The sequence below is a fragment of the Talpa europaea genome, assembly GCF_964194135.1.
Source record: "Talpa europaea genome assembly, chromosome: 7".
Taxonomy (NCBI): domain Eukaryota; kingdom Metazoa; phylum Chordata; class Mammalia; order Eulipotyphla; family Talpidae; genus Talpa; species Talpa europaea.
Window position 1 is genome coordinate 122,180,365 of NC_140074.1, and position 58,752 is coordinate 122,239,116.

Here is a 58,752-nt window from a genome sequence, read left to right on the forward strand (position 1 = left end):
GCAAAGTGACCAGCCCAGGGTCAAACATGCAGCAGGTATACGACGGCTGGCTGTTAATGTTATAAAGTGCGCTACTTCCCAACTGGTCTGCATCTCATTGATAGCAAACAGAACCTACATCTGTGAATGTGCACAGAGGGGCTTAGAAAAAAGGGGCTTGGCTCTCCGTCCAGGAAGGTGATTCAAGCAGGAAGGCAATAGTTGCTCCCTCCACTGCCCAACCCTGGAAATGTGGAGAAAGCTGAAGGACTTTGGAAGTGTGTGGTGCCTTCTCTATTAGAAAAGTGGGTTTTGGGAGTAGACTGGGACTTTAACCTCCCTAAAACAGACCCTCTGTCCTGTAAGAACACTTCCCCTTACTGCCCCTCCCCCTCCCTTCCCCCTCCCCTAGCTGTTTCTATCATTCATATCCTCCCCCTGAAAGCCATCTGCCTTCCAGCCTTTTTTAAATCTTAATTATTGTTTTACATTTAATTAGCAGTCTTGAGTAATAAGGTCCTAAAAGAGTTAGTGAGGTCTCCCCAGGCTGGACTAACCCTCACAAAGGAAAGCAAAACAAGGGACACAGCCAGACACACGCTTACACACTTTCTTTCACATACACACAGAGTCCTACACCCTAAGTACAGGGACACAGGTATGCCATAAAAGTGGACATGCACATAGATATGCACAATACTGTCTCAAACACAAGTGTTTACACTGACACACACACAAACTCAGTGCTAACAAAGAAACCCCAACAAAGCAGTGTGTGCGCATGTGCACACACATGGACTCACAGGAGGCTCGATGACTGTACTTCAAGCTTCACCTCCCAACCCAAGCCCAAAAATCTGTCTCCAATTATCTGGCCCGTGTTGGGAGCAACAGGAAATCCAGAGCTGCCTCTGTCTTCTGGGGGAGATGCCGGGATTTCAGCCATTTCTCCATCCTTAGAAAACAAAAGCCTTTTGGCCTTGCCACCTCCCTGCTTCCAAGTCAGCTGGGGCTAGGAGGGTAGAGGCGGGGGTGAGTGGGTGAAAAAGCGAGCCTAAGAATAGTTTGATGAGCCTGCAAAAGGGACAAGGGTATTCTTGTCTGGAGCATGAGATTTCTAACCTGCCCCAGAACACCGAACAGTTGCTTGGGTCAAGAATAGGGCCCTATAGTGGAGACCTGGGAATCAATGAAGACCTTGGACACCAGCCTCATGGGGTGACTATACTACAGAGAGAAGCAGCCACCAGACTTACAATCAGAAGACCTGGGCTCTGGTCCCAAATCTGCAGTGAGCCAGCTGCCAGTGATTTCACTAAGGGTACCTCACTAAGAGAACGGGGGTAATAACAGCGACAGCCTCACCAGTGATTTTGACAAGTGAGGGAGTTGGTATGGGGGGGGGGGAATGTCCACCAGACATCTCATCGATTACAGAATGGTGTCCAACCTGTGTAAGTGGCCAATCTCCCCCCAAAATAAGAAGCTGTCCTTGTCTTTTCCAGATGCATTTAGCTATTCCCACAGGAGAAAAAATATTGTTTCAAGAATCCCGAGTCCACGCCTTCATCTCTCTGCCCTTATGAGAGGCAGCAGGTCTCACCATCCCGCTAATTCATCACTGACTACAGAGCCTGCTCACCACCCTGCCCACTCCCGGTGTTCCTCATGTAATCTGACACAGTGCAAGGGGCTTGCGGTAATGACAAGACCACTGGTTTAGGGGGTGCTATTTCTAAAGTCACCCCTAATCCAGGAGGAGTTTCCCCTAATTCAGGCCAGCATTAACTTCCCCAGACAGTAGATACACTCTTCATTTGGCTTTGGGGGAGTGTTAGAAATTGTGACTACGTATATGCGATGGTTCCCGTAAGAGCCTTCAGGAGCTTTCGAAGGACTCTGGACATAATCCCAGCCACTCTCTGTATCATCACACTCTGTAGGATTTGCAGTTTTATACACATTGTTCTGTAAAATAGTCTTTCATTGCTCCAGTCTAAATTTCTCCACCACACTGGGGGCTCCCAGAGACCCAACTGTCTCCCCCATCAAATAGGAAGTTCTGGGTCACCCTCTCAACATTCCAGGCAGGTCCTGTTCTAAGCATGCAAGGACAGCAGGACTGCGTGATACACACGAATTGGAGAGGGTAATTGTTTAGCCCTCCCAGGGCTTTGGAGTGTGACCATTTTGCTTGAGATCTGAACTTCAATGGATACTCAAAATAGAGGGAATCCCAAAATGACTATGAGTAAGAGAGAAAAGGAAGATTTCCCTCTCTTTTTTCCTCACATTGTGAAAGATCTGTTGGACTGATGTGGTGGACAGGACTTGATGGAATGATGGGGAGAAACCTGAGGGGCAGGAGGTGAGGGGAATGAGAAGAAAGAGGTGTGTGAGTGCCACAAGATCAAGGAACAGGGGAAGAAAATAGAGGGCCCCTTAAGGAAGCCTGCTTTATCCTATCTCCAGAGCTGGGACTCGGGTCCCCACAGCTAGTCAGCAGAGCCCAGATCTCTGGGCAGGCCAGGAGCTCAGATAACTCCCTCTACTCTCTGGAAAGCATGAAGAAGATAACTTTTCTTCCTCCCTTCAGGCTCCTAACACATAACCTTTTAAGCTGTGGAATTCTCAGCATAAGGTCAAGGGGCCTGAACTGTCCAGCTCAGGAATTAAGGGGTCCTGGCTCTGCTTGCCCAATCTGGCCCTCAGAGGATTGCTCAGAGGGTCCACCCACAGTCCAAGCGGCCCTCCTTTGAAGGCCAGGCTGAGAGGTTAGGCTTTCCAGACTGCAGCGCAGTGAGTCACGGTCTGACAATGTGATCTGTCAAGTGCTGCAGCTCCCTGGGCTGGTCATGCCCACAGCCTCTTGCTGTCGGGATCTCACTAGGCGTTCCTCAGTCTTACAAAATGTGCAGATCACACTGGTGGCTTTTTTGTGCACTCCTCACCATCCCAGCTGCAGTTACTACTTTCAGTATCTTCCATCTAACAGGGAAACCCAGCCAAAGAGATGGGTCAGAGGTAGAAAATGACAAAAATATAGGGCAACTTTTCCAGAATTTTAACTCTTAGTGAGATAACTATTAGGGCAGGGAGAGAGCAAAGGAAAAGGAACTGAGAAGGACTGTGGGGAAAAGAAGGCCAGACTGGTATGGTTCAAAATAAGAGGTTAAAGGGTCTCTCTCTATATATGTGCGTGTGTGTGTGTGTGTGTGTGTGTACATATATGGGACACTTTAAAAAGATGAACTTTATGGAATGTAGAATTTATATCTTTTTATCTATATATATATTGGGTTTTTTTGTTTTGTTTTGTTTTGTTTTTTATGAATGCCTGATACCTGGGAGCCAGGTGAGTCTGTCCTCAGAGGGAGGTAATGCTGGCTGTACAGGTGGGCGGGGGATAGATAAGATGGTTAGAGGACCTGGCTGTCTTCAGGTTCAAGTAGGTCTGGGTTGGAGTAAAACAGTGCCATCTATGCAGAGTGAGGCTGGGACTAGTCCCTACCCTGGAGATCTATCCAGAATTTGTCAGCCCTGCTGTGAGTTGCTAATCTCCATGCTGGACACCCTGAAATACCACCACCCAAGTGACCCTTCTACTGACTCAGATAACACTCTGTTATCTGAGAGGTAAGTTTACCAACAAACTTAAGATCCGCCCACAGCAAAGGAGGTTTGCATTTGACCTCATTTCAGGCTCATTATGTCCTCATTCTTTTTTCTTCTTCTACTCTCACTTTTAATTGATGATATCTTACTATCTTTTAAGCCTCTTGCAACTCCATTGCACAATAAGGCAGTATATAAACAACATCTTTAAAATACAGTTTTAAAACATGCTCATATATATTTTCTCTTTTGGTGCTCAGAACAGCCCATGTGGAAGGTAAAGAAGGTGCTGCTATTTCTATTTTTAGACTGAGAAAGATTAAGGAACTTGGTCAAGGTCATCTGGCTATTGAATGGTGGAGTGAAAAATAAAACTCTGGTACCATTCTTTCCCTTCCAGAAAGCACCAGAAGCAAGCCCGAGGGAAGGACCAGGCTGCCTTCCTCCAGCTTGCCAGTATACACAGCACCTCCCAATAGTGCAAACAGGCATTTTAACAGAGAGGTGTCTATGCCATCTGCTCAAGTCAAAGAGATGAGGACTGCAGAGCAAGGAGAGGGATGACTTACCATTTCTCCTTTCCTTGGCTGCATCCCTTCCAAGAACTCAAAGAAAACAAATACTCTAGTTAGAAACATAATCCTGGAGTCTTCCCTCAGAGAAAGGGCAAATAGGACAGTTTTCTCTGGAGCCTCAGACACAGATTCCCACTGTTCTCTGTAGGCTTTGTGTAGGGAGATGTAAGGTGGGGTTCAGGGCTAACATTATCTCCTGACTTTAGTGGGGTGGCTCTGAGTTGAGAGAAGATCTCTCTTAGAAAAGCATCTGAGGGATGGCTATAGGGTTGGGGTGTCTGGTCTCAAACTTTCCCCACTTCTTAAACTCAAAGTGGGAAAGAAAGTAAGGGACCTCAAAGAGCTACTCCTTTGACTTTAGAGCATCTCATTAACTAACACTGATGTGTAGGCAACACAGATAGCATCACACCCATCTCTGCTCGTGGGCACCCTGAGGTGGCGTAGGAATGAGGATGCAAGGGAAGTATAAACAAAATCTGACTAGGGAGCTAAGGTGGGGGAATATTCCCTGTCAGAGGGTCAGAACAGGAATCTTGGGGGAGGTGGCAATTGCACCGGAAGAACAGTTAAAATTTATTTCCTTTCTGGGCCTCCCCGGTGGCGCAGCGGTTGAGCGCTGGGTTGCGAAGCTGCCCGCAGCCTCTGCAGCGCTGGTTCGATCCCCGGCTGCTCCCCGGCCACCAGAGGAGGGTCCCACATGGCGCGCAGACCTCTCCTGCCGCCCGCTGCTCCCCTCAGCAGTGTACTTCGGTCCTTCTGCCTGCTCTGCTCCCCACTCTGGCTCTGGTGAATTCTCTCACCCTCCCACGCTTCTGACTGTACCCAGTGCATGTATAAACGAAACAAACGAACAAACAAATAAATAAATAAAACATGCCTCTATAAAAGAAAAAAAATTAATAAAAAAATTTATTTCCTTTCTGAAAAATTGTTACCTTTATTTTTTAAACAAAAGGTGGCATAGAAAGACACATACACACACCCCTCTGTGATGGAAATGGAGCAAAGAGGAAGGTATTCTAGCCAGAAGAGGCGCGGCATGGGCAAAGGCACAGGGGTGGAATGTGGGCACACTAGAGAAGCATTGAGTAATTCCATTTGATTAAAGCATGAGGTAGTGGAAAAAAGGACTAGAAAGGTAGACAGAGCCATATCACCATGGAGGCTCTTAAATTCCAAGCTAAGGAATTTGCACTTCATTTAGTAGGCCACAGGGAACCTTCCCAAGTGACTGCATTAAAAGTGTATTTTAGGAGGGAAAGTCAGCAACTGCATAGGATGAACCAGAGGGCCCATGAACAGAGAATGATGCCGGCCTCTCCCGGGAGTTATTCTTGAAGTTAGGAAAAGACTCATTCAAAATTCTCACAGGTTGATGGTGCACGGGTACACTGGTGAAGGGAACTCTATGGGGACTACACCTGAGGGGGTGGGGGGAAGCAAATTTGTTTAAAAATGAACAGTGATGTAAAAATAAAAAAAATAATAAAAATAATTAAAAATAAAATTAAAAAAACCCCACAAAATCCTCACATGTTGATTCATTACTTGGTTTAAATAGAGACACAAAGACAAACAAAGCCATGGGCTGTTAGTTGAGTCATGGTCTTGTGGAGAAGGCGGGTTAGTGAGCAGTTTACCTTGCAATGGAGTCAAGTGCCTGGGCCTCAAAGAAAGAGGGATTTGAGAAAAGGTTCAGAGGTTCCCCACAAAGAAGGGAACCTTGATTCTAAATGTCTTAGAGTCCCTGCTTTAATCTAAGTGGTACTGCTGGTAAGCACATTTCAGGCTATGATGACATTGAATGTGAAGACAGTTCTACCAGCCAGTCATGCTACGAAGAATGTCTGCTGAACACTGGTAAGTGTCCAGGGACCTGCTCTCTGCCCACCTGCCTACCGCCATAGAGGGGTTAGGATGAGAAAACTGAAGCACTGACTCACTGGACTGGGTGGGTCTGAGAAGTCTGAGGACCCAGGGCTAATCTGACCTCACAACACTTGTCTCAGCTTTGCTTAATTGGGTTACAGGACTTAGTCTTAAGAAATAGAGAAAAGGCAAGAAACCACGTTCTCCTCACTTGTAAGCCTCTAAAGAAGAGGTCAATGAAGGTTGCCCCTGCGTGACCTGGTGAGAATGACCAAGCAAGAAAATGGATTCTTAGGGGATATGGCAAGGATTCTTAGGGCACAAGGTCGGTACAGGGCAAGCAGGAAAGGACAGTGAAAGACAGACCAGGGATAGCTGGAGGAGGATGCCCCAACACAGCGCATGGTACACTAGAAGAACCTACATTTTAAGAGAAATACAATTAAAATTGCAGTGGGAAACCATCTTTCACCCATGGGGTAGACAGAGATCAGCAAGTTTGACAAGACTTTGTGTTGGTGAGGGTGTAGGAACTAGATTATTGCATGCCCTGCAGAAGCAGCAATAAATGGTAGCTTTTGTGCAATTGATATTTAACAACAGCAATCAACATTACAAAGGTGTGAAATTTGCAGGGAAGCAAATTTCACTTCCTGGAATTTATCTTGCAGATAAGCACATGTACAAAGTAGTCTATGTACAAGTGTAGGTATTTGCAGTTTTGCCTGTAATTGTACAAAAAAGAAAACAAAAGGGAGCTGGTAAAATTGATTGTGACTTATTCACTCAATTAAATATTATGCATAATGATGTGAACTGATTTGTAAGATAAATTACCTTGGGGAAAAAAAAGAGGAAGAATAGCATGTGTAGTACGGTTCCATTTGTGTGAACAAGAAAACACACGTGCATGTTGGTATGTTATCACTTCTGTGTGGGGTGGGGGGCGGAAATACTTGTTTATATAAGGATAAAACATCTCTAGAATGAAACACTGGGAAACTGCCTGGGTTTGCCCTCAGAATGGAGAACTGGAGAGCCGGGGGGCAGGCACACTGTCTATTCATTTGTACCTTTAAACTTGTGTACTATGTACAAGTAGTACTTACAAAAACTTTTTTTTAATATAACCAAATTAAAAAGAAGAGCATGACCACAAAGGTCTATGGTTGTTTCCTTTAACAGAGGTTCCCAAGGCAGCGGCAGCCTGGCCTGTTGGTCTACAGCACCCCCTGCTGCTGTTTGTGAGCAAAGTGGGTGGTGGGGAGGGGGACATGGAAGGGATTCTTTGAGAGCACACTGGAGTCTCTTTAATGAAAGACAGAAAGGAAAGCGTGTTCAGTGTTGGAGCTGGAGGAGACTTAGAAAGTACAGGATGTGTACTTCGGCATCTGAGGTGCACCAGGAACGGGCAGTCCTGGGCTTAAGTCCTGATTCTGCCCTTGAACACATGACCCTCTTAGTAAGTCTCAGTTCTTGCCCCATAAATTGGGCTAATAATGTCCACCCCCAGGGTTGTTGTGAAGATCAAAAAGGGCACAGAATGTGAACACTGCTTTAAATTGGAATAGTGCTATAAAAATGCGAGGGGATTATTTTTAACTAGCCCCCTGCTTTTATGAGGTTGTAGGAGGCAGTATGGGGCAGTAGTTAAGACCAAGACTCTGGAGCCAGAACTGCTAAAGTTTGAAGTCCAGCTCTACCACCTGCTGGCAGGGGCCATCTAGGGTAAATTACTTAATTTTGAAATGTCTTTTTAAAAAATCTATGAAATAGTTTTAATGATAACATTTTCATAGGGTGGTTGTGAGAACTAAGTGAAAAATTGTATGTAAAGCATTTGACATAATGTCTGGCGCACATTAAGTGCTATGTAAGCATCTGCTATTACTCATTTCTTTTTTTTTCTTTTTTTAAAAAAGATTTATTTATTTATGCATACAAAGCTGGGGTACAGGCCAGAGTTGTGGGGGGTGAGAGGATTCACCAGAGACAGAGTGGGGAACAGAACGGGCAGATTGACCGAAGTACATTGCTGAGGGGAGCAGTGGGCGAGGCAGGAGAGGTCTGCTGTGCCATGTGGGTTGCTCCCTGGCCAGCGGGGTATCGAACTCATGCTGCAGAGGCTGCGAACTGCTTCACAGTGTGGTGTTTAACCCCTTGCACCACCAGGAGGCCCTATTAATGATTTCTTATGCAATGCTTATATAGCTTACATAGATGCTTGGCAAATATGAGCAAGTCTTACCATTTTGTATGTGAAAAAACTGAGACTTGGTAAAAGGGGATGTCACCTGTCCAGTCACCCAAGTAATGGGTAATAATAATTTTCCTGGCCTTTCCTGGACATAAGCATTCTAGTTTAGAGGTAATGCCCAGTGGGAGTGTATTTCTTAATCTCTGCAGTATGAATTAAAGCCTCATCAACTGGGGGACAGAGAAAGGGAGGAGCATGAGGAAGAGAACATTTGTGGGAGGAAGAGCTGAAGAAAAATAGGATTGCGGGGAGACCCAGGGTATGCTATGTCAAGGTCTATGAAATTTATTAAAAAGACGTGGCACTAATAGAAAACTGAGTGGATTAGGGATACAGGACATTGGAGGAACTTCAAGGGAGAGGGTCAAGGACAGGGGATCTTTTTTTTTTTTTGTGGGACCCTCGCAGGTGGCCGTGATTGAACTGGGGATCCAACTGGCACTGCAGAGGCTGCTGGCGCTGCAGAGGCTGTGGGCAGCCTAGCAACCCAGCGCTCAACCACTGCACCACCAGGGGAGGCCCAAGGACAGGGGATTTTTAGCCAAGTTCTTAGGGGTAGAAACTGAGAACATGATGATAATTATCATCCACTGCACAGAGGGTCTAGGGTTTCCTCTTAGGGTGATAAAGATGTTTTGGAAATACACAGTGGTGGTGGTGGTACAACATTGTGATGAAGATGTTTTGGAACTAGACATGTAGTACATTGTGAATATACTAAATGCCACTGAATTAGTCCCTTTAAAATGGTTATTTTTCTGTTACATGAATTTCACCTCAATTACAAAATTTGTAGGAATAAAAATTAATATTTTAATTCAATTTTTAAGTAATCTTAGATTATCAGATATTAGAAAATATTTTTAAGTTACAGAAATTAAAACAGTGTGTTATCTCACACAGGAATAAATGATAGATCAAGGGAACAGAATAGAATCTAGGAGTAGACTCACACATATTTGGGAAATTAGTATACACTCAATAAGACAGTTATAACCAGTGGGGGAAAGATGGATTGTTATATAAATGTTGTTGAACAACTGGTTAACTGTTTGGGTTTTTTTTTTTAAGATTTATTTATGCACACAAGAGCTGAGTGTAGGCCAGAGGTGCAGGGGGTGAGAGGATTCACCAGAGACAGAGTGGGGAGCAGAACAGACAGACTGACTGAAATACACAGCTGAGGGAACCAGTGGGTGAGTCAGGAGAGGTCTGCTGCACCATAGTGCTGAGACCTAACCCCTGTGCCACAGGGAGGCCCCAAGATTGTATTTATTGCTTTACAAATAGATTAAAAACAATGATACCCAGACAATGGATCCTTTTGGCACTCTGGTAAAGTTATGAAATAATACAATTTTCCTTGAGAGCATTTTGTGTCATGTACTGACATATTCAATAAGCTTAGCCTATAACTTAGAAATACCACTATCATGAATGCTACTATTTCACTAAGAGTTAATAAACAAGGGGGCCTCCTTAGTGGCACAGGGGTTAAAGTCTCAGCACTATCAAGCTATCACCAGCCTGAGTTTGATCCCAATCCCAGCGGGGAGCTGGCCCCCCACCCCATGGTGCAGCAGACCTCTCCTGTCTCCCCTGCTGCTCCCCTTAGCAGTGTATTTCAGTGGATCCACCTGTTCTGCTCCCCACTCTGTCTCTGATGAATCCTCTCACCCCCGTCACCTCTGGCCTATTCCCCAGTTCTTCTATGCATAAATAAACTAAAAAATCTTAAAAAAAAAAAAAAAAGAGTGAGCCTCCCGGGTGGCACAGTGGTTGAGCGCTGGGTTGCGAAGCTGCCCATCAGCCTCTGCAGCGCCAGTTCGATCCCCAGCTGCCGGGTAAGGGTCCCACATGGCACGCAGACCTCTCCTGCTGCCTGCTGCTCCCCTCAGCGGTGTACTGTGTCAGTCTGCCTGCTCTGCTCTCTGCTCTGACTCTGGTGAATTCTCTCACCCTCCTGTGCTTCTGACTGTACCCAGTGTTTGTATAAAATAAATAAATCTTAAAAATAAATAAATAAAGTTACTAGACAAATAAACAAAAATAAAGGTGTACATGAATGTAATAGCGCACAAACTCACCTACTTAAATTGTCAACTACGATTTCACAATTGTCAGGCTACAAACTAAAAATAAAAATAATCTTTGGGCACCATCTCATGGAGATATTTACCGCTACCATGTTAAATTATGCCCCAGTGTTTCTATTTATGATGTGGGAAGGAAAATTAGCATGACATGTGCTTTCCATTATGCTCAAGTATGAATGAGTGAGAGTGTGTGTGTGTGTGTGTGTACATATACATGGAAGAGAGAAACTGAAGGCTATTTTTTAATAGTATGGTGAAATATCTAGGAATCTTTTTCTTCTCCAACAAACAATGTTATCTTTGTAAACTGAAAAAAAATTCAATAAATAAGTGAAAATTAAGGTAAAATGTACATATATTCTAACTTTTTTAAGTAACTGCTCCTAGCATAGGAAATACCTGAAAATGTTTTCTGGTAGTGCACCAGTCAAAAAATATGTCAAAATCATGCCCACCCATACAACCCTCCCACCCAACATTTGACATCTAACTAAAGCCAAAAAGAAAGCTCAAACAACAAAAATAAATAATCAAGATGAAAACTGGGTAAACAGAGGAGTTGAACTCTCCAGGCAAGATCTGATTTGTAAGTCCAGCAAGGTGCCCTGCAAACTACATATTAGGATCTCCTTAACTCCCTTTGAAGGTCATTTGGCAGCTCTAACACAGACTGCAGCTTCCTATCAGGGCTAATCACATGGAGCCCTCCTTTCTTCTACACAAGAACAGAGTAATAAGCACATGGATGACCAGACAAAACCACATCGCACATGGGCAACTTCCATACGACTACTGTTTCTCTGGGGATTTTATCTGTCCAACATCAAAGCACCTTAAGAGGGGCCTCCCCTGTGGCTCAGAGGTTGAGTGCTGGGTTGAGCACTGGGCTGGGAAGCTGCCCGCAGCCTCTGCAGCGCTGGTTCAATCCCCGGCTGCCCTCAGCAGTGTACTTCGGTCCTTCTGCCTGCTCTGCTCCCCGCTCTGGTCTGGTGAATTCTCTCACCTCCCGTGCTTCTGACTGTACCCAGTGCTTGTATAAGTAAATAAATAAATCTTAAAAAAAAAAAAGCACCTTAAGAGACTATTACTTTTCACTTTTTATAGCAAATCTCACTAGTTTTTCTAAGTTGAACAGTTTTTTTTTTTAAATATATTGTATGCACATAAATTGAGTGGGGGGAAAACCTGGAAGAATAGTTTGTGGGAAAAACTTGTTTCAGAGCAGACTCGCAGATTAACATTGACTCTCTGGAGCATCAGTCTAAGGTATTCACCACTGGTTCACAGAGCATTAAAATATGTGATCTCAGCAGTTCTTGTCCTTTAAAACTGACTGCCTGGCTGTGTCTGTGCAGGTGCCTCTCTTTCCTTTTTTACCTTTCCTCAATAAACTTGCCATATGCTGATGATTGGGAACATCTGCTGAATTCTTTCTCAGAGGGACCCAAAAACCTCCTTACTGCCACCACCACGCTGCCCCCCCGACCCCCCTCAAGAGTGTCATCTCCAGTAACAGCAAAAAAAAAAAAAAAATGAGATGGGAGATTATACTCTTTTTTTCTTTTTTAAGATTTATTTATTTATGCATACAAGAGCTGGGGTATAGGTCAGAGGTTTGGGGGGTGAGAGGATTCACCAGAGACAGAATGGGGAACCGAACAGGCAGATTGAGCAGTGGGTGAGATAGGAGAGGTCTGCTGCGCCATGTGGGTTGCTCCCTGGGATAATTCCTAGTACCCAGGAAAGTGCTGTGATGCAGAGGCTGCATATTGCTTCACACTGCTGTATTTAACCCTTTGCGCAACCAGGGAGTCCCGGAGAAGACACTCTTAATCATGTTGTCTCCACATACGAAGACCTTCAGTCTACTTTCCATCTCTACCCATCCAATTCCACCCATCCTAGAAACTCTGCCATCTCTTTTTAGGAGCAGAGAACTGCAGAGAGAACTGCTTAAAGATTTATTTCACAACACAGTTATCATAAATTAAACTTCTGGTTACACAGTTACCATGACTGCTTTGCAGAAAGAGCCTCCATGATCCATTCCTCTTTGGTTGACAAGTTTAGGAAGCCAGGCTTGTCTGTCTTTAAGTTGCAGAAGGTGAAAGAAATTCTTGTGATAGGCAGCAGGCTAAGAGGTTTAATGTTTTATTTCCAGCCAGGAATGTTGTTGCATAATTGGAGTTCAAATCTACGGAATCAAAATCTTTACTGCTTCTGCTACTAAAAGTACACACTCCATCAGGATATTCCCTATCTTTTCATACTCAGAGCAGAAGACAAAGTTACAGAAGTTTGCCTTTTGAATATGATAACATTTAGTGATGTATGCAGTTCTTTCTAAATATGTGAATGGATTTACATTGCTATATCCATTCTCACACCTACTCACTCTTTGAACAATTTGAAAAATGGTTGGCTGCCATTACTGAGGACACACTGTGGTTGAAGATTAGTGATATTAATGGAAAGTTTTCTGAAAGCAAGAAGGAAGCAGTCACTATTAAGCAAAATGAATTTTGTGGTAATGAAAAGCACTAGAAGTTGGAGGCAAGGCTCTGGTCCTGACACTGCATTAACAGCTCTGTGATCATGGACAAATCAAATTACCTCTCAGCCTTGGGGTAAGAAGGGAATAATAACCTTTTTGCACAAAGACAGGGAGTAGACCAAATAATCTCAGAATGTTCCTGTAAAAAGTTTTGGGGAGCCCCAATCTCAGTTGAGGTAGTGTTTACTGTGCTTATGGGATGGTGAAAATGCTAACAGGTAGCACCAACAGCCACAAACTCGTCACCATCAGATGCATCACTCACTGAATACACTATTCAGTATTCATCTGCACCTTTTTGGCTGAAATGCATAGACAAAGCAGTATTTAATTCTCAAAGTGTAGTTCCCATTGCCAGAGGTACCAGCATCATCTGAGACTTGTTAAAAATGTAAATCTGGGGCCACACCCCAGGCCTATTTAATCAGAGACTCAGAGAATTGGACCAATCTAGGAATTCTGCCCTCTAGTAATTCTGACACAGGCTGAAGTGTGGGAACCACGGGTGTAATATAAAATTATTCAACTTATGACTGAAGCTACCATTTATTAGGGCTGAACAGAACAAGATAAATGATGCAGAACATAGCTTCCAAAATTTGTTCAATTCCTAAAATTTGTGTGGCTATAGCCACACATAAAAAAAAAAAAACACAAAAAACAACGAACAGTACATTATTCCTAAGACCCCCCAGCATTTGTATGTTAGGGGCTATTTTTAATTATTCTGGAGCCCTTGAGTGTGTTAGCAAGAAAAAGACTTTATAGGCCTCCCTGGTAGTCTAGGGGTTAATCCTCAACGCTATCACCCCGATAGCCTCAGTTAGATCCCAGGCCAGGGAGCAAACCCCCATATGGCACAGCAGACCTCCCCTATCTTGCTCGCTGCTACCCTTAGAAAAAAAGAGTATTAATGTAGACCTACCCACCCCACAATTTTACTGATTATTTTCAAAAGATCACAGCACTTTCCTGGGTACTAGGAATTATCTCATTGATTGACAATTATGATGGTGATTACGTGAGTGGATAATTATGAGAGGATTATGATGCCTTACTACAGACTGTGATCTTATAAGTACAATCTTATAAATGTCTATTTCTCAAGGAGACAATCCTTGCAGGAAATATGAGTTTCAGAGTCAGCTCTGGTGCCATCAACTCCGATTTGAACTTTTGTGAACCTTAAGTTTCTCATCTGTATATTTGAGGATTGGGTCTAAGGATCTTCAAGTGTCCTTCCAGAATCTAAAATTATGTAATTCTAGGGGTCCTAGTAACTTAAAATTTTCTATGTTCTAAATTTGTAAGAAAGAAAAATTATAGACAAATCTTTCAAGAAGAAATTTTAAGTACATATCATTAACTTAGCCCAACCTTATTTCATCTATAGTGCCAATGCTGTACAATGATTATGAGAGTTCAGAATTCTATTCTGAGAGAACTGTAAGAGGCTTAATCAAAAGGTTTATGCTATGGGGCCTCCCCGGTGGCGCAGCGGTTGAGCGATGGGTTGCAAAGCTGCCCGTAGCCTCTGCAGCGCCGGTTCTATCCCTGGCCGCTGGGCGAGGGTCCCACATGGCAAGCAGACCTCTCTGCCGCCAGCTGTTCCCCTCAGCAGTGTATTTCGGTCCTTCTGCCTGCTCTGCTCCCCGCTCTGGCTCTGGTGAATTCTCTCACCCTCCCACGCTTCTGACTGTACCCACTGCTTGTATAAATAAATAAATAAATAAATAAATAAATAAATAAATAAATAAACAAATAAATAAGTAAATATAAAAAAAAAAGACTTTAAAAAAACAACAAAAATTATTTAAAAAAAGGTTTATGCTATGGTTATTATAATCCTACTGCTGGGTATTTTATTCCATTCTAATTACAAAAACATTTGCTCATGCATATATGCTATATAACAATTTCCATATAACAACATATGGAATAAATTGGAATATTCAACTTTTTGCTTATTCTGATGAAGTGGGATTTCAGTGACTTTCTCTTCTGAGGGATTCAATAAGTTTTCATTTCTGGCAGTTCATTAACATTACTGAAACTTTGGATGACAAGGATAAAAATTATTGTCTCTAGGTAATGGATAGGCATATGAAATCAGAACAACTTAGAATTGGAAGAAACTTTAAAGTTTAACTAATCAGGCCTTTTATTTTTTTAATTTTTTAAAATTTTTTTTGTGGGACCCTCGCTGGTGGCTGGGGATCAAACTGGCGCTGCAGAGGCTGCGGGCAGCCTCGCAACCCAGCGCTCAGCCGCTGCACCACCAGGGGAGGCCCTCAGGCCCTTTATTTTACAGATGAAAAAAGTGAAATCCAGAGACAGTAGAGGCCAGAAATTTGGAGATTGTGTTATTAAGAGCTGGAGTAAAACACTAGGCCACTTTATCCCCCAATTTATCTTTCAACAGAACCCCCTCCCCCAGCAAATGTTCATGCCCAATATTTCAGATGAGCTAGATAGGAAAAGTCAAGTTTATTTAGGATTTACCTATGTGGGGGTGTCTTTCTCCCAACCCCAGTGGAAGGCCTAAATTCAACTCAACTATAGAATCTAAAGACAATTGTCTGAAGGAGTTACTAGATGAAAGAGTTACTAAATGAATAGAGGTGCAAGACCCCTCCCTAACACTGACAATGAAGTGTGTTTGAAATAGCAGTAACATCTTCCATGAGACACTTTTTAATCATTAATATTCATATTGTTAAAATGTTCAGGGAGTCTGCTTACAAACTCCTTCATATTAGAAAGTTAAACAGGACCTCCCTCATGGTGCAGGGATTAAAGTCTCAGCGCTATCAAGCTATCGCCAGCCTCTGCCGTTCGCCCACTGCTCCCTGTAGCAGTGTTTTTCAGTAGATCCGCCTGTTCTGCTCCCCACTCTGTCTCTGGTGAATTCTCTTACCAACCCCTACCTCTGGCCTACACCCTAGTTCTTATATGCATAGGTAAATAAAAATAAATCTTAAAAAAAGAAAGTTAAATAATTCTAAATATAATCAGTAAACAAAGGAAGAAAAGGAATGAAGGAAGTGTGTGTGTATGTGTGTGTGTGTGTACACACGTGCATGTGCATGAGAGAGGAAGAAAGAGAGAAAGAGGGGGTAGGGCAGAGAGAGAGAACAGATTAGTACCTATCTATTAAGCAATAATGTTCAGTAATGTTATTACTCTGGCTGGAAGGAGCAGATTAAGGAGGCAAAGCCAGGAAGAGCATTGTTCCAAAACTGTTATCAATTAACAGCCTTCTCCTCTTTTCACATCCAATAAAATGAGATTGCAGAGATTCACTGAATCAACAAGACTTTGGTTGTATATTGGTGGTAGAGAATAAGAATCAAGAGACTCACGGGGCCTCCCTGGTGGCGCAGCGGTTGAGCGCTGGGTTGCGAAACTGCCTGCGGCCTCTGCAGCGCTGGTTCAATCCCCGGCTGCTCCCCAGCCACTGGAGGGGGGTCCCACATGGAGCGCAGACCTCTCCTGCCGCCCGCTGCTGCCCTCAGCAGTGTATTTCGGTCCTTCTGCCTGCGCTGCTCCCCGCTCTGGCTCTGGTGAATTCTCTCACCCTCCCGCACTTCTGACTGTGCCCAGTGCTTGTATAAATAAATAAATAAATAAATAAATAAATCTTAAAAAAAAAAAAAAAGAATCAAGAGACTCACAAAGAGATCAAATATGCTTCGCTAGAGTGAAAAAAAAAATCATAGCAATTTCTACAATATATCTGGAAGGACAAGGTGCTGCAGAAGTCAGTTGTCTGAGAATAGGCATGAACGGTGGTGGGGGCAGTGAGGGAAAGGGAAGGAAGAGAGAAGGGGAGAGATTTAATTCAAGCGGTGTTGCTAAGCCACAACTAAACGGGCCAGTCCTAAATGATAGGCTCACCTCTCAATCTGATGGAAATAGCAATTCTCTTCTGAGAAGTAATACCCCACCTTTGGAGAAAAAAAGACATCTGTTCCTCTTTGCTGTAGGTAAGTTCCATATATTCCTTGTGCAGTTCTGGAAGATAAGAACATTTTCATAGCCTAAATAATGCATAGGTCAAATCTTGTAACCCCAAAATACCACTGAGATTTGGGCAGCTGTGAGTCAAGGAGTTGGGCTCACAAGCTAAGCATAGCAAAAGCTGGGAATAGGGGCAATTTAAAAGCAGGGTCCTCTGCCAGGGAGTATGTGGAAGCTGATAGTCTTGAACAGGAGTCTGGCTGTTTCTGTAAAGGGCCAGAGAGTAAATATGTTAGACTTGCAAGCCACAGGGTTTTTGTCAGTTACTCTTCTGCCCATGAAAAGCAAAAGCAACCACAGACATACAAAAATGAGTGTGTCCATGCTCTAATCAAAACTTTATTTGTGGGTAATGAATCTGGAACTTCATATAATTCTCACATGTCATAGAATATCATTCTTTTGTAAAATTTATTTTTAACCATTCAAAAATTAAAACCCTTTCCTACTTCATGAGTCATATAAAAACAGGCAGTAGGCCAGATTTGACCCACAGGTTATAGTTTGCAGATTCATGGTCTAGAATAACACTGTCTAAAAGAAATATAATGAGAGCCACATGTATAACTTAAAATATTCTAGTAACTCCATGTCAAACTAAAAGGAAACAGGTAAAAATAATTTAATAATTTTTATTTCATTCAATTTATTCAAAATATTACTTCAATGTTGTCAATATAAAAATTACCTATAAGGGCCTCCCTGGTGATGCAAGGGCTTAAGCACCACACTATGAAGCAATCCGCAGCTCTGCAGCACAAGTTCTATCCCCGGCCAGGGAGCAACCCACATAGCGTAGCAGAACTTTCCTAACTGGCCTGCTGCTTCCCTCAGCAGTGTATTTCACTCAGTCTGCCTGTTCTGTTCCCCACTCTGTCTCTGGTAAATCCTCTCACCCCCTGCATCTCTGGCCTGTACCCCAGTTCTTGTATGCATAAATAAATAAATCTTTAAAAAATAAAAATAAATAAAAATTACCTATGAGCTTATTTACTTTTTCACACTATGTTTTCCAAATCTGGGGTGTACTCTATACCCATAGCACATATCATTCATTCTGGCCATATTTCAAGTGTAAAATAGCTACATAAGGCTAGAGGTTACCAGTTGGACAGTTTAAGTCTAGAACAGCACTGTCAAACTTTAGCTTGTATCAGAATTGTCTGGAGGGTTGTTAAAGTACAATTTGGTAGGTCCCACACATAGGATTTCTTATTTGGTAGGCTTGGGCAAGTCCCAACACTTACATTTCTAACAAGTTCCTAAGTGGTGTTGATGCTATTAGTCAGGGAACCACAGTTTGAGAACCATTTGGCTAGAAGCTGGAACAGTGAGAAAAAAGTAAAAAAAGCAATTAGGAACCAGGAATACAGAAAAAATGAACACGAAACAATAATGAGATGCCACTACACACCTAACAGAAGAGATAAAATTCAAAACACTGACAACACCAAATGCTGGTGAGGAAGAGGAGCAACAGGAACTCTCATTCATTGCTGGTGGGAATGGAAAATGATACAGCCATGGTGGAAGGCAGTTTGACAGTTTCTTACAAAGCTAAACATACTTTTATCATACAAATCAGCAATCATGCTCCTTTTGTCAAATTAAAGACATGTCTACACAAAATGCCTCTGTGTGTTTATAGCAGCTTTATTCATAATTGTCAATGTTCAGAAGCAACCAAGATATCCTTTAGTAGGTGAATGGATAAATGAACAGTGGTACAACCAGACATGAAACATTATTCTGCACTAAAAAGAAATGAGCCATCGAGCCATGAAAAGACACACAGGAAGTTTTTTTTCTGATCTACTGGTTGCAGAAGACATTTTATTTTATAGTCTGGGGAATTCCTCAAATTAGGAGGAACTTAAAGGCCGACAGGAAATTTATAAAATATATCTTTTTAAAGTATCTTTTTTGGTGGCATGGTCCCATGAGCCTTTTCTAACATCTGGTTTCAATAAAACACTGAGAAAATGGAGGGCAATGGAGCAGATACTTAGAACTCTTCATTTTACATTCAAAACCCTACTTCAATGTCTACATCACCTTTTAAGGATCAAAAATACTCCCATTAAAATCCATTCAAGGGCCTCCCCGGTGGCACAGCAGTTGAGCGCTGGGTTGCGAAGCTGCCCGGCAGCCTCTGAAGCGCCAGTTCAATCCCCGGCTGCTCCCCGGCCACAGGGGGAGGGTTCCACATGGCGCGCAGACCTCTCCTGCAGCCCGCTGCTCCCCTCAGCAGTGTACTTCGGTCCTGCTGCCTGTTCTGCTCCCCGCTCTGGCTCTGGTGAATTCTCTCACCCTCCCACGCTTCTGACTGTACCCAGTGCTTGTATAAATAAATAAAGAAATCTTAAAAAAAAAAAAAAAGTTATCTGCCGTCTTCATTCTTAAAAAAAAATAAAAATAAATAAAATAAAATCCATTCAAGACATAAATAGGTTATACTTAGAAAAAGATCAAAATATAACAAGATGTAAAAGAACATTAATTCTGGCCTTTGAAGGGACAGGAATTTGCCATAGGAAATGTACCATAGTATTATCTTTTAAGAAAAAAATGATTTATTTTATTTATTTATGCATACAAGAACTAGGATGTAGGCCAGAGGCACAGGGAGGTGGTGGGGTGGTGGTGAGAGGACTCACCAGAGACAGAGTTGGGCACAGAGCAGGCAGATCTACTTAAATACCTCCTGAGGGGGGGCATCAGGGGAGACAGGAGAGGTCTGCGGCACCATGTCGGTCAGTTCCCTGGCCGGGGATTGAACTCATAAATAGTGGCTGGTGATAGTTTGATAGTGCTGAGACTTAACCATTGTGCCACCTTAGTATTATCTTTAATACTAAGTATCAAGCAAAAACATTTACTTAGCAAAGGTAAATGAAGGTCTCATCTCAAGTTAAGTAGAAACCTATACATTTCCTAGAGCACAGACTATGAAAGAGTGCCTAGGGCCTCCCCGGTGGCGCAGTGGTTGAGCGCTGGGTTGCGAAGCTGCCCGCAGCCTCTGTGGCGCCGGTTCGATCCCCGGCTGCTCCCCGGCCACCGGAGGAGGGTCCCACGTGGCGCGCAGACCTCTCCTGCCGCCCGCTGCTCCCCTCAGCAGTGTACTTCGGTCCTTCTGCCTGCTCTGCTCCCCGCTCTGGCTCTGGTGAATTCTCTCACCCTCCCACGCTTCTGACTGTACCCAGTGCATGTATAAACAAACAAACAAACAAGCAAAATAAATAAAATAAACATGCCTCTATAAAAAAAAAAAAAAAAAAAAAAGAAAGAGTGCCTAGAACCCCACCCAACAGAAGGTGAAGAGCATAAACAAATTTATTCCTACAAAGGAAGAAATTATAGAAATAATGGGAGACAGAAGGACAAACACTAATTTGAGTACCCAAAAGGGAGAATTTCAAATAGCTCTGATAAGGAGCATTTTATACGATTTCCAACAAGCTACTAGAGGTTGAGAAACCATATCTGCCAATCCAGTTAATTTCAGAAGGTACAATCATAGGAATTTAGTCCCTCAAATCACAGAAAGCTATGAAGAATTTTATGGTTTGAATTGTAGCAGGTTTGCTGCCCATTTAAGTCATTGGACCACTAGTCCACTAAAAAGCTGGAAAAACAACTTGTTTAATACAGTTGAGAACATTAATAAAAATTCTTCAGTAATTTTAATTACAACTGACTTGGAATTATGATTGCTTTCTACGGAGGATTAATTCAGAGTTTTCTCATTGGCACTTAGGTCATATCCCCTAAAACATATTGAACTTTCAAAACAAAAGAGCTTTATTTGAACTCAAGTTTTGCATGGGAGAATAATGAAATCATATTTATTTCATCAAAAGAATTATAAGGGGCGGTGTAATGACTTATTCAAATGTTGACACCAATGATTTTTTTTTATAAACTACCAGATCCTTTAATTAAATAATGTGTCCAAGTCAATAAATGGTAGCCTGACACCATAAACATTAACGTAGCATCCCAAATTATAAACTTTTGTTCAAGGTTTTGGGAGAGGGGGATTATATATTAAATAGTAACATCAGACCATCCACTCAAGTGAATTCATAACTAAAATTGTTAATAACAACCATGAAAGAAATAAAGCATTTATAAAAAGTGTTTTGAATACATGCAATATCACAGCCCTGTAATATGAGGTGGGATTACAAAACTAGAAAAAATGAACAAGGAACCAGCTCTCGATGTGCTTACATCATACTGTAAAAATTCCTAAGATAATATAATCTAATGACTATAAGAAGAGGAATAGTTTAAAACCCCAGTTTTCTCATTTATTCAATGAAGATAATAATTTCAACTAACACATAGGTTATCATATGATCAAACGAAGCAATGCATGTAAAGTATTTATCTGAATGGTTGGCACATGAGATATACACACAGATGGTAATCAGCTTATGAATATGTCAATCCAAGCATGTACACATGTACAAATTTATAAGTATAAATTTAGTTTACTTATTTTAGATATTTATTTATATAGAGTTTTATTGTATTTTGACTATCTCCATAATCATTCTTTCTGATATTGTGCTTCTATCACAATTTAGCACAAAGAAACTAATGTTTAGCATATGTAACATGTAAAATTTGGCATAGCAGATTGAAAATAGGTATGTATTACTGATAAACTGACATGCTAAGTTAAAAGTTAGAGGTCATATAGTAGGAATCATACCCATAATAGGTAGCTCTTTTAGATTAGCTTCTTAACAATAAGCATGTAATGTTCCTCTATGTCTTCTTTTTTATAATAAATTTTATTTTTATATTCCCCATACAATTGCAACCCCCCCATTCTGATCCCAATCCCTCCCCTCCCGCCCCCCACCCCCCCAAAAGTGTCTCTGTTTCATAGTTTTTTGTTGATTCTGATTTTCACTTTCTTATAGTTATTCATTTTCCTGGTCCCTTATTTAAGTTTTCTAGATTCCTGCTATGAGTGAGATCATCCGCTATTTTTCTTTTTCTTTTTGGCTTATTTCACTGAGCATGATCCCTTCCAGCGCCATCCATGTTGCTGCAAATTGCATGTGTTTACCTTTTTTGCATGCTGAGTAATATTCCATGGTGTATATGTACCACATCTTCTTGATCCAATCATCTATTTTTGGGCATTTGGGTTGTTTCCAAAGCTTAGCTATTGTAAACAGTGCTGCTATAAACATAGGGGTGCAGGTGTTCTTTGGAATTGATGTTTCTGTGTCCTTTGGGTAAATACCTAGGAGTGGAATTGCTGGATCATATGGAAGCTCTATGTTTAGTAGGTCCAGAAATCTCCACACAGCTCTCCATAGTGGTGGGACCAGTTTGCACTCCCACCAACAGTGCAGGAGAGTTCCTTTTTCTCCACACCCTCGCCAACATTTGTTGTTGCTAGTTGTTTTTAATATGTGCCATTCTCACTGGTGTAAGATGGTATCTCATGGTAGTTTTGATTTGCATTTCCCTGATTACAAGTGATGTTGAACATTTTTTCATACGCCTGTTGGCCATTTGCATTTCTTCTTCAGAGAAGTTTCTTTTTAGCTCTTCTGCCCATTTTTTGACTGGATTATTTTCTTTGTTGTTGTTGAGTCTCATCAGCTCTTTGCAGATTTTTGTGATCAGTCCTTTATCATTAGTGTTGTGTGCAAAAATGTTCTCCCAGTTGGTGGGGTTTCTCTTTGTTTTTGTTATTGTCTTTTGCTGTGCAGAAGCTCTTTAATTTGATGTAGTCCCAGCTGTTTATCTTTGCCTTCACTATCACTGCTTTGGGTGATGTGTCTATAAAGATGTCTTTGATGTGCAAATCACGTAGTGTTTCGCCTATATTTCCTTCTATATATTTCATGGTTTCAGGTCTTATGTCTAGTTCTTTAATCCATTTTGAGTTGATTTTTGTGTATGGTGTGAGGTAGTGGTCAAGCTTCATTCTTTTGCATGTAGCGACCCAGTTTTCCCAGCACCATTTATTGAATAAACTTTCTTTGCTCCAATGCATAGTCTTTGCTCCTTTGTCAAAGATTAGTTGACCATAAATCTGTGGGTTTATTTCTGGATTTTCTATTCGATTCCATTGGTCTGTATGTCTGTTCTTGTTCCAATACCATGCAGTTTTGATGATTATGGCTTTGTAGTATAGTTTGAAGTCTGGGAGTGTGATGCCTCCATTCCCTTCTTTTTTTTTTCAGGAGAGCTTTGGCTATTCGGGGTTTTTTGTGATTCCATATGAATTTCATCAATAATTGTTCTATTTCTTTGAAGAATGACATTGAAATTTTGATTGGAATAGCATTGAATCTGTATATTGCTTTTGGTAGGATGGCCATTTTAATAATGTTTATTCTTCCAATCCATGAGCAGGGGATGTTTTTCCATTTCTTCGTGTCTTCTTCTATTTCTTTTAACAGTGTTTTATAGTTTTCTTTGTATAGGTCCTTTACCTCTTTTGTTAGATTTATTCCCAAATATTTGATTTTTTTTGTTTCAATAATAAAAGGGATTTTTTTTTATTTCTTCTTCTTCAGATTTATTGTTTGTGTATAGGAAGGCTACTGACTTTTGCGTGTTGATTTTGTATCCTGCCACTTTACTGAACTGATTGATTAGTTGAATTAGTTTTTCTGTGGAGTTTTTGGGGTTCTCTACTTATATTATCATATCATCTGCAAATAGTGATAGTTTGACTTCTTCTTTTCCTATTTGGATTCCTTGTATGTCTTTCTCTTGTCTTATTGCTCTGGCTAGGACTTCCAGTATTATATTGAAAAGCAGTGGTGAGAGTGGACATCCTTGTCTTGTTCCAGATCTTAATGGAATTGCTTTCAGCTTTTCACCATTGAGAATGATACTGGCTGTTGGCTTGTCATAGATGGCCTTTATGATGTTGAGGTATGTTCCTTGTATCCCAAGAATTTCAAGGGCTTTTATCATGAATGGGTGTTGCACTTTGTCAAAAGCTTTCTCAGCATCTATTGATATTATCATATGGTTTTTATATTTCTTTTTGTTGATGTGTTGGATAACACTGATTGATTTTCGGATGTTAAACCATCCTTGCGTCCCTGGAATGAATCCTACTTGGTCGTGGTGAATTATCTTATGGATACATTGTTGGATTCTGATAGCTAAAATTTTATTGAGGACTTTTGCATCAGTGTTCATTAGGGAGATTGGCCTGTAGTTTTCCTTTTTTGTGTTGTCCTTGTTCGGTTTTGGTATTAGTGTAATGTTGGCTTCATAGAACGTGTTTGGGATTGTCCCTTCCTTCTCAATTTTTTGGAAGAGTTTGGGAAGGATAGGCACTAATTCATCTCTGAATGTTTGGTAGAATTCATTTGTAAATCCATCAGGTCCTGGGCTTTTGTTTTTGGGGAGGTTTTTGATTACCATTTCAATTTTGCTGCTTGTAATTGGTCTGTTTAGGTGTTCTATTTCTTCTTTATCTAGCTTTGGGTGATTGTAGAGTTGTAGGAATTTGTCCATCTCCTCTAGATTGTTAAACTTGTTTCCATATAACTGTTCATAGTAGTTACTGATTATTCTTTTGATTTCTGCTGTGTCCGTTGTGATTTCTCCTCTTTCATTTGTGATCCTGTTTATTTGTGCTTTCTCCCTTTTTTCCTTTGTGAGCCTGGCTAGGGGTTTGTCTATTTTATTGATTTTTTCAAAGAACCAGCTCTTGGTTTCATTGATCTTTTGGAATGTATTTTTAGTTTCAATTTCATTTATTTCTGCTTTGGTTTTTATTAATTCTTTTTTTCTACTGGTTTTGGGGTTTTTTTGTTGTTCTTTTTCTAGATCTTTGAGCTTCGAGATTAGGTTGTTTCTTTGAGTTCTTTCTTGTTTCTTGATGTGAGCTTTTATTGCTATATATTTTCCTCTTATTACTGCTTTTGCTGCATCCCATACATTTAGGATATTGGTGTCCTCCTTGTCATTCAATTCAAAGAATTTTTTAATTTCTTCTTTGATCTCCTCATTAGTCCAGTGGTCTTCCAGTAGTGTGGTTTTTAATCTCCATGAGGTAGGAAAGTTCCTTGCCTTCTTTTTATGGTTTATTTCTAGTTTGATGCCTTCCTGGTCAGAAAAGATGGTTGGTATGATTTCAATCTTTGTGTATCTGTTGATGTTTGTCTTGTGCCCCAGTATGTGATCAATCCTGGAGAATGATCCATGTGCGCTTGAGAAAAATGTGTACTCCGTTTTTTTGGGGTTTAGTGTTCTATAGATGTCTGTTAAGCCCAAATGCTCTAGGTCCTTATTTAGAGCTTTAGTTTCTTTACTTATTTTTTGTCTTGTTGATCTATCCATTGTTGATAGTGGTGTGTTGAAGTCTCCCACTACGTATGTGTTTTCTCTGATGTCTGTTTTCAGAGAGGACCAACAGTTGTCTGATATATTTTGGCGCTCCTTCGTTTGGTGAGTATATGTTAATGAGTGTTATTTCTTCTTGAAGTATTGTCCCCTTGATCATAATGTAGTGGCCATTGGGGTCTCTTTTTATTTTTTTGAGTTTGAAGTCTGTTTTATCTGATATAAGTATAGCTGTTCCTGCTTTCTTTTTTGGTCCATTTGCTTGTAGGATTGTTTTCCATCCTTTAACTTTGAGCCTATTTTTATCTTTTGTAGCTAAATGTGTTTCCTGGAGACAGCAAAAGGTTGGGTTTTGTTTCTTAATCCAGGCTGCAACTCTGTGTCTTTTTATTGAAGAGTTTAGTCCATTTACATTTAGAGTTAATATTGATATGTTAGCATCTGTATTTGCCATTGTGTTTGTCTTTCCTTTGATTTTATTTATTTATTCTTTTAATAACTTTTTCTTTTTGGCCTTCTTTTGTTGTTATTCGTCCCTCTGAGGTTCTGGCTTTAGGATTCCTTGTAGTATTTTTTGGAGTGGGGGTTTAGTCGTAATGAAATTCCAGAGTTTCTGTTTGTCTGGGAAGGTCCTTATTCTTTCTTCATAGAGGAAGGAGAGCTTTGCGGGATAGAGTATTCTTGGTTGGCATCTGTTTTCTTGGAGTCTGTTGACTATGTCCCTCCACTCTCTCCTTGCCCTTAGTGTTTCTTCAGAGAAGTCCGATGTCATCCTGATTGGTTTTCCTTTGAATGTTATGTTTCTTCCCTCTTGTCAGCTTCATTATTTTTTCCTTGTCCTGGATTCTTGGGAGCTTTACTATTATGTGTCTTGCTGTATTTTTCCTTTCGTCGTGGAAGTTTGGTGTTCTTCTTGCTTCTTGTATATCAATTTTCAGCTCCTGCTTCACATTTGGGAAGTTCTCTTCAATTATCTCCTGGAATATTTTCTTTTTTTTTTTTTTTTTTTTTTTTTTTTTTTTTTTTATAGAGGCATGCTTTATTTATTTGTTTGCTGGTTTGTTTGTTTGTTTTGTTTATACATGCACTGGGTACAGTCAGAAGCGCGGGAGGGTGAGAGAATTCACCAGAGCCAGAGCGGGGAGCAGAGCAGGCAGAAGGACCGAAGTACACTGCTGAGGGGAGCAGCGGGCGGCAGGAGAGGTCTGCACGCCATGTGGGACCCTCCTCTGGTGGCCGGGGAGCAGCCGGGGATCGAACCGGCGCCGCAGAGGCCGCGCGCAGTTTCGCAACCCAGCGCTCAACCGCTGCGCCACCGGGGAGGCCCTCTCCTGGAATATTTTCTCTGTTCCTACATCTCTCTCCTCTCCTTCTGGAATTCCTATAACTCTTATATTTCCTCTCCTCATGGAGTCAGATAGTTCCCGAAGTCTTTCTTCATTCTTTTTCCTTCGTACTTCTCTTTCCTTTTCTGTTTTGGTTCTTTTTATTTCTGTGTCTTCAAGAGTACTTATTCGTTCTTCCATTTCATCTATTCTGCTTTCATTGCTTTTCCCAGAGTTCTTTAGTTCCTCCATTAATTCTTTGATCTCCTGCGTTTCTTTTGCTTCCCTCTTTACGGACTCAATTTCATTCTTCTGATCGTTGATTATTTTTCTCATATCATTGTTTTCCTTTATGACTTCTGTCAGTTTTTTAATCACAGCAATTTTAAATTCTCTTTCTGGAAGTCTCAGAAGTTCTTCCATGTTACTGTCATTGTAATCTGGAGGGTGGTTTTCTTTTTGTGGTGTGCTTTTTTCCTGAGGAGTTGTTAGGTTGCGTGTGGTTCTTCTACTTCCTACTGTCTGTTTTCTTATTTGTCGTATGCATTGGGACACTGTGTTGCTCGGACTGGCCGGCATCTTGGGTGAACTTCTCCGCTCCCCTCTGGCTCCTCCAGGAGCCATCTCTGGCTTCTGAGGGAGCTTTCTGCTGGTTTCAGGCAGTCTTTACTGAAGAAATGTTCCTGTTCTAAAATGGCAACGCGGGACTCAGTCTCTGCGCTTCCGGTCTCAGGCACACTCTTCTGCGCACCCGGTCTGCCCCGGCCGTGGGTGCCTGTTCCCTCTGTGGGCTCAGACTGCTGGTCGGAAGGGGCCTGGTGTGGGCTAACTTCCCAGCTGGCCACTGTCTCCTCCGGGAGCCTTCTGCCCTTTTCAAGCAGTCTTAAGAAATTTCCCTGTTCTATGGGGTTTTAGTGACTTCTTTTTCCTGGTCGCTAGGTGGCGCCACAGATCTCTCCTATTGTCCTTGGGGGGGCTGTTTTTCGTCCCACCCCCACCCCGTGGGACAGGGAACAGAGCGGGAATGGTAGGGTAAACCTCAACGGCTTTGGGGTGCTGTGTCTGCCTTGTGCCCCACCGTCGTGGAGAACCCACGCCCCGAATTCCGTGCCCCGGGTCTCAGTTCCAAAGCCCTCAGGTCCAGGACAGGGGCTGTAGCCCAGTTCAGTGGCGCGGGAATGGCGCCTTTTGCACCCCGCTCCCGTGCCTGGGTGCCTGGTTCCTGCTTACTCAGTGAGGGACTTTCACCCCAGTGAGGGCCTCCGAGCGTCGTCTCCCCGCAAGCCTAGGTCGCAGGCGCGGGGACCTGGGCAGCCACGGGGACCTGGGCAGCCACGATCCTGATCCGCGTTTGCTTTTCTTTCTTTTTTTTTTTTTTAAAGATTTATTTGTTTATTTATTTGTACAAGCACTGGGTACAGTCAGAAGCGTGGGAGGGTGAGAGAATTCACCAGAGCCAGAGCGGGGAGCAGAGCAGGCAGAAGGACCGAAGTACACTGCTGAGGGGAGCAGCGGGCGGCAGGAGAGCGCGCCATGTGGGACCCTCCTCTGGTGGCCGGGGAGCAGCCGGGGATCGAACTGGCGGCGCAGAGGTTGCGGGCAGCTTCGCAACCTAGCGCTCAACCACTGCGCCACCGGGGAGGCCCGATCCGGGTTTGCTTTTCAAGTGCGCCAAGTGCGCCGCTTTTCTGCGCAAGCTTACCTGCGGGCCTGGGGCTGTGTGCGCGTCTCCAGAGTCTTTGTTCTTCTCTAATGGCGCCTGGAGCTGTTCGCTCACTGCCGCAGCGAATCCTGCAGGGTTCTCCACTGCTCCCATTCACGGGGTGTGGTGGCTGCAATAGTTCCTTTCCACTCACAGTCCCGCTTGCTGCGTAGTTTGTTCTTGTTGGTCGTTTTAGTTTGGTTTTTTTTCCTCCTCTCTGCTGGTTGGAGAGTGCCGACTCTGTGGGGGCGGGAGGGGAGCGGGGTTCTGCGATTTCCTCCCTTCTGGTCCTCTTTTATGGCAACTTTCTTCTTCAGGTAGTTTGCTGGAGTCGTCCGTTTATCTTCCGTGTCCCAGTTCTCACTGGGACCTGCCGCTTTTCCTCCCTATTAACTTTTTTTAATGGGAGATCTTACTCGCAGCGTCTCCTCGCCGCCATGTTGCTCCACCCTCTCCTCCCAATGATTGTTTTTGCTACAAAACAAAATGGTTAAGTATCTGTACATGTATAAATAAAAAGGACTTTGTTAATGTAACTGAAGAGTACTACATCATATGTTCTCTTTCTGAGTTTCAAAATAAAAAAGATAATCTTTAAATATATTTTGGATGAAAAGTTTGCATTCTACACTAAGTTTTCAAGAAGGAATAGATATAAATTGTTCCCAATTTTATCTAAGAATGTTCTTAAATTTGTATTTTAATCCAACCATAAATTCAGGTTCAACTAGAATAGCAAAGTAAAAGAGCTTTTACTTGAGTGCAATATCATTCTGAGTTGGATCAAGGTAACCAAAATGTGACCAGTCTTCTTAAGTAAAAAAAATTCATATGGTTGCTCCAATATAGAAAAATTCAGTAAGTAAACAGAGAAAGTCATGATTTAAAAAAAAAAAAAAAACACACACATTAAATTCAGATGAAAACAGAGAAGGTATAAAACAATTACTTGAGTATTTCTAACTCAATCTGTGTTTTGTATATATCTTTGTTTTCACAATCTTACCCACTTCTCAGTAATCATGTTCAGAATGAGATCATTCAAAAAAGAAATACAGCAGCTGAAAGAACTTCCTGTATACTAAATGCTTGCTCTGCCTCGGAACCAAAACATTCTATTAACTTGAGTTCAATGGGGTGTTAAATTTTCCTATAATCGTCACTTCCAAAACAAACCCTATCAACCTGACAGTATGATCTCAAAAAATGAGCAAAGGACTTGAATAGCTATTTCGCCAAAGAAGAGATACAAATGACTACCAAGCACATGAAGATGCTTAATATCATCAGTCATTAGGGAAGTGCAAATCAAAATTATCATTTTATACCTCATCACAACTCTAGAATGGCTTTTTTTAAAAAAAGGAAAATGACAAGTGTTGGTGAAGATTTGGAGAAATTGGAACCCTCATGATTGCTGGTGGGAATATACAATGGTGCAGCGGCTGTGGCAAACAGTTTGCTGTTTTTCAAGTATTTAACAGAATAACCCTATGTGCCATAAATTCCACTCTTAGGTGAACACCAGAAGAATTGAAAAAAAAAAAGAATCAAACAGGCACTTTCATACTGATGTTCAAAGCAGCATTATTTCAGAGTAGAGGAAACGTGAAAACAAGTGCCCATTAACTGATGAGGGAATTTTTAAAATGTAGTGTATATACAGTGGAATAGTATTCAGTCATAAAAAGGAAGTTCTAGCACATACTATGACAGGAATGAACCTTGACATTATGCTAAGTGAAAGAGCATTTACAAAAAGACAATTATGATTCCTCTTATATGTGGTACCTAGAGTAGGCAAATTCATAGGGACAGAGATAGAAGTGGAGCTTACTTGGGGTGGGGGAAGGGAAGTGGGGAGTTATTATTTATTGGGTACAGAGTTTCTGTTTGAGATAATGAAATTTTTCTGGAAACAGATAATGGTCATAGTTGCACAACATTGTGAACGTACACAGTGCCACTGAATTGTACACTTGAAAATGGTTAAAATAGTAACTCTGAGGACAAAAAAATACATAAAAGGATTCAGTGTTTCAAAATCTGACGACGATGGGAGAGGGGAGGAGAGGGCGAGGAGAGAGGAAGGAAGGGGGGTCTTAAAGCAAGGGGGGACTGAGCTCCCTGTCAGCAACTTCAGCGGGTCATTGGTACAGCCATGTCACCTGATGAATTTTCTTAAATCAAAATTTCTTTTTTTTTTTAATTTTTTTTTTTTAAAGAGGCATGTATTTTTATTTATTTATTTGTTTGTTTGTACATGCACTGGGTACAGTCAGAAGCGTGGGAGGGTGAGAGAATTCACCAGAGCCAGAGCGGGGAGCAGAGCAGGCAGAAGGACCGAAGTACACTGCTGAGGGGAGCAGCGGGCGGCAGGAGAGGTCTGCGCGCCATGTGGGACCCTCCTCCGGTGGCCGGGGAGCAGCCGGGGATCGAACCGGCGCCGCAGAGGCCGCGGGCAACTTCGCAACCCAGCGCTCAACCGCTGCGCCACAGGGGAGGCCCTAAATCAAAATTTCTATCCAAAATGACTAGCAGGTCAACGGGCCAATAAAACGTGCGCCCCCATTCTATTTCCAGTTATGCCCGAGTTAATTAAAAGAACATGTCCCGCTCAACTGAGCACTTATGCTTTGAGTTTAAATATAAACAACCATAAGGGGTTTGCTGTATTTACTCTTATTTTCTTCAATAGTTCAACACACACACACACACACACACACACACAAAACCTTTTTAACTTAGTTTGGGGACAAAACTTGGATTTGTCTGAGGCCATCACATCTGCAACGCCTCTACCCATCTGCACGGCTTGCTCAGGGCAGGTGGGTGCAAGTCACAGTCACGCCAGAGGCCTGCACCCCCGAAGCCCGGCGCCTCGGCCGGACGGGGCGCTCCCTCCGAAGGGTCCCCCCACAACTCCGAGAACTGCACCCTGGTTTCTCACCCGCTGTAAACGAGCCCGTCTGTTGTTCTCTGGGCGGCTCCAAAGGATCCTGGGAGTTAGGGGAGGGGCCAGAGGGCAAAAGTCAAACGTTAGCTCAAGGTGCAGAGCGAACAGATTCACGCTTACCAGCCAGTTGCTGTGCGTCTTCTCAAATCTTCCCACCACGTCCGCCATTTCTCTCACCTGGTAGGCCCGGGATCCCGCCCCTCCTTCTAGGCCCCGCCCCTCGAGGTTCCATGTAGCCAATCATCAGGCTGGCTCTGGTCAGTGCGGGCCAATCCCGAACGCGTTAACTTTGAGCGGGAAAGACTCAGAAGCTGCGAGAGAGCGAGGTAGGCTAACAGCTCCTTAGTCTAGTCTGGGTGGGGCCGGGGTCGGGCGGGGGTAACAGGCCCTGGAGGCCTGCCCATTGGCTGGGCAACCGGCCAATGAAGGGGTGCGAAGCGTGGGGCGGGCCTCCAGGGAGGGGGCGGGGCGAGGCGAGGCGGGGCGGGTCGCGTGCCGGGTCTCGAGCCCGGGATAGGCAATGTAACGGCCTCTGCCCCCGCCCCTCCCTTCTCGCTCGGGCCCCGCCACCCACAGACCCGCTCCAGGCAGCGCCCGGGGCGGCTGCGGTAGCGGCTGAGGGAGCCGGGCCTCGACGCCCCCCCCTCACCCCCGTACCCCAGGAGCTGTACCTAGCCCAGGAGGGGCTGGGGGGCCCCATGGAGGTGAGAGGCGGAGACACCTGCCGGCCCCCTCACCCCCCAGGCCCGAGGGAGGGACCTGAGGTAACCGGTGGGGAGGTCAGGGGCGGGGGGCGGGCAGGCTCGGAGGATGGTGACCGTGAGGAGAGGCTGAGGCGCGGGAGCGCTCCCGGACGCGGTTCTCAGAGGAGGCCGGGTCGGGGGAGAGGGCAGGTCGTCGGTGAGGCGCCCCGGAGGGAGCCCCGGGCCGCGCCGCCGCGGCAGGTGGGGGGCGCGGTGACCGGGGGCCGGGCAGGGCGGCGCGGCGCGGGCTGACAGGCTGCGCGGCCGGGACGCGGGTCTCCGCGACGCCGGGGCCGCCGCGTCGCCCGCACGTCGGGCCGCCGCCTGCACGTCGCGCCGTCGCGGGCGGCGAGTGCCTGGCGGGGCGGGCGCGGAGGCGGCCCCCGAGTGTCCCGGGAGGGGGCTCCCGGTCGAGGCCCGCGAAGAGGCGAGGTGGAACCCCCTTTCCCCGCCGTGACGTCCTCCCCTTCCCCACTCCTGTTTCGCGCAGCCTAAGGTGGCGTTCCGGGGAGGTGCGAACCGCTGCTGGAACCTCGGCGCCGACACCAGCCGATTAACAGACGTGTTCAACAGCGTGATGCTGACCGGCTCCGCTTCCTTCTATGATTGCTACAAATCGCAGGTCCTTTCATGCATTGCGCCCTATGTTAGTGGATTTATCCGCTGACCCGAGGCGGTTCGCGTAGGTGTTCAAATTGCTCCAAGGTTAGGACGGCCAGGGACGCCCCTCGCCGCAGTTGGAGTAGAGTGGGCAGCGCACATGCTTTGCTTTGAAAACAGGTTAAGAGTGAGATTTTTCATTGACTCGTTTTCATCTTGTTCTCAGCATCACAGGATGCCAGAAATGTCAAAAAAAAAAAAAAAAAAACTCCGTATTTACTTCGCGTAAGACCATAAAATATTTTCCCCTTCGAGTATTTATTGCTAGCTGTTCCTAACGGAGCGTTGATAATTTAAAGGTGAAAACAAATATTTTTACCCCTTTATTCTCTAGCTTTAATGATGTCTCAGATTATATACTTTTTCACATAAATCATTTCGTTTTGTTAATGATGTTATATCAGGGTTAGGGTAATATGAGTCATTTTCCTTTGAAATAATTTCATGTAGAGATCGAGAACTGAGGCTCAAAGAACTGGATGTGTGCCCTGTGTGACAAAGCCCAGACGAACTTAGGTCTTATCACTCCCAAGACCAGCATTCCTCTGCTCTCTATAATGTTTATTTCACTACTAAAATTTACTTGCATTTAATTTTACTTAAGTATATTAAGGATATAAGTAATACATTTTGCAGTTATATAAGACTATAGATCAAAATATTTGCATGCCGACTTCCATAAATGTTTCAACTGAAAAGGTTTCAGATAATTACTGTATGATTGTTTGACCCTACCACATTAGTTTCTTGTTTTATTCTACAATATGAAATTTAAATCATATTTTATTCTACAATATTTAAATCACGTTTTATTCTACAATATTTAAATTTAAATGATTTAATTTTTTAATGCAAAATGTACTTGAAAGAATACCCCCAAAATATATTTAGTGTCAAATACTGTTTACCTCATTTGATATCACATAATCTGAAGAAATACCTTTTGTCTAAAGAACTATTTTTAAAAGGTGAACAATTATGTCACTTTGAATACTTCACACCTAAGGTCGACCAATAATCAAAACTTTAGAACTAAAGGAATAAAATTACAGAAGGTTCTAAAGATAAAAGCCTTTGTAAAAGTTAATTAACAAATTCTGGGAAGGTAGTTCTTAGCAAAATCCCTTCTGTGACACATTTACCCTAGCTCCAGAATAATTGTCATAAAATATTTGAGAATCTTGAAGATGGGTGATTGGAAGACATTGACTTTTTTATTTTATTAGTAAAGTATAAACTCAGCTTTATATATTTAAAATGTTTTTCAATTATATATACAAAGAGCAAAAATTTAGGGATACCTTGATCTAAAAAAAAGTTAGAAGAACTCTGATAGAGATATAAATTTTGATTAAGAGAATAAAAACAATTAGAAAATATTTGTAGCTGGATTTTTATATATGTATGAAAATATGTATATGAAAATGCTATTTCTGTTATGGTTATATCTGGATATTTATAGTTATTACATCTCAGGTTTTATTACTGGATTTTGGAGCATTAAAAACAGTCTTTAAAGCCACATTTTCTAGAACAAGATATAGTATATATAAATTAACTTAATCTTTTTAATTTGTTAACTGTTCAAGTCATGCCATTCTCTTAAGTATTTTTAATTATTTTCACTATCTCAATCACTTTTGGAAGGCAGCAGGACTTTACATAATTAAAATCTATTTCAGTCAATCTACCTGTTCCCCACTCTGACTCTGGTGAACCCTCTCACCCCCCACACCTCTGGCCTGTACCCCAGTTCTTGTACGCATGAATAAAAAAATTAAAAAATTTAAAAAAACAAATAAATAAATAATTAAAATCTTAAAATTTAAAATTTTCATCTTATTTAATCAAAGTTCATTACAGAAACATTCTCCAAAAAAAGAAAAAGGAACTTCATTTATTTCCGATTATAGTAATATCCTTAAATTTTCTGAAGCAGTTAACAGTTTATGTATCATCTCATTTTTTAAATATATTTTGGAAACAGAAACTAGGCTGACAATTAGAGATATTAATAAAAATATCCCTGAGTAGGAGTAAGAACGCCTTAATCTTAGTTTTAATATCATCGCCTATAGGTTGAATAAATTGCAGCTTTAAGCTCCTTGTTTTTAAAATACAATTTCCATTTCACAGGGTTGACTCAGTACAATAATGTATGTGGAATCTCTAGGAAAATTCTCTGTAACTGTATGTTAAATTTTATTTCACAGATTGGGGGAAACATGGCTGAGTTTTGTAAATGATTTATTAAAATTAACATTGCTAGTGTCCACATAATCTGTTCAAAAATGTAAAACTGCAATAAATGTAGGTGTTTTATACAAGTGCCAACCAGGGGCCAAATCTGCCAGTTTTTGTAAACAATATTTTATTGGAACAGAGCTACGCCCATTTGTTTATATATTGTCTATGTTTGCTTTGGTGCTGGAATAATAGAGTTGACAAGTTTCAATAGACACTTTACAAGCCAGCAAACTCTAAAATAAACTCTCTTGACAGAAAGTTTGCCAACCCTTAGTGTAAAGTAGCTGTGTCTAATCTCATTTTAAGCCTCCTAAATCTTATACCTGTGTTATTTCCTTTAATTTCTTGTTATTTTGCTACTATTCTGTAATAAATAGAGTTTTTATGTATCTGATAAACAAACATTTCTTTAACATTTCAGAGTGAAGACAATATTGACTTACGACAGACCTATACTCCACTTTCCTCACCAACAGAATATTCCAATTCTGTAGATTCTTCACTTTTCTATGCACCATGGTCTACTTATGGAGATGATATTAAACAGCCTTCTAATTCTCAGATCAATGTGAAGAACAGGTAAATTAATAAAGACGATGTCTCACGTTAAATGAAATGCTAAGTTTGATTATATCGAACCCAGTTATATTACCTTTTTGTTCCTTTAGGTCATCATTTTAATGTTAGAGCATTATAATTTTATGGTCATCAAACTTTGAGGAAACCTTAAGGTGGGCAGTTATGTGTATGTAATTTTTAGCTTACTACTTTTAAAAATTCATTAGTGGGAATCCTTGGTAAATCTTAAGTTTTTCTCTCTAAAGATAACGTAAAAGAGGGCCTCCCTGGTGGCACAAGGGGTTAAGCAATGCACTGTGAAGCAATCCGCAGCCTCTGCAGCACGAGTTCAATCCCCGGCCAGCCAGGGAGAAACCCACATGGCACAGCAGACCTCTCCTGTCTTGCCCGCTGCTCCCCTCAGCAGTGTATTTCAGTTACTCTGCCTGTTCAGTTCCCCACTCTGTCTCTGGTGAATCCTCTCACCCCCCGCATCTCTGGCCTGTACCCCAGCTTTTGTATGTATAAATAAATAAATCTTTAAAAAAAAAGATAATGTAAATGAGTTATACTTTTTAGATCTATTTTTTATCCAATTCTAAATTTTTAGTAATTTTTTTCTTTACAAGTATATAATAGTTTATCAAATATAATATACTTTTATTTTTCTGTTCAGTTCCACAAATCATAAGAACCCACTCTATGCCAGCTTTTCTCCTACTAAAATATTAGAATTAACATGGCAAATATTGTCCCTGCCTTTATAGATCTTAAAATTATGGTAATGATAATGACATGCCAGGTGTAGGTATACTGAGGGTTATAAAAGGAATTATGTAGGGTCTCCCTGGTGGCACAGCGGGTTCACAGACAGCACTGTGAAGCTGTCTGCAGCCTCTGCAGCACAGGTTGGATTTCCATTCAGCCAGGGAGAAACCCACATGGCGCAGCAGGCCTCCCCTGCCTCATCCCCTGCTCCCCTCAGCAGCAGATCTCTCCTGCCTCGCCCCCTGCTCCCTACAGCAGTGTCTTTGGTCCGCCTCCCTGTTCTGCTCCCTGCTCTGTCTCTGGTGAATTCTCTCACCCTCCTGCGCCTCTGACCTGTACCCTAGTTCTTGTATAAATAAATAAATCTTTTAAAAAAAATAAAAAATAGGGCCCCCCCCTGGTGGCACAGCACTGGGCTGCGAAGCTGCCCGCAGCCTCTGCAGTGCTGGTTCGATCCCTGGTCACCGGGCGAGGGTCCCACATGGCGCATAGACCTCTCCTGCCGGCCGCTGCTCCCCTAGGCAGTGTATTTTGTCAGTCTACCTGTTATGTTTCCCGCTCTGGCTCTGGTGAATTCTCTCAACCTCCTGCGCTTCTGACTGTACCCAGTGCTTATATAAATAAATACATAAAATCTTTGGGAAAAAAATAAATTAAAATAAAAAATAAATGACAGTCTTTAAAAAATAATAAAAGGAATTATGTAAATCATGCACAGTGTTGTAAACCAGTGTTACCTAAAAAAAAAAACCCAAAAAAAAACAGGAAATATAGGATATTATGAGAGTCTATTGCAAAGAGAAACCTAAGGGAATGACATTTACCTTTTCAATTATATACAAGAGGGCAGCTGATAAAGGCTGATGCATCGTTAGTTTATTCAGAAAATAGTTATTTATTAACTCTTGCTAAGATTAATAAATTTTCAAATTTTTGTAAATTATCTAGAATTTTATTAGAATACAACTGGGCCTCCCTGATGGCGCAGGGGTTAAAATCTCAGTGCTATCAATCTATCACCAGCCACTGCTGCATGAGTTTGATCCCTGGCTAGGGAGCTGACCCACATGGTGCAGCAGACCTCTCCTGTCATGCCCATTGCTCCCGTCAGCAGTGTATTTCAGTAGATCTACCTGTTCTGCTCCCTATTCTGTCTCTGGTGAATCATCTCAGCCCCCTGCACCTCTGGCCTATACCCCAGTTCTAATATATGTAAATAAATAAAAATAAATATTTTAAAAAAGAAAGACTAGGGCCTCTCCGGTGGTTCAGCAGTTGAGCGCTGGCTTGCGAAGCTGCCCGCAGCCTCTGCAGCGCTGGTTTGATCCCCAGCCACCGGGCGAGGGTCCCACATGGCGCGCAGACCTCTCCTGCCGCCTGCTGCTCCCCTCAGCAGTGTACTTTGTCACTCTGCCTGTTCTATTCTCTGCTCTGGCTCTGATGAATTCTCTCACCCTCCCGCGCCTCAAATCTTTAAAAAAAAAAAAAAAAAGACCATATCTATATAATTCTACTAAGTTAATTGCATGTTCATTGAGAAAATTTAAACTTCACAGAAATATATAAAGGAAAATGGAAGTCCCTCAGCCCTGCATCCCCACTTTATAACAACTATTAACTGGTATATTACATTAAATATTGTTCTAGATCTATATTAGCACATTATTATACAAAAAAACTTATTGAATCTTCATGAAATAACACTTTAGTGGAGAAAAGCATTAGACTTGTAGGCAGATCTTTGGTTCTTTCAGCAAGAAAATAATAAAGTTTGACAAGTCATAGGCCCTTGCAAAGCACAAGTTTCTTAACACCTCAAGTCATCATTCATTCAACAGATATTAACTGAATGATTACTAATATCTGCATTCCTATGTTATACAAAGATTAATAAAATGTTTCAGTATTATGAGAATATGAGATATTTTTATTTGTAAAATGTCCTATGCTATGAAATGCCTGAAATATGAAGGAAAAAACAGTTATAATTTAAAACATATTACTTCTAAGAACAAATTATCCAAAAATCAAATTAAAAAAAAATTTATTTATTGGGCTTCCCTGAGGCACAAGAGGTTAAGACTGTGAAGCTATCTGCAGCCATTGCAGCACAAGTTCGATCCCTGGCTGGCCAGGGAGCTACCCACATGGCATAACAGACCTCTCCTGACTCGCCCACTGCTCCCCTCAGCAGTGTTTTTCAGTGAATCTGCCTGTTCTGCTACCCACCCTGTCTCTGGTGAATCCTCTCACCCCCACATCTTTTTTTAAAGATTTATTTATTTATATATACAAGAGCTGGGGTACAGGCCAGCTAGGTGGTGAGAAGATTCACCAGAGACAGAGTGGGGAGCTGAACAGGTGGATCGACTGAAATACACTGCTGAGGGGAGCAGCAGGTGGGTGAGTCAGGAGGTCTGCTACATCATGTGGGTTGGCTCCCTGACTGGGGGTCAAACTCATGTTACAGTGGCTGGTGGTAGCTTGATAGCACCATGCCTTTAACCCCTGTGCCACCAGGGAGGCCCCAAAAATCATAGTTGATAAGACACCATTTTCCATCTCCTTGTGGTTTTTATATTCTGTATTATAATGTTAATTACTATGTAGGATTTCAGGTACATGGAACTCCAGTCATTACTTTGTCAAGGATTTAGGGATAGCCCCCACTTAAGGGACAGCTGCAATATTGCTGTGGTATCTAGGATGACTACATTACATTTTTGTTTTTTAATCCAACATTTATGTAAAAGTCACAAAATAGAGCAGCAGAGTCATACAGTTTTCAAATCACAAATGAAAAAATCTTGTAAGTTTTGATGGAATGATGTAAATGCTTTCAGGAGCAGCCATAGTACCAACCAGGTCTACCACATTATAGGTCAGAAATTTCTATCTTCGTCACCTAAAATGAATAACATGTGTTTTGGCGAAATAAGTAAGCATACATTGTGAAGTGGACATAGGATTTGAAATGAAAAAGAAATATTTATGTAGCATAGACACTATGCTAAAGTGGAGAATATTTTTTAGTTCCTTTTCCCTCTATTTGAAATGATGGTGTAGATTCAATTCACATATTTTATAGAAAAGTAATGGTAGAATAAATCTGGAAATAGAAATAAATATACTGAACTTTGCCATCGATAAAATGATTTATATGTGATATTCATTTATTTTTAGGATTCAAACAGAAAGAAATGACTATGGCAGTGAAACAGACTTATATGGACTTGTGTCTAATATTTTAGAAGAACAAGATAAGTCACAGCCATATTTTACTGAGGGGTTAGTATATAAGCTATATTGTATATAATAAGCTTTTAAATTCACACATACTGGGCCTCCCCGGTGGCGCAGCGGTTGAGCGCTGGGTTGCGAAGCTGCCCGCGGCCTCTTTGGCACCGGTTCGATCCCCGGCTGCTCCTCGGCCACCGGAGGAGGGTCCCACATGGCGCGCAGACCTCTCCTGCCGCCCGCTGCTCCCCTCAGCAGTGTACTTCGGTCCTTCTGCCTGCTCTGCTCCCCGCTCTGGCTCTGGTGAATTCTCTCACCCTCCCGCGCTTCTGACTGTACCCAGTGCATGTATAAACAAACAAACAAAACAAACAAATAAATAAAACATGCCTCTATTAAAAAAAAAAAATTCACACATACTAAGATTACCTTTCTTATTAACTTTTATTTAATAGAGGATGATCTAACATCTTAATTCAAATACTTATTTCTAAGAGTCTCAGTTATGCTGAAGTACTTGCCATACAATTGAAGTTTTAAATCTAAGGTTTTATTTGCCATTAAGAACTTTCATTTGAAAAATTATTCTTGCAAATTCAGTTCTATTTCCTTTAAGTTCATGAACTAGTGAACTTTTTTCATGACTTAATATGTATAAATCCCAAGGATTTCTTGTACATATATCCAATATCCCATAGAATAAAACTCTCACTACTGCTGTGCAGTAATACATAGGGATTTTACTCATGTGGTAAAAATTTTTTAAATATGTTTTAATTGTTTTATTTGGATATGGAAGTCATATTACCCAAATGCTTTATTTCATGCATAGGGAAGCACACATTTAACCAATTAAAATATTTTAATTTCAGTAACAGTTTAAGAAAACATCTTTTTTCATTTAAAAAATTGTGGTGAACAACACTTTTGTGTAACTTAAAGGAAAAACTTATTTTGTTTTCTGTTTACCCAAGATAAACAGTTCATACAAGGCCATGCAGACACTGGCCTCTGGCCTTAGTTGATGCCTCTTGGTAAAGTACAGTGGAAACACTAAAATTAAAATGCATGCTTATATAGCATATAGCACATTTCTAGTAATAGAAAATTATTTGGAGGCAAAGTTGGAAAGGGTTGGAGGTGAGCTATGGGGCAAGACAAATTATTTCAAAAATCTTTCCTATCTTCTCCATTGAGGAAATAGTCTTTTAAAAGCTAAGTTGTAAATAAAATTATAAAACCTAAGTTGTAATTAAATATATTTACTTGTTCTAGGACCTGCTCTTCCAATTTAAAGTCAGTTTGGCCAATGAACACAAGCAGATTTGCAGATCACCATGACCTCTTAACAGAAACCAAAAGGCCAATAGATACAGCCATCTCTCAGCAAGCTTTTTATAGTGGTGAATCTGTGTCAGCAGTGGAAAAGCAATACCTGCATAATAGTAATCTCACACCACAACAAAAAATAGATGAACTTTATCATGGATTTACTGGTTTAGACCTTGAAGAACAATGGATGTACCCCTCGCGAAGTGATCATTCTAACTGTTACAATATTCAGACAAATGATACAGCTAAGACAACATTCCAAGAATATCCATTTATCAAAAACTGTTTTACACCACCAACTGGTTTGTCTGACATCATGAAAGAATCAGGAGTTGATGCTTACCCTTATGGAAGAGAGAAAATATGTGCTAAAAGTCTTGAAGCACCACTGCAACAAAAAAGGGCTGAGATGTTTCTTTCCCAATTTAATAGATACAATGAAAATGCAGATTATTGTAGATACCCAGAATATGCTCATCCTAATAAGGCTAAACTTAATAAGTGTTCAAATTTTAGTGTCCAAGATAGTAAAAAATTAGCCAATGGCGCACCTGAAACACCAACTGTAGAAGCAGACACCTACACTAAGTTATTTCAGGTTAAACCAGCAAATCAAAAAAAGATGGAAGAGTCAATGCCTGACCAGCAAAATTTCACATTTCAAAAAACTACGCCACATCTGACAGAAAAACAGTTTGCAAAGGAAGCGGCATTCACTGCTGATTTTGGCTTAAAATCAGAGTATGGACTAAAACCTCACACAGCTTGTCCAGCTAATAACGATTTTGTTAATGTCACAGAAAAGCAACAGTTTGCTAAACCTGACCCCCCAAATTCTGAGTTTTTTAAATCAATGAATTTATTATCAAACTCAGCAACATCTTCAGGAGGTATTAATTTAAACAGACCAACTTGGATGAATGTCCAAACAAAAAACACTCCTATTCCTTATAGAAATCAAGGTAACTTGATGAAATTAAATAGTCATTTAAGTGCAGCTTCAAAAGGTTCTAGCCATTCTTCAGATTTCCCCCAACTATCCACAAATATAACCCCAAATAGCAATTTATTTCAGAAGTATTGCCAAGAAAACCCTTCAGCATTTTCTAGTTTTGATTTTAGTTACAATGGTGCAGAAAGAATTCAATCTGTCAGTCACATGGAAGGACTGACAAAGACTGGAGAAGAAAATCTCTTTGAATCAGTTACTGATAAAAAAATAAAGCAGCCAAATGGATTTTGTGATAACTATTCAGCTCAGCAGTATGGGATCATTGAAAATGTAAACAAACATAATTTTCAAGCTAAGCCCCAGAGTGGACATTATGATCCTGAAGAAGGCCCAAAGCATTTAGATGGCTTATCTCAAAATGCCTATCAAGATCTGTTGGAATCACAGGGTCATTTTAATAGCCACAGACAGGGAAGTGGAGACAACAACATTAATAGCCGTGTGAGCCGCACACAGGCGTCATGCTTTTCTAATAATTATATGATGGGAGACTTAAGACATAATCAGAGTTTTCAACAACTTGGTTCAAATGGGTTTCCCCTAAGATCTACCCACCCATTTGGCCATTCAATTGTTCCACTGTTGGATTCCTATGATTTATTTTCTTATGATGACTTAAGCCATTTATACCCTTATTTTAATGATATGATGTATGGTGATAATTCCTTTTCTGGTTTTGTGCCAACTTTTGGATTTCAAAGACCAATTAAAACCCGTAGTGGACCAGCCAGTGAACTTCATATTCGTCTAGAGGAGTGCTATGAACAATGGAGAGCATTAGAAAAGGAGCGAAAAAAGGTAATACAAAATTATACATTTAGGAGTAACTGAGTATGTCCCCTCTACCTATTTTTTTTTTGTTTGTTTTCCTTCATGTGGTTTAAGAATATTTGTCTTATTTCTAAACTGAAGTTTTCTATACTAAGTACTATTAAGTCCATGATTAAAAAGGATTCAGTGCCTTGAAGACTAAAAAAACTTGGGATTAAAAATTATTTAGGGTCTTTTTAAAAAATCTTTTGTCTATGAAATAGCCTTTTTTCCCTTTAATGGGATAAACTTTTATTTGTTTAAATTTTTTAAATATATACTATCGGGGTGGTCAGGTGTTTAAATATATTAAGTATGACAGGAAAATACAGGGGTACTATGATTTGTATTTCTTGCCTTTTGATACCAAAGCAGAATTTTTACTTAGAGGAGTCATTTTGAAATTATCAGGCCTAAGAGGAATATTATTCATGGTTGAATCATTTAGACAACTCAGCATCTAAAAATTATATAACTTTTTACAGACTGAATTGGCACTTGCCAAGAATTATCCAGGGAAAAAGGTATCCAGTACTAACAATACTCCAATTCCAAGGTTGACCTCCAACCCATCTAGAGTTGATCGCCTAATTGTGGATGAACTTCGAGAACAAGCCAGGGTAAGCTGCAAAACCATCATTTGTGTATTTTTAAATTGCTTGATAAAACTTTTAAACATTTCAACAATTTAGAGTTCTAAAAGATTTTTACATTATATTTATGTGTGACTCTTTGAAATACATTCTTTTTCACATTTGGTTCTAAAATTATGGTTAATATTTAGGAAGGAAACTAACCTCAATCATTTAAAAAGTAGCAGTAATAATTTAAATGCTTTCTCTCAATCCCAAAGTGGCAGGGGACCTAAACCTTAAAAGAAAAAAATATTGAAAGCACAAATATCTTTTATAGGGTAAGTTCCATTTCTTAGTAACAAAATTTGTTTTCTAGCTTGTATTATACAAGATGATAAATTAACAGGGAATTACCATATTTCATTGTTTTAACCAGGCACTCATGAATTATTCAACAAACATTAAGTATATCCAGTGCTGTCTTAAATACTGATAAACTGAAGCATGGGATCTATATAATGTTATACTCTTGTTTTGGAAAATTAGTGTATCACTTCAAATCCAATGTAAAGAATCCAAATGTTAAGTCATTTTTTAATTTAACAAATAATTATTCCTCTCCTTTGTTATCTCAGAATTTTCCTTTAATTATTTTTTTAAATTTTATATATTTTTACATCATTTTTCATATTTGCACAATGTATGAATTTTCATCTTGGTTATAGTCGCCATACAATTCCCACCCCCCGCCTTGTTTTGATCCTACTTGCTCCCCCTCGCCCCCCGTGTGTCTCTGCTTTATAGCTGCTTGTTGATTTTGATTTTTACTTTATTATAATTAGTCTTTTTACTGGTCCCTTATTTAGGTTTTCTAAATTCCTGCTGTGAGTGAGACCATCTTATCTCAGAATTTTCTAAGCAATTTTAATGAGTTACCTTTTTTCTTTTTGACTTTTCTCACTTAAAAGCTTAAGCTTTTCTCACTTAAAAGCTTTATCAAGTAAAATTTGATAAAAATTTCTGGGGAAAAGCAGGCAGTGAAATGGTTGCTGCTGTAATTACAAAAAGCCATTCTAGGAATTAGAAAAATCAGTATAAAAGTATATTTTATTTTATTCCTACTTATACCATACTGTCTTTAAACATAGATATAAACTGCCGCAATAGAAAAAGATTGCTTTTATCTGCCTTCAGCCTTGATCAGTTGAAGTTTTTTTTAATCAAATTTGTAAATTTTTTTGCAATGAAATTTAGCAGTGATAGTCAGATAGTGACAGGAGTTACAGCTAGATGTTCATATTATCTTATTTTTTCTTAAAATTGTTTCATTATTATTCTCAGTAACTTGATTATTTGGAAGTTTTTAGAATTACATAAAATAGTTACAAAAACCTAACTTTCCATTTTTGTTTCACCCAGCATCATGTCAGGACACAGCAAACTTTCAATTATTTATTGAACATTATATTGTTGCTCTCACTTCTATTCATTTAATGGTTTTTTAAAAATGTTAGCAATTACGTGTGTTTGTGTACGTGCACGCACGCGTGTGTAGACAAACTGGGTGTAGGCCAGAGTTGCAGTGGGGTGAGACAGATTGGGGAGCAGAACAGGTGGATTTAGTGAAATACACTGCTAAGGGGAGCAGTAGGTGAGACAGGAGAGGTCTGCTGAACCATATGTGGGTTAGCACCCTGGCCAGGAACTGAACTCAGGCCATAGTGGTGACAGCGCTGAGATGTAACCCCTAGGCCACCAGGGAGGCCCACATTGAAGATTTTTTAAATTAACTTAATGACAGTATAGTAACATACCTTGTAAAAATTAAAATGTTTCCCTCAGGTTGTGACTTTACTAGGCAAAATGGAACGTCTTCGAAGCTCTCCCCTTCATGCCAATATCTCTACTGCTCTTGATAGACACTTGGAGTCCATTCATATTGTACAGTCACGTAGAAAGGATGAAATTGTTAATGCTTCAAATCGTCAGCGACAAGGAGTTCCTAGATGCCAAGATGACAGAGGTGAAATATTAATGTATATCTTTTTTGCTAAGGCAATGCAACAATTTGAATGTTGGAAAATAAGATTCCCAGGTTAAAAGGTTAGACTTCTCAGAGTTACGGTTATCTAAATTTATTCAAATTGGTAAATTACAGCCACATGATTTACTACAAAAGTACTTTGATCTATTTTGTTAATCTTATTCATTTAATCATAATAATTCCACCAAAATCTTTGCTCCTTCCAAAGCATATTGTCATACAAAACAGAAATAAAGTATCAGTACTTTTAAATATTAAGGCAAATACTTTGGTTAGCTCAGTTAATGGCCATATTCCCATTAATAATGTTTAATCATTTAGTAGCACAGCATTGGGATTTCTGAGGGTTAAGGGATACTTAAATGATATCTAATATGAATTGACCCTGAATGTTTCTTATACAGATGTTTTTGCCCTCGCTTCAGCAATTAAAGAGATGTGTGTGGCTACTCGGAAAGCACGCACCACCCTGTGGTGTGCACTGCAGATGACCTTGCCAAAAACAGCCAGTACAGCTGGCCAAACAGATGTGGAAAAGACTCTACAAGATATAGTAAACTGTGAAGATAAAGTCCTTGAAAACATAAATAGTAGCAATTCAATGAACCAGAGAAGTGAAGCAAACAAACATTAAGGAAATGCCAGCAGAAAGAAGAAAAAAAAGCTGATAAGTAAATGTATCAAGACATGCTAAAAAATTTTAATGAACTTGTCAAACTTGAAATTTTCAGTACATTAATTTTCTTTCAGGTTTAAAGTTAATACCTTAATGAAGTCTAACTTCTGTTTAAAAATCTTCTATTTGGAATGAATCAGATATAGTTTAAAGTGAACTCAAAGGTAAATTGACTACTCTAGAAGTTACAAGTAGTCAAAGTAAGTTTAAGTAAAATATTTCCTAACAGCTAAAATATTGCTTAAACCTATTCTGCAGTGCAGGTAAATGCAAATGTGAAATTCTTCTAGAAGATAAGTTTCATTTAGGTCTGCCTTAGTAAGTATAATTCCAAATAATGAATATAAGTGACTGTAACCCAATTATGGCTACAGTCTAGTAACCAAGACAAGTTTTGATTGTGATATAAAAGTGTTTTCCTTACAAAACTGGATAATACCTAGGAAATAAAGGAAAACAAGAATAAACCCAGTATTCATGTAAAAATTTAATATTTAAAAAACTACCATATTTATAAATTTGAAATCTTAGTGCCTACGTATATGGAGGGAAATGCATCAGATTCTCCTAAATTAGTGATAAAAGTGCCAGTGTAAAAACCATGCAAGTTACTGAATATAAAACCTGTTCAAATCATTTGTGTATATTCTTTAAAGTTTTATTATACTATCAATTATTAAATATTTCCAATTTTAAAGTATTTAAATTGAATCAAAAACAAAACATTTCCTTTATCTGGATCTTTTAGACTTGATGCTCAGTAACTAAAATAATGACTATTGTTTTAATACCCTTAGTTTTGCTGCCTTTTATGAGGGTATCACGAAGTTCTAAATGTATTTTTTTTAGGGTTAATCTTTAGTTTAGTTTATAATTGGTTAGTGTATATTTTGTGTAGTTATGTTCATTAGTTTGCTTCTGTGTTTTTTTTAAAAGAGCTCTTGAAAGCTTGGCTTTTTCTGTTTCTCATCACTTAATATCTTTGTATGGAATCCGAGTAATTTATTCATTAATATGAAATGTTGGCATTATGTGACTCAGAAGATCTTGGGTTTTAACATTTCTAGCATGAGTTAAACTATAATATAATGTACTGATGAAATTTAATTGAACTATCCTTAACTAGAAACACTGATGTTTTGAATGTTGGTGTTTTTCCTAGTTTTAGAAATCCTGGTATTAAAAAAAAAAGAGAGAGAGTGTAATCACACCACATAAATTTTCTTTAGATGATGTGCAGAAGAAACTGATTGAGAATGCAGGAGTAACTGTAGGAAGAAACATTTTGATCACTGATATACCTTAGAACTACCCAAATGAATTACATTGAGGGTAGTCAAATAAAATAGATCACCCCACCACAGTCACTGCATAGAAAGTGGTTAAGTTTGACATAAAACATGTTGGATGTTATGAAAACAAATATTGTACTGAATTTAGTCTCAGGAAAAAAAAATAAATTACTTTGTTGAAAAATGTTTAGTTTTTGTGTGTATTTGTATTAGTTTCTAGTCAAATTGTATTTAACTGATAAGAATTTCTGGCTAAGTTTTTAAATTTCATTATACACAAAGAAACAATGTTGTTAGAAAAACAAATGCTATTGGATGTCTTTGGATTTTACCTGTAATAAAAGAATATGAAAAAATTTTGAGCCATTTTCCCAACTCTGCAATTGAGCATGCACTGCTGTTCCCACAATTCATTTCTCCCATATTCCCCATTTTATGTTGTAAAATTGAGATGAAAGAAATCTCAATCTGGGATTGTTAATCTAAAGATAAAAACACTGGGGCCTCCCCAGTGGTGCAGTGGTTGAGCGCTGGGTTGCGAAGCTGCCGGCGATCTCTGCGGTGCTGGTTCGATCCCCGGCTGCTCCCCGGCCACCTGAGGAGGGTCCCACATGGCGCGCAGACCTCTCCTGCCGCCCGCTGCTCCCCTCAGCAGTGTGCTTCGGTCTTTCTGCCTGCTCTGCTCCCCGCTCTGGCTCTGGTGAATTCTCTCACCCTCCCGCGCTTCTGACTGTATAAACATGTATAAACAAAACAAACAAACAAATAAATAAATAAAACATGCCTCTATTAAAAAAAAAAAACAAAACATTTAAAAAAAATAAAGATAAAAACACTAACTCTAGTAGTTTTACCACTTTCAGCCTTTGAAATAGATAGGACCATAGATTTTTTTTTTTTAATTTAATTTATTTATACAAGCACTGGGTACAGTCAGAAGCCCGGGAGGGTGAGAGAATTCACCAGAGCCAGAGCAGGGAGCAGGCCCAAAGTACACTGCTGAGGGGAGCAGCGGGCGGCAGGAGAGGTCTGCACGCCATGTGGGACCCTCGCCCGGTGGCCAGGGATCAAACCAGCGCTGCAGAGGCTGTGGGCAGCTTCACAACCCAGCGCTCAACCACTGCGCCACCAGGGAGGCCCAAGACCACAGATTTCATTCTGCAGTCACACCACTATCATCCGTAATATAGTAGGACAGTTCATCTACATTAAAAGAGCCAAGAGTAAATGTCTCTTTTGTCTGTAAGTTGGCAGTTAATGCTGAAATTTGTCAAATGGCCCTTCTAAAATTATATTTGTGAAATATACAGAAAATTAGATTGATTTTAAAAAAGAAAGTTGAGGGCCTCCCCGGTGGCGCAGCGGTTGAGCGCTGGGCTGCGAAGTTGCCCACAGCCTCTGCAGCCCCAGTTCGATCCCCGGCCACTGGCAAGGGTCCCACATGGCACGCAGACCTCTCCTGCCGCCTGCTGTTCCCCTCAGCAGTGTACTTCATCAGTCTGCCTGTTCTGTTCTCCGCTCTGGCTCTGGCGAATGCTCTCACCGTCCTCCGCTTCTGACTGTACCCCAGTTCTTGTATCAATCAATAAATAAATCTTAAAAAAAAAAAAAAAGTTGAGGGGGCCTCCCCGGTGGTGCAGCGGTTGAGCGCTGGGTTGCGAAGCTGCCCGCGGCCTCTGCGGCGCCGGTTCGATCCCCGGCTGCTCCCCGGCCCCGGAGGAGGATCCCACATGGTGCGCAGACCTCTCCTGCAGCCCGCTGCTCCCCTCAGCAGTGTGCTTCGGTCCTTCTGCCTGCTCTGCTCCCCACTCTGGCTCTGGTGAATTCTCTCACCCTCCCGCGCTTCTGACTGTACCCAGTGCATGTATAAACAAAACAAACAAACAACTATAATAAATAAATAAATAAAAGCATGCCTCTATAAAAAAAAAAAAAACTAAAAAAAAAAAAAAAAAAAAAAAAGTTGAAATTTTTACTCTTATGTTAATCCAGGCAAACCAGAAAAAAAAAATCTGGGGAAACTTTTACATGGTGTGACAGTGGTTAGAAACAAATCATTAGTCCATTGACAAAAATTCGTTGATGTTTTGTTAATCATATCGCCCAGTAGATAATCCCAAAATTAGTTGGTTGTCCCTTTCCACGGTATACTCTCTAATGAAGGGTTCTTGTGTATTATCTATTATCCTGAATTACAACCTATGAAAATGTCATAAAATTAACATTACATAAGATTCATAATGAAGCTGATAAACTGATGATCCCATTATTTTTTAAAAAGATTTATTTATGCATACAAGAGCTGGGGTACAGGCCAGAGGTGCAGGAGGGTGAGAGGATTCACCAGAGACAGAGTGGGGAGCAGAACAGGCAGAAGGGCCAAAGTACACTGCTGAGGGGACCAGTGGGAGAGACAGGAGAGGTCTGCTGCGCCATGTGGGTATCTCTTTGGTCAGCCAGAGATCAAACTTGTGCTGCAGAGGCTGTGATAGCTTCATACTGCTGTGCTTAGTAACCCTTGTGCCACCAGAGAGGCCATTATTTTTAATACAAAAGAATTGGGAGAACACTTTTTTTTTTAATAGAGGCATGTTTTTATTTGTTTGTTTGTTTTGTTTATACAAGCACTGGGTACAGTCAGAAGCGCGGGAGGGTGAGAGAATTCACCAGAGCCAGAGCAGGGAGCAGAGCAGGCAGAAGGACCGAAGTACACTGCTGAGGGGAGCAGCGGGCGGCAGCGCGCCATGTGAGACCCTCCTCCGGTGGCAGGGGAGCAGCAGGGGATTGAACTGGCGCTGCAGAGGCCGCTGGCAGCTGTGCAACCCAGCGCTCTACCGCTGCGCCACCGGGGAGGCCCAGAACACATTTTTTTAAATAGAAAAAGCGATGTATATAAAGCTTGAAAATTAACTTGCATCATACCAGTGTCCTCCCACTTGAATAGTATGCTACTGTGAGATTTTAGAGGGTTGGCAATTATTATGACTGAAATCCCTAATATAGCCCAAAATGTCAATTGCCATAAAAGGTAAGGTTATTTAAAATTTTCCCTTTACAGGGGGACACCCTAGTGGCGCAGGGCTTAAAGTCAGTGCTATCACTGCAGCGCAAGTTGGATCCTCCACCAGGGAGCTGACCCACATGGCACAGCACACCTCTCAGCAGTGTGTTTCAGTAGATTCACCTGTTTTGCTCCCCTCTCTCTCTGGTGAATTATCTCACCTCCACATCTCTGGCCTACACTCCAGTTCTTGTATGCTTAAATAACTCTTTAAAAAGAAATTTGCCCTTTACAATATCATACATGAGATTTTTTAACATCTGAATTAAGTGGATAACCTTACTCAAAATCTACCACGCTGATCTTTTTTCAGTTCAAGTGTACACTTAGTTTTAACAGTCCTAGAAGAAAACATTGACTACTGTTAAAACAGACTAAAAGGGGCCTCCCCAGTGGCACAGCGGTTGAGCGCTGGGCTGCGAAGCTGCCCACAGCCTCTGCAGCGCCGGTTTGATCCCCGGTCACCAGTGAGGGTCCCACATGGTGTGCAGACCTCTCCTGCCGCCTGCTGCTCCCCTCAGCAGTGTATGTCAGTCCATCTGCTTGTGCTGCTCCCCGCTCTGGCTCTGGTGAATTCTCTCATCCTCCCGCACTTCTGACTGTGCCCAGTACTTGTATAAATAAATAAATAAATCTTTAAAAAAAAAAAAAAAACTAAAAGAAGTATCCTTCAAGGGTTATCACCTGACTCTTTCAGAGATCAAAATCAAGGGGAGAACAAACCAAAATCTGAAAATAAGGGTAACTAAATTAAAATTGGCTCTCTCAAATGTAATCATAGCCACAGCCTACTGGACTAGGGACTAAGACTGCAGTAGAACTTCAAAGGCAAATGACTTCAAAAAATCTTTTTTGAGGGCCTCCCCGGTGGCGCAGCGCTGGTTCGATCCCCGGCTGCTCCCCGGCCACCAGAGGAGGGTCCCACATGGCGCGCAGACCTCTCCTGCCGCCCGCTGCTCCCCTCAGCAGTGTACTTCGGTCCTTCTGCCTGCTCTGCTCCCGCTCTGGCTCTGTGAATTCTCTCACCCTCCCGCGCTTCTGACTGTACCCAGTGCATGTATAAACAAAACAAACAAACTAATAAATAAATAAAACATGCCTCTATTAAAAAAATTAAAAAAAAATCTTTTTTGATATCCTAATACCCAACTTCATGGAAGCAAAATTGAGGAGAGAAATGATGGATTCTGGAAAGAGGTTTCACTGGAACAAATTATAGAATTAATCAAAAGAACCTAAAATTCAACACATTCTTACATGACTAGCCACACAGAATTTGTTTTCGTGAGTAGCTAGAAGGAATATGAATAAATCAGAAGACAGTGATTTAAATAGTTTATTTTTTAAAAAGGCTTTTTTTGGGCAATGCCACAGTCATAGGAGTGGAGAGAGGTAACACATCTTTTCCTACCATGCTGCTTTTTATACCTTCTGCACAAAGGTAAAAATTTTTGTTAATTTCATACAAAATAGAGGTTGGCAAACTTTTTCTCCCAAGCGCCAGATGATACACATTTGTCTTTATAGGTCACACCCAGTCTCATATTCTTTCTTTTACAATGCTTTAAAAATGTAAAAACCATTGTTAGCTTGCACCATACAAAAAACAGTCTGGGCCAAATTTGGCTTGTGGTGAAGTTTGCCCAGGCCTGGTATAAATTACCTACTTTCTGTCTTATTAGAGAAATTGTCTCTTCAGGCTTGACAGTCTGTTGCCTAAAGTCAGAAAAAGGTTTTATTTACAATTAAATGCAATTGTGGTTTTTGACAAAAGTGGGGGAATGAAGAGTTCCTCTTGCTTTTGACTTTTCCATTCATCACTCACACAACAAATTTGTTGAGAGCTATTATGTACACTCTTAAATATCTTTGTGTTAAATATCTTTGATTCTCAGTGTTTCTTCCTTAAAAGGGCAGTTCCTGCAGTTTCTCTAAACCTGTAATTAGTAAGTCTTTACTCTCATGTTTTAGAGCAAATCAGAATTAAAATCTCTACTAGCATTCAAGGATCCATGATTATTAAAAAATCATTCTAGCTAACAAAATCCTTGCACCTAATACTGACACCTCCTTCTTAAAATCACAGCCTAGAGAGGAAAAATACACAACTATTTCTACTTTAAAAGATTCCTTTTTCTTCCATAGGATAAAACTTTAAAAAAAAACTTCTCAAATGGAGAACATCCACCAAATAATTTCTTCTCATTTCCTAGTTTGTTGCCATGTAACAAAGTTTGGCTCCAGATAAGGCTCTTCATTTGCTTCCTATGTCAGCCACGATACTCGACGGTGGGTGAGTGCCGAAGGAAGTGACACTCCAAAATTTCACCTCCAGGACAGAGTGCTCTTGCTTCTGCTCCTCCAGGATGACAACTGTAACCATCAGCTTCTGATTATTCCTGCTATCTGTCCAAGGGGAGGGGAGACTTACTATTAAAATATAAAGGTTTTTCCGGGTCTTTGGTACAGACGTCAACAACAAAACTCTGGTTCCCCACGCCACAGACACATGGCACGGTTTAGAGTCAGAAGTGTTCGGTTTCCTTTTGACCGTGTAAACAAAAGGGGCGATGCCTCGGGACACCACTGTTCAGTGGCCTCTCATTGCTCTTAAATACGCACGTGCACAACCCGTCCACCCGCTCATCGAGTTCGTGCGGAGAAAGGCGCGGGCCAAGGTTACCGCTTTCGTTCTCCTTTCTGTGTCCTTTTCTTTTCCTTTTCCTTGCGCTCTTGCTTGGCTAGTTTCTCCCTCTCTCTCTGCAGCTTGTCCTGTTCCTTCTTCCTTTGGGACTCATCCCGAAGTGAGTCTCGCTCCAGTTTTCGAGCATTAAGGACATCTTCCACATTGGTGTTCCGGAAGAGAGCTACAGGTGAGTTAAGGGAGTAGGATTCAGGTCACTCAGGTTCCAGCTATTGCTCTTTTTACTCATTCTCACTGTCTTCACGCCTCATGCTGAGTCTTGAATTCTCTACCTACTCCTAGTCTTAACAAAAGAATCCTATGTTTATCTTTGATCTAACAGGCCATCCTAAAACTATCCTCAGAGGCCTCCCTGGTGGCGCAAGGGGTTAAGTCTCAACACTATCAAGCTGTCACCAGCCACTGTGGCACGAGTTTGATCCCCGGCCAGGGAGCTGACCCACATGGTGCAGCAGACCTCTCCTGTCTCGCCCAATGCTCCCTTCAGCAGTGTGTTTCAGTTCAAGCCGCCTGTTCTCCTCCCCTCTCTGTCAATGGTGAATCCTCTCACACACACACCCCCACACCTCTGGCCTACACCCCACCTCTTGTATGCATAAATAAAAATAATTTTTTTAAAAAACAAAATAATGTTAAAATATTTAATGAAATTACATTCTAGAATAAGTACTTTTACTGTTCAATAGCAGAATATGGTTAGAATATTTGGGTTTGTTTTAGTGAGTAGAGTATTAATGTATCTGGCAATTTTTATGTACTTGGCACCACTGAAACATTTGAAAAGAGTTACATAAGTTCTTTAACCTTACTAGATTTCATCAACTGTCTTTTTTGCCTAGATCACTAAAGCTTAAAAACCATGGTCTAATAACCATAAACTCTAAATCTATAAGATATGAAATAATATACATTTAGGCAGTTAAAAAATACCTAGCCAAAACCTTAGCTTTCATTTTTTATTTCCAAAACAATCCATTACTATCAATCTCCTCCCTCTCAAAACATGACTTTCTGCTTTAGTGCTTTAAAATGAATGTCTCTCTGAAATTATCTCCCCTTTGCTGATAATCCACCCCACTCCTCACTTTAAGAATGTGGATTTTCGAAATTACCTTCTCTTAGCAGCTCCTCACAAGTGATTCTGCTGGTGGGAACTTTTCTCAGCACATTTGTTTCAATATGTCCATATTTTTTGCTTAACAATATCCGATGTTTGTGTTCCCTTTCCAACAAATTACAAAATATTTGAGGACAAGGGCCAGAACTTTATTATTTTAATTGCTTTGACACTGTTGGGAAACCGAGTGTTAGCTACGGGAGTAGAGATTCTTATTTTCCCCTACAAAATAAAAACCAGTGGGTCTCCCTAGTGGTGCAAGGGGTTAAGCACCGCACTATGAAGCTATCTGCAGCCTCTGCAGCATGAGTTCAATCCCCGGCCAAGGAGCTACCCACATGGCACAGCAGACCTCTCCTGTCTTGCCCGCTGCTCCCCTCAGCACTGTATTTCAGTCAGTCTGCCTGTTCTGCTCCCCATTCTGTCTCTGGTAAGTCTTCTCACCCCCCTGCTTCTCGGTCCTGTACCCCAGCTCTTGTATGCATAAATAAATAAATCTTTAAAAGAAAGAAAAAAAAAAACTAGTGACAAATCCCTTCCTGTAAGCCAATCCCTTTAAGGTATATGTTAACATGTTTCCTTTGGGGAAAGCTCTTCCTAAATTAACTAGAGCTGTCCAATCAGTGGGGCTCATAATGCTGGCCTGATATGAGCTCCTGGAGGAAAGGGATGCCCCCCTATAACGACAGAAAAATTAAATCTGTTCCTCGAGAGCAGTCTATGGAGAAACACATGGAGATGGACACAGAGAAGGATACATTTGTCAGAACCCAGGTTCACTGTGGCGGCACCTGAGTCACCCTTTTCATCTGCTTCAGTGAGTGACGTTAAGGAAAGTCAGATGGAAAACAAAGGTTAGCATGCCCAACCCAACATCAGAAAACATTCAATAAACCGATGAGTGGGAAAACATGTGGAATGGAAGGACACTGTCAAGGACATGGTGATAAACCCAGGAATGTCATCTTTAGTAGTCTCAACTGAGGGAAAACTGCATCCTCAGTAAGATCTTTTCTCTTAGGGCTATGAAGAAACTTAAATTGGCCTGGCTGAACTGCAGTATTACCTGGAAGCCAGGGAACGGTAAGATGACCTCTAGAACAGTAATTCACAGCCCTTGTACACTGTTGGCGGGAATGGAGACTGGTCCAGTCCCCATGGAAGACAGTTTGGAAGGTCCTCAAAATATTAAAAATAGATCTATATACAATAACCAGCAATTCCACTTCTAAATATCTACTGAAACATTACAAAATCACTAATTCAAAGGGATACACACTCCTGTGTTCATTGCAGCACTATTCACAATAGCCAAGTTATGGAAACGAACTAAATGCCCATCAACAGAACAGTGGATTAAGATGTGGTGTACATACACAATGGGACACTACTCAGCTATGAAAAAAAGGTAAACTCTCTTGCCATTTACAACAACATGGATGGAACTAGAGGGGGTTATGCTAAGTAAAATAAGTCAGAAGGAGAAAGATAAATACTGGATGACTTCATTCACGTGTGGAATAGAGAAAAAAACAAAGGAACTGACAAAACTAAGCCAAACAAACCCTAACTTATGACTGCAGAACTGAGGATGCTATAGGGGGTGGGAACAGAGGGAGGAGGCCCAATGGCCTAGGGTAAAGGACTATGATGGTGGGGGTGGGGTGGTGATATATATGTGAGGAGGTATGAACCTACTCCCCTAAATCATATACAGTTTTGTATACCAATGTTACCTTAAGAAAGAAAAAAATGGGCTTCCCTGGTGGCACATCTCCCCCCACATCTCTTCCTCTTGTATGTATAAATAAATATTTAAAAGAAAAAAAGGGGGCATCCCTGGTGGCACGAGGGGTTAAGACAAGCTATGAAGCTATCCACAGCCACTGCAGCACCAGTTCGATCCCTGGCCTGCCAGGGAGCTAACCACATGGCGCAGCAGACCTCTCCTGACTCACCCACTGCTCCCCTCAGCAATGTATTTCTGTCAGTCTGCCTGTTCTGTTCCCCACTCTGTCTCTGGTGAATGCTCTCACCCCTCACACCTCTGGCTTGTACCCCAGTTCTTGGATGCATAAATAAACCTTTAAAAAAAAAAAAGAAAAAGAAAAAAAGGGTGCAGCAGACCTCTCCTGTTTCACCCACTGCTCTCCACAGCAGTATATTTCAGTAGATCTGCCTGTTCTGCTCCCCACTCTGTCTCTGGTGAATCCTCCTACACTCCCACACCTCTAGCCTATACCCCAGCTCTTGTATGCACAAATAAATAAAATTTTTTAAGGAAACAAAGGGGGTCCGGTCCTCCTCGGTGGTACAGCGGGTTGAGTGCCATGCTGTAAAGCTGTCCATAGCCTCTGCGCGGGTTCGATTTCAGGCTGGCCAAGCAGATACCCACATGGCGCGGCAGACCTCTCCTGCCTCGCCCGCTGCTCCCCTCAGCAGTGTCTTCGGTCCATCTGCCTGATCTGCTCCCCACTCTGACTCTGGTAAATTCTTTTACCTTCCTGCACCTCTGGCCTATACCTTAGTTCTTATATAAATATATCTTAAAAAAAAAAAAAGTGTTCCTAGAACTCCCTGGGGAACTTGTTAGAAATGCACATTCTTGGGCCTCCCATGGACCTACCAAATCAGAAACTCTTGCGGTAGGGCCAAGCAATCTGTTTAAGCAAATCTTCTAGCAGAACTGCTGCTTAAAATGTTGTTTATTTAACAACAACAACAAAAAAGTTGTTTATTTAGCTAAAGAATGAGAATTACGTAATTGGAACCTGGGCAAAAAAATCATGAAAACTGACCCAAAAAAACCTTAAGAACTCTTTCCTGACCTTGGTTTGTAAAGTTAATGTTTCTGATATGATGTCCACTCCATTCCAGTAGACTTAGTATTTCCTAAGCAAATTTCAAAATCACAGGGAACCGAACCAACCCCTATCAGTAGTACTTCCACATAGTCCCCAAAGTCCAGATTTACTCTTGGAGGTCCAGTTTCACTTTTGATCATTTGGTCACCAGAATTAAAACTCAAATGAAACTGCTCCAAATTTGGGAAACCCTCACCAAAAATATCCATGTTCCAGGCCTGGTTTTGCCATGAATTCTCTGACTGTCTCTGATCATCCATCATCTCTTAATGCCTTAATTTCCTTATTAACCAGGAATATAAAGATGGACTATAAATATGGTACTATACTACATAAAAAGGCATTACACAGAATTATTAATACATATAAATTTAAGGAATCACAGCTATACCTTGTTTTTGAAAACACAATATAGATGATACACTATTAAGACATTATTTGTTTTACACTGAAGTCTTCAGGAACATACTGATTATGTGTTGAAAAATATAAGTCTAGTTTCAACAGCATTCCTCATACCCATGAAAGGTAATAGATCACTGCTATTTGAAAAGGGAAAATTAAGCCACAGAGGGGGATTGGCAACTTGCCAGAGTTCACTGTAAACCAGAAAAGGCTTTTGGCATGAACCTCAGGGAACGGTGCCAAGACACCAAAAAGGATATTCTTCTTCATCTGTCACATCAGCATACTGAGCCAGGAGGGCAGCTTTTCTCTGCTTTTCCTCTTCTGACACCATCCGGGGTTTCACCACGATCTGTGCCTGCTTCTCAATCAGGGTGGCAATGGCCTGTACCTCATCTGGGAGGTGGTGAGAGGGGAGAGACAACAAGGTTGTATGTGGGAGAGAACAAGCTCACCGAACCACTAGCCCATATGAGCAGTGCTTGGAGTCAAGGCAATGGCATCTGCTGACTCCTGAGAGCCCTGGGATTCAAAGGAGGTGCCTCAGGGGCCAATGAAAAAGGCAAGGAAAGGCCACACAGGCCAGGCTTTAGGTCTTGTATCCGTCACCAATCAAAGTAGCCCTGCTTTTATTTTATATACTGAAGTTCTGCTGCTTAAAAAAAAAAGGTAGAAAAGCACTGCATTTAGAACCCCAGAGCATGCAACTTTCTCCCCTCTCAACCCAGAAATTTAAGAAGGAATCTAGAATCAGCTTAAGCTAGTCCCTGTCATGCTGATAATTATGCCAAGTAAAATCCTGTATTTTAAAATAAACTCAACCATTAAGTTCGTCATTCTCAAAGAAAGGAGGCACTGGTATAAAGTAATGGTTCTCATCCCTGGTTGCTATTTAGGATCATCTGGGGAAACTTTTTAAAAAGTACAATGCCCAGGTCCCGGCCCCAAAGATATTTATCTAATTGGTCCATGGTGTGGCCCAGGCATTGGCATTTTTTTTAAAGACCATCAAGTGATTCTAATGTGTAGCCAAGACTAAGAACAAACAGCCTAGACAGTTTAGAATAGATTTTATTTCAGTTTGGCATTTTTTATTTGAGTTTTCCCTAATGTATTTGTCATCCTAATGGTGGTTCTATTAGTCCATTTCTTTCATTTTAAAGGGTTCAGCTGAAAAAAGCAAAACACCAATCATAATGTATATCATGAAATGAGGATATGAAAAAGGTGGGAGACAGGAATATATAACTGATCCTATACCTGCAGTGCAAATCTACTAGGGCCAGTGGAAAGATGAAAAAGAAAAAAAAAACCCACAATGAAGATAACTGTGGTCAGTTGCAATGGAAAAATATA

At 41.0% G+C, this 58,752-nt stretch overlaps 2 protein-coding genes across 3 annotated transcripts in view; one reads left to right on the plus strand and one right to left on the minus strand.

Annotated features, from left to right (window-relative positions):
• Nucleotides 1–31,846: 31,846 nt before the first annotated feature.
• MEIOC (meiosis specific with coiled-coil domain) lies at nucleotides 31,847–45,911 on the plus strand (the record flags this gene model as incomplete). Its single annotated transcript, XM_084236218.1, has 8 exons — nucleotides 31,847–32,055; nucleotides 32,525–32,656; nucleotides 35,363–35,520; nucleotides 39,451–39,555; nucleotides 40,780–42,646; nucleotides 43,144–43,278; nucleotides 45,076–45,256; nucleotides 45,682–45,911. Exons 1-8 carry the CDS (start codon nucleotides 31,990–31,992, stop codon nucleotides 45,909–45,911), a joined length of 2,874 nt encoding a protein of 957 aa, XP_084092344.1. The 5' UTR covers nucleotides 31,847–31,989.
• Nucleotides 45,912–52,985: 7,074 nt separating this feature from the next.
• CCDC43 (coiled-coil domain containing 43) overlaps nucleotides 52,986–58,752 on the minus strand; it is a gene marked incomplete at its 3' end in the record, with an annotated part of 8,741 nt that continues 2,974 nt past the window's right edge. Inside the window, exons 3-5 of one of the 2 annotated variants that reach the window (XM_084237584.1) lie at nucleotides 57,645–57,792; nucleotides 54,886–54,944; nucleotides 52,986–53,173 (exon numbers count right to left, since the gene is read on the minus strand). In XM_084237584.1, coding sequence (XP_084093710.1) covers nucleotides 52,986–53,173; nucleotides 54,886–54,944; nucleotides 57,645–57,792 — 395 coding nt within the window. Of the gene's footprint in view, nucleotides 53,174–54,885; nucleotides 54,945–57,642; nucleotides 57,793–58,752 lie in introns of both variants that reach the window. The other variant, XM_084237583.1, reaches the window with a different exon arrangement.